This window comes from Cygnus olor, chromosome 4, assembly GCF_009769625.2.
Source record: "Cygnus olor isolate bCygOlo1 chromosome 4, bCygOlo1.pri.v2, whole genome shotgun sequence".
In the NCBI taxonomy this organism is placed as follows: Eukaryota; Metazoa; Chordata; class Aves; order Anseriformes; family Anatidae; genus Cygnus; species Cygnus olor.
Genome location: NC_049172.1, coordinates 32,585,540 through 32,645,083, shown reverse-complemented (window position 1 = coordinate 32,645,083; position 59,544 = coordinate 32,585,540). Strand labels below are relative to the sequence as shown.

Here is a 59,544-nt window from a genome sequence, read left to right as displayed (position 1 = left end):
AGATAGAGTGGAAGTAAAAAGAGGAAAATTTTCTTTTGCTGCCGTTTTATCTCATATTTTTAATGCACGAGACAACATCCTTTCTTCTTTTCCCTTCCAGTCTTTCAACACTGGATGTAGCGTTTCCCCCTTGTGTCCCCATTAGCTATTTTTGACATATGTTCAGCTAATAACTCATCGTTACCCCTCGAGAACAAGATAACCACCCAGTGGCGTGTATCTAATTAATGATTTCTGAGGCAAATTGAAGTTCAGGAAAGGTGACTTGGTGCTATGTAACATTTTAGTTAAGACTTCAGAGCGATACAAAGGTAGTTTGGCATGCATTTGGCTAGTTCAATGCTCAAAATGTATCTGCCCCTGCAAAGTCAACCAAAAGCAGGTATGCCCCTAGCAGCTGCTCACACAATTTGATCATCTTTTTTTGTCCTTTCTGTACCTTTTGAGCATGTTTTCTCAGTTCCATCAGTGACAACAAAAGGAGGGAGTCCAAATTCAGCCTGCATTGAAAATGAGCGTCTCACTACCTGCAACTGCATAAAGATAGTGATCACCTCACTGTAAAACAAACTTGTGCATTTGGAAACCAGGACAGCCACAGACACAGAGGGTCTTTGTGAGATGGGCGGATGGTATCTGGTAATTTCATAGCCCTTCGAGTACTCATTGTGATCCACAATGCACCTTAGCAAAAAGAAATGTCTTTTCTCAGGTGAGAGAAATGTGAGTCCTGTGTGTTTTCAGTGGATGTTACCCAGCTGGAAACTTCTGTGCATGTTTTAGGTACCATTTAATTGATTTTTTATGTTTTAAAGGGCATTTCTGAGTACCCAGCCAGGCTGTTTGCTAATGCCCTTTTTTAATCACAGAAATGTTTGCATCACTGAGGCTCCGGGATGTCATCAGTGCCACATCTTCAGAAAAACAGAAATGTTTTGTAATGCTGCGGCCACTTGACTCATGCTCTTCTTGTTCCTTTTTCCTATGAGAACTCCAACAACAACAACAACACAGCAGATAAAACTTTGAGAGTGGTGGAGCACGTTGCTGGCTTGTGATAGAGCTTACATTAAAAACTGGTGCCAGTGCAGCTCTTCTGCTGCCGAAGTCAGCAGCAGATGGGACTGCCCTGAAGTGCAGAGAGGGACCTGTGCCCGTCAAGTTCTGCTGGTCCTTTCATGTCTTATTCCTGTTCCTGACAGGTGTTGGGAAAGGACAGATACAATTTTCCCACAGAACACAGTGAAAGAAGGGGAAATCACCCTGCAATGCAATTTGCTGCAGCGTTAAAAGACACGTGAAGATTCCCCAGGTGAAAGGACGGTGGGCAAAAGCCACAGGCAGCTCCCGAGGACAGGTCCCAAAGCCAGCCCGAGTGCTGACTGTGCCATTGCTTCTGTGGGCTGCAGAACTATCGAGCTGCTGAGTCAGGGCTGAAACATGCAGCACGCACGTACAGGCACCCGCACAGATCTGCGAGCGCATGCCCCCTCACACGTGTTTCAGAGCAAGCTTTGCCCGTGTGAGTTGCTGCAAATAAAGCTCTCTCTCCAGTAAGCTCTCTCAACTCTGGGCTATGTAAAAAGGCAAGTTATGTTTTATTTCAGACACAGAGATGCTCAAGGAAAAGATTTACACCTTTCCATGACCGATGCCACCAGTACAAACTAGAACAATGCGTAAAACAGTGAGATATTGGTCCAAAGTGGGTACCGTAAAATAGCCCAGCTGCCATTAGAGGGATAATAAAAGTATAAAACCAAGTACCTGCCATCTTTATGACCTCTCTGATTAACCGGGCTTGTAAATTTCTGCCTTTTTATTGCCTTGTTCCTTATTTCCAACTTGCATGTAACACGGACCATAAAATCACCGCTAAAATATTTTCAAAACTTCAATAGGAACAGAAAGAAAATATGAAATTCTACTTGAAAATATCCAGATGTTTTTTTCCCTTTCAACAAAACGAAAAAACTCACCTGAAATGAAAAAGAAAAGGCCACAAGTAGTGGATGTGATTGAGGAAGACACTTAAATATCCTGCGGTCACTCATACAGAATAATCAGCTGAGGAGATAACACCACATAAACTGTAGCAAGCTTAACTCTTTGGTTTCGTTTTGAGAAATGCAATGCCATTCATTAAATCAACATTTCTCCTGTAGTTCCTACTGGATGGTCACTGAATAAATGCAGACAATTGCTTAAGTGGCCAAATACTTAAAAATTAAGCATTTGGACCTTTGAAAGCCTGCTCTTATCCCAGGCGGCCAAGCAGCGAGGGATGCCTGGGCTCCTCCAGCATGGGGAAGGCTTGGGCCAAGAGGATGGGCCCGTCCCTGTCCCTGTCCCTGTCCCTGTCCCTGTCCCTGTCCCTGTCCCTGCCCCAGCTGGAGGGAAGCGCTGCTCCACCTGGGTGGTGTTTGAAAACAATGCAAAGCGCCCCGGCAGACACTAATGCATTAGCACCTCAGACAAGCAACCCAGGCCTGCATAATGCAATGCCGGGCATCGATTTTCAGGCACTTCTGTGAATTCCAACAGTGCAGCTATTGTGACAGAAATGTACAGGCTATCAATCTCTTGCATTTGGATCCTTTGAGGCCAGTGGCGGGGTGAAACTGAAAGAGAGTGCACCAGTTTAAAAAAGAGGCTGGGTCGGTTTCCTGATATTTTCCGTATGAATAATGGTTTTGCTTATTTGCAGAGCAGCACAGCAGATTGTTAGTCAAAGGCTTGCCCCATTCTTTGAAAACAGTTGTGTGAATGACATATTGCAGTGCTCAGGGTCTGAGCTGCAATTAGAGACAGAATGGTTTAAATACAAATTTTCTGCAGGGTTGCCATATATCTTAAACTAGTACTGTGAGTGCACATGGTGTAAACAATCCAAGATTAATGTAAGAAACAGGCGGTTCACTGGGGCATGGCACTTGCAATGGCAGGAGAGGTCCCACGCTGCTCCCCACGAGAGGACTGGGAAGATGTCCACCCAGAAGGGGACCTGTGGTCGAGCTGTCACCCATGTCTGGGCACAGTGAGCTAGGGAAACAAGCTGGTTCGGATGCCTCACCACGGGACGGGGAGATTGCTCAGATGTCTCTTTAAGGGGAGCTGGCTGTAGTCTACTGGCTGGGGAATATGGTCTTTCTGTAAGAAAATGAGTGTTATAGGCACAGGAGGGAAGCAGAGCTCACGGTACAGAGAGAGGTGCTACAGGAGGAACAGTGAAAGTGTAACGCTGAAAAGAATGCCTGTGCAATTCCGAAAAGCACTTTGGAAAATGGAAATTCTGCGTGACTGCTCCTGGGAGCAAGAGAAGAAATATTGCCAGGGCATCCAGCATGGGGATCATAGGCCTGTCTGGTCACAGGCACTTAATTTGCCAGCTCAGCTAATAAATGTGCGTTCAGCAACTTAAAGAGGGGAAAAAGCAGTAAGGCAGTGAATTATCTTTACATGACACTTGAGTACTGTGTGTCTTATGTGGAGGTGCCTATTAATTAGCTGTCACTTTCAAGCCAATGTTTGCTTAAGATTTGTCTTGAACAAAAATACAGTGCTCTGTACAAACAGAAACATTTATTTTAAAGAGACAATGAAAAGTGAAGTCGATGAAGGAGAAGATTGAAAAGCACAAATCTGCCTTGGGTGTAGTTACTGGTGCGCTTAATAAAATGAAGAGTAGAGAAACAAGGTTCTTGAGAAAAAGCAAAGTACATTTTTAAACCCTTCTTATTTTTTATTTCTAGAGTGCTTCAACTGACTGTTAGAATGTATTTTCTCAGCTGTGAACAATGCATAAAAAAAGAATAAAATCTGAAAATCCCATTTGTGCAATAGTAGTCTACCATAAAAAAACACAACACATACAAACTGTAATGTGAGCCATAAGATTTTTCCAGCCACACCTCAAATCTGAAGATGAACTTTGATGTCCTAAAATAATACAGCATAAATGTTCCTTGATATTTTTTTTAGGCTGGGGCAGCTCTCATTTGATCCTCCCGTCTAAGTCCCTTTCTGTATCCGTGAATTAAAATATTCTCTACTTTTTCCTTTGCATATTTTCACTGTAATTACTGAACTTCACTTCACAAATTACTAATACAGAATCCAGACTATAAAGAAACATTAAAGACTAGCTTTTTTACAGGTGCTTAGATACATAAAGATGCAAATAAGCACTGACACTTTTAAGAGTATGGGTATCTGATCTGGGACAAGTTTGGTTCCTAAGGACTTTGAAAAAGTGTGCTTTCTTAGTTGGTCATTTAAATGCCTTTAAAGCATTTAGCTCCATAAGCCCAGATCTATCCCAGTGTTATGAGCAGTCTTTTAAAATGTTCTACACAGAGATTGCATTTATACTGTATATACAAACCTGAGGCTAAATGGAGGCTCTTGGGCTATCTGTCAGTCTGCATTTCAAGCGTGTGGGTTTTTAACTTTAGGCCCTCCCTCAGAAAAGTATCAGGATTTCTAAAGGTACTTTTGGCCAGAAACTGAGACCAAAGCACTGGAAACACAGATATTATTTTAAAGTGGACCTCAGCGTATTTTTGAAACATGATTTTAAAAATATACATAATTAAGCTATCATTCGTAGTACCATATAGTGAGTATTGGTTTGACCATCACAGATGCTATATGATACATCCCCTTGCCAGTACAGTAGCGTTAAGCACACAGACCACTAACTCTACAAGCTTTCTGGTTTTTGCAATACCAAGGACGCTATTTCAGCAATTTGTGAACCTTTGTGTGCTATCTGAAATCATTCAGATGCCACTCTGAAACCTGTAAAGTCCTGTTCTTGGGCCCTCATTTTTAATAGGCAATGTAAACAGTAGCTTGCCTACAATCTCTCTGAAAACAGGTCCCGTCCCTGCGCATGGTATATTTAAATGCTGACCAGGTTTTCATGCGGGTGATAGTATTTTTTGTGCTACTCATCCAAAATACTATCAGTCACAATCCAGGGAGGGATGTGCAGTTAAGGCAGAAAGTATCACTTCTCAGCACTCTGTGTTTAAACCTATCTTGTGGGTCAATATACTTGACTGCAGCACTGCAAGACTACCTGAAAAAAATAACAAATTCTGCCTTTTGTCTTCTCTGTTACTTTATTTTTGTTTCTTTCTCTCTGAAAAACACCTTTCTTCATTTTCTGTGAGAAACACTGCCTGTTCATTACATTCTTAAAGTAAGTGTATGTAGTCTATTCATTTCATTTTGTCTGATGATACAGAACAGTTTCATATGCAAGTTGTTATATAGCTGCCACTGAGTAAAACCTTACAATTTGATGATGATGTGCAAGTGCTAAGCTTCCCAAATGTCCTTTTTGGAGACTGTAATAAAATGTATAAAAAGCACTGAGTTTACCAAAATACAAGTAGCTCCTTATGTCCACTTCCTCCTGCTTGAGGTCGGTATGGGGAGAAATCCCTTCTGAAGCGCTGGGTTAGCTGTGATGTGTACGTGCACCCTTCCCTCCTATTGCTCCTCTCTTGGACGTGCGTCCCTGTCCATGCCATAATCACACCTCCCTGGCAAAGCATAGGGGCACCAAGTGTGGTGTGAAGGGGGTATTTCCTGGGTCTCATTTTCACAGGGTCACAGAATGGTTTGGGTTGGAAGGGACCTTAAAGACCATCCAGTTCCAACCGCCTGACATGGGCAGGGACACCCCCCAGCAGACCAGGTTGCTCAAATCCATTGCCTATATGCATTTCTCTGAAGATTGATGTACTGTCAGAACTGCAATTGTTATACTTACGTGCACCCTGCGTATGAGGGGAGCAGTGTTATAATTCTGCAGGAAGGGGCATTCATCCAGACACAGGCAGAGGCATCAAGAGGTCAATGCTAATGCCTGTTAATGGAAACCATGGTGGAAAGAATTATAGATATGATCATATAGGAAATAAAAGCTTCCTGGAAGTGAATGTGTAATTCCTCTGTTAATCTATTTTCAGGGTGCTTAATTATGCAGCTTCACTTCTCCTACCACGTCTACATAAGTCAATCCACACGTAGCCTGTGTCTCAGAGAAGCTGAGGGCCTGCAAACCCGGTGAAGGTCAGGACAGGAAGATCTCCGCTTGGCATCAGTCCTTATAACTTTATATCCACATAGTGAGAGGAGCGCGGAGTTCATTTGAGGTACACAGCTCAAATTTGGAGAATGTAAATATCTGGCAATCCAAAAAGGTGTATTTAAAGAGGTGTATTTATAGCCTGTAAATTGTTTGGGTGGATGGCACAGAGCTATCTCAGGTTTCTGAGCTGGGGCACTGCTCAGATCGGGCAGGCAGCCGAGGCAGAATTTTTCACCTCAGAGGAGCTGGAACGACAGACGCAGGAAGGGAAGAGCAGGATGAATGCTTAAAAGCAAACCAGTACATGCACTTCTGCTTTTTGAAGATACTATCTCAGAAATATGTGCCTTGCCTGAGGAGTCAGCATCTGAGCGAGAGGCTGGCTCAGCCCAGCTGGGAGGCAGCGCAGGGGCTGCACCTCCCTCTGGCTGGGGTGTGCGGGCTGCTTTCCACACCGTGTGCCATCGCCTCTGACGCTTGCAGGCTAATACACGGGCAGACACGAGCAGAGCTTCCCACAGAGAAGGCAGATCGAAATGATCGTGCCGCCTCCTGCTATGACTGCACCACTGCAAGCCACTGAGATGAGGTGAGAGGATGAAGAGGTCCTAAGGAAGTTTTAAACTCATAAAGCTCCCTAATCCCTATTCTGAATAATCCCTTAGGAAGCTTACATTCATTTAAATTTCATATAATCTCATTGCCCAAGATGATATCTGTCACCCCAGTATTAGTACTGGAGAGATCAATGCTGGGAATGCATTTAATTAGGAAAGCAGGTTTGGAGCTGCGCGTATGAGTCACGGCTGGGTACAGATCACAGTGTAGGAACTGCTGGGTGACGACCATATCCTGTCACTTCCCTGAAGCGCCTTGGTTGCGATTTAACCATGTGCATTTAAGACACAACTGCAAGCTGCTTTCCGACCACCCGAGCAGTCAGCTTGCCCAGCAGTGCTGGAAGCAGGGCGGCCAAGTCGCTGTAGGCCTTGGGGTTTTGGCCCCTTGTAGTAATGCTCCTCACTCCACCAGGGCTGAGGAATGGCCAGGTGAGGGCACAGCATGGAAAACACAACCCTCCTCATCCGTTTGTGTCAGCTCTGCCTTCTGCAGATCTGCTGTGTCGGGTCTCCGCTGCCCGCTTCTACTTGCCACGAGGCTGTGAAGCACCACGCGGCCAAACTGGCAAGGGATTAACACATCACAATTTTCTTTCATTTGTTGAAAGGATTTCCTTCACTTTTTGAAAAATCAGGTTGGTAGTGGGCTGTGTATGAAAACCACTTCTGGTGGGGCAGGGGACAGGCCTTTGTAGTCATGCAGTGGCTGGAGCTGAGCGCCTTTGGCTTTCTCAGTCTGCCCGTACTTGTCTCTCCCGTCCCACTGTTGTGTGGCTTGCTAAGGGCACACCATATCTGCTCCTGCTTGTCCAGATGTACTTGCCTTATGTGCACTGGTCTGGTCACTGCCAGCTCCCATGGGGGGCTCGCGGTCTGTCTCTGCTGGAGTTTGAACCCACCTGCATGCCCAGCACTGCACAGCTCTTCTGTCATTTCTGTCTGCGCCATGTGATCAGCCTACACATAATGCTCTGCCCCTTTTTCTGAGAGCTGTAAAATTGATACCCATCAAGCCAGCTTTTCAGAAATAGTCCAGTTGTTGGGAACAGCACTTGGTAAGTATCTCCTTACCTAGTATACCCCAAATCTGTACTACAAAGAGCCTCTCAGTAACTGCTGAAGTGCCACGCCAATTTTCAAGCCCATCTGACTTCCAGGCTACACAGAAATCTTACTCTTACACAGAAAACCTGCTTCAGCCTTGCTTTGTGTCTAGGCAAATTTCTATTTGCTTACTGAACATAGATGAGCCCTGGGCAGTGCTGTGACATACAGTTTACATAGATCTTGTCTCATTAACTCTGGGAAAAAAACCTTGTGTCAATTAATTTTGAGGTGGACCTGAGGCATGGGTGGCCATTTCTTGCCATCCTAAATCCAGACTTCCCATGGTTTTATCTGTTTTATCTTTTTTTGTGGCTTATTTGTGTATGGATGTGGACTTTCAGAGGACTCTGAATATTAAATTGAATAAAAAGTTCTGCTCAGCCAGAGTTATAAGTTGTCTTTGATTTCCTGCAGGGGAATCTCAATGGACCAAGACGTCTCCTTTTTCCTGCAGGGGAATCTCAATGGACCAAGACGTCTCCTTTTGGCTCCTTCTTTTTATGATCTACCTGTTTTCCTTCTAGATTTGCAGGCCATGTGGGCTGACTACAAATCCAAACAGGGCACAAGTATCTGGAAACTCACAAACAAGTATTGGAATAGAAAAAATGGAAGAGTAAAGAAAAACAAAAGATATAAATTCAGTTAAAAACCTTGACAGAAACTAGCCAATGTCTAAGCTGTCTTTCAATCTGATTTTTTTTTTTTCTAGAATCGTAACACTGCAAACTATGTAAACAAATAGTCACAAACTGATTGTTTGTGCAGGTTTTGTTCATGGGTTTAATTTTTTACAAGTGTAAAAAATGAATCATATTCATGCTGATGATTTGGAGCACAAGAAATAAAAATAGGCTTAAACAAAGGGAAGACTTGAAAGTGTGTTAGGAATACACTAGGCATGTGTGTTCTCCCACACACATAGTTCTCCCACACTAAGAATGTGAGAAAAAAATGCAAAAAAAAAAAAAAAAAAAAGGTAAATTTTGGGAAAATAACATACTTTTGATTAATGCCTAACCTTTGATCTAAGTATCATGAAGACACACCAAGTAAAATAGAAAGTCAATGACTGATTGTCTCCAGAAAGAATTAAATATTGTTTTTAGAGAAAAGAAATGGACAGCAAATCACTGAAAAGAGGAAAAGAGGGTTTTAAATATAGTGTTAACCAGAGATGAGGCCAATAAAAGAGAAGGGGAGAAAGGTCCAAAGAACTGAGGTTAGAAAGGTGATATTTAGAAATGGAAATATAAAAGTGAATGATGGCAAGAGTGTTATACAAGTGTATAAGAGTTAGAGATGAAAGAGAAAAGGGAAGGGTTTAGATGAAGATTATTAAATGTCAAGTTGAGAATCTGAAAAGTATAGATCAGAAGGGAACACTAATAGAAGGAAAAAAATGGAGATACGTGAAAAGGGAGAAAGATCACGTTTTATTATCAATTCTCTCAGATGTCCTGGGAGACTTCTGGGAATATCACAGCCTCTATTACTTGGTCTGTAAAATGAAGGTAAATTTATCTAATTCACAGAATTTTTGACTGGATTAGCTTAGACCTATTTTAAACCATTTAACAAAGTTAGAAAGGAAATTATAGATGGGCAAAATGCGGTGAATGAGGAGGTAAAAATAAATATGGACATACTGGATGTTGTGGTCTAAATGAAGCAAGATTTGGGAAGACCACTAAGTACAGCAATGCAGAACTTAGGGCCTGAGATCACGAGCGCATGTACTGAGAGGGTGATACCACCTGATACTTGAGCTGTTTCAGAAATATCACCTGCAAGAGACGATGTCAGAAATGTGCACTGAGGTGATGTTTCCCCTTAGCATCCTTCAGGCACAAGGCTGAGGCAGTTGAGTGGGAGGTGGGATGGTGTGAAAGCCTAGGAAGAGGTGGCTTTCAGCCGAAATATTGTAAAATACAGCAAGGCATTTTAAAAGTTGCTGGAAATGTGGCGTCTTCTCACTGAATCAGTCTGAGTGGTATTCTTTCACTTGGCTGACCACAGCAACTTGTAATTTGCGCTCTTCCATTACGCTCCAGGAGCAGAGGTGGCACCGTTATGAAAAAGCTAGCAAGGCACTTCTTGTTTCACCACCCTGCCTGAACCCAAAAGCTGTGTGGCTTTATCTCGACCAACACAGTTCAACAGCTGCAGTTGTAAGAGAGAGAAAACATCTCCAGAGGAGGAACTGGAGTAGCAAGAAAGGCAACGAGCTGCATGAGAATTATAATCTTGTACAAAAGCAACGTGACTTTACCCCACTGGAAGTGTATCAGTACGAGGGAACCACATCTCTGCACAGCACTGCTGCAGCTGTACAAAAGCAGTGTACAAAACCATGCCGTCAGACACTGAGCTGTTCTCTTCTTGTCTGTTGCGATGATTTTTTCTATTGTTAATGAAGGTATCAATAAAAAGTAGGCTGTCACTCCTCACATGGCAAGCATTTCAATTAGAGGAGATTTGTTTGCTTATGAATTGACTGATTTGGGTTCTGATTTTCAAGAAAGGAAATTGCAATATAGGCATATTAAGGCATCTAGATGCAAATACTGACTTCCTTGTTTAAATATAAAAACTCTTATCTGGCAGTAGCACCAAGCCGTTCCCCATGAGAACTTTGCAAAGTCCTTCTTTAATGATTGCTTCCTAAAAATTGTAAGCAACAAGCTTTTATTGATATTAAAAAAAGAAAACAATATGAAATGCTGTTATTGTATGCCACAGTTGCCCAACCACCACACATTTTATTTAATTGTTGAGTAGGCTGATAGTTATTCTACCATTTCAATGAACACAACCACTAAGAAATCTTGCAGGTATTTTACTAATATTTTAATGTTGCAATTTAGTTTACATCTGTGAAAGTGTTTTAGTTAAATTTGACTAACTTGGTACCTACTGTTCATTAAAACATTGGCTGGCTCCCTGAGCCAACCTCCCAGGTTGTTAGAGAGAACAAAGGAAAATCATCTGAAATTAATACCTGCATATATGACTGGTATTTTCCACTGTAAGCAGACTAGCTAACAAAGCCACATGGCAATTTTAAAATCTGAAATAACTAACGACTCTGCATGATTGAGAAATCATCCTCAAGATTTGCATAATAAATAATGAAAAAACACCTATTTATGTATTCTTTTAGATTGCTTATCTAGCAAAATCACTGATCTTGGTTATACATGTGGATTACTCTCTTACAAATCACTTACTTCCCCCCTCTTCAGTTTTTGCCTGTTTTGTTAATTTCCTTTTACCATGAGGGGTGACTAATGTTCTTTGGAGAAACAATTTTAAAAGGAGGTAAAGTTTTATAGGTTTGTAAAGTGTCCAGAACCACACACAACAGCAATATACACATATAAAAATCAGAAATAGTGAAAAATTTTTTAACAATTTCAAAAACATACCTAATTTTGCACATTACAAGAATGACCTTGAGGAAGCTTCTGATTTTATCAAACATCCTTTTTTCTTTTTTCTCCCCTTCCCTCCCCCTTTCTATTTTGGCCCTGTTTGGAAGTTGCTAATATTCTTAAGACTTCATATTTTCAGTTCATACTGCAAGAAGCAGCTTTGGGTTACTGCAAGCAACCTCACCGACTTGATGTTGTGCACACCATTATTATCTAACTAAGCAAAAAGTAGAAAAGCACACAGGAAAAAGCCCATAGTTGTCCAAAATAACTTCTGAGTTCTTAGAGAAAATGGCTACCTTAGTAACCTGCCTTTTGTAAAAAAAAAGGTTCTTATTTTTAAACGTGGTGCAGTCTAAAGCAATGTTCTTCCTCCCCCTCTAATAAATACCACCACAGCCATATAAAGCTGTGAAGGTTTACCTAGACAATGTAAAAAACCCTCTAGCTCAGACTGTGTGCACAGGCAAAACTTAGAAAGATTTGCATAGCTTACCACTTCCCTTTTTCACTGTGAGCATTTAGGATGCAAGGAGTCTGCGTTTCCCCTGTGAACAAATACCTGAAACACCAACGAGCTTCAAACTGGCTTTGCGTTCTCTGTTCAACAATAAATGTGATCACAACCCAAGTGAAAAGGAGTATTTGGTCTCCTAAATAATTTTCAAAGCTGCAGTGTTAGAATAAAAAGTGGCTGACCTAAAGAAATAATTTTAGTGTCTGCATTTTAGCTTGCCTCCTCAGAGTGAAAAAGGAGTCTAGAAAAAAATCATATGCTCTCTTGAAGATTTGAGATATTCATGGGTTACCATTTTTTAAAGCAAGCTCTACAATTTACCTTCAAAGTTCAGGCCAAATTAATTTCTCCCTGTTGTTTTCATGCGTGTACAGCACTCAGTGATTAACTTCCTTCGTCGTCAGCTAATGACGGTACTTCATGTCTCCTGATCCTCACCTTGCAAAGACTGCAGTTCTTGTAGATCGAATCTGTGTCTAACCAAGATTTGCTGCTTACTTCCACCAGTCTTTCTCATTCAGGTCAACACCTCACGCTCTGAATTCTCTTAGAAAGAAACAGAGAGCCTCCTTATCTGCATCCAGGGCCAATGAGGTCTGCATAGACTTGAATCTTAAAGAATATACAGATTTACCATATGGCTAGTAGAAACTTCTCCCTAAACTTGCCTTAGCAAGAGAAACTGTTGCGTAGAAAACTGCGAAATCTAAATCATAAGATTACAGTAGAAAAATTATCCATAGGGGTCAATGGGATTTACATGAACTTAAAATAAGCTAGAATAAAATAGAAAGTGCTTTTCATAAGCTTGTTCTAACGTATTTAAGCAAGCAACATTTATTGATTTATTTGACACAGCTTCTGAATTTAAAAGATTTTGCATCCGTATTTTAAAATAAAGAGTTACAAGAGAATGCAGGGGGATGCCTCTTTCACAGAATCTATAAATCTCTGTGTAGGACTTTATTTATTGGAAATTTTGAAAGAATTTTCTTATTTCATCAGCATGTCCTTTGGATGAAATTCACATCAGATTTTTCATAACAAGAAAACACTTTTTTTTTTTTTGTAGGTGTTCTAGTAAAACATTCATAGAGTTTAGCAATAGGAATTTTCTCACCTCCCCACAAAAAGAGCCCCCCCAAAAAACAAACAAACAAACAAAAACATATTTTCACTGTCACATTTGGATACATCGTTTTCCAAAATGGTTTTACAAATTGATACCGTCCTCCACCAGAAAAGTAAACAAAGCTTTGCCGAAATATTTATTGAAAATTGAAGATTGAAATAAACAAGCAATTGTTTCTCATGGTTTAATTATAAGCACCACAATAAATTATACAGGTTTCCTAAAGGACACCATGTCTCATGTAAATTGAGATTTTCGACTATGGTATGATTACATTGCTTGAAATGCATACTTGAACAGGTGTAAATGTACTGTGATTTACTTAACTTCAAAATGCATTAATGCCAACAGAAGCCTTATTAATGGTACCTGTAATAGGAAACTGCATTGGTGCATTGAAGGCCACAGCAAAGCCTCTGTGCTATATAGGACTGCACAACTATGCAGACAAGCTGGGGCACTTTGTTTTGTCACCAAGTATAGTAAATATAGCAACAGTTTAATATGTTTTTGAGTGCAGATACTGCATAAGCTGATTGTGTCCCCTTTATTAACTGTAGCAACACACAGAATTTTACAGAAGGGCCTAGACCAAATCCAAATATCAAAAAGGCTGGGAGGGAGAAGAATGACCTTCCTTTTTGATCCCTTCAAAGAACAAGTAAAGGTTTATTTGTCTTTTGACTCTTTGATAAATGCTTATGCCACTCGTGCTTATCTACACATGAGCAGCTTTAAGAAAATGAAAGCTGCTTTCTGCTGTTCATCACGTAAGAATAAACTGTGGTTAGAACTTGAACAAGGACAAGAACATTTTATTTAAAAAAAGAAAAAACCTTAGTTCTCAGAACTCAAGCTTTTATTTTCTGCGTTAATCAATGTTTTAAAAATGTATGAAAAATCAAGCTCATAAATATTTTCTGTTCCATTATAAGTAGTACCCAAGTGAAATTACTGAGGTGAGGAAGCGCTAATCTCTTCCTGAATAAGGTATTCCAGGTGGGCACCAGGTCACTCAGTGCATTAAGGAACTCAGAGAATTGGTTCTGCCTCCATTGTACCTACTACAGTTACCATATTAAATGTTCAAGTTATTTCTTCTCTCCGCCCCAAAGTTTATGGTTTTTCCTCCTAGTGCTGGGGAACACTTCAGCTTGCAGCCCTTTTTCATCATTTCAAATTTCTTTTATTATATACATCTATGCACGTGAGCAAGACACACGAGAAAAGATTGCTGCAACACTTGCTATTGAGCTGCCACACTTTTGTTTACTTTTGTAACTCCCTTTTTCAATTACACATCTTCACACTTTGTTAAAAATATTTATTTACATTCTATAGACTGAATATAATTCTCCAGGTCAGCTAGGGAATTGAGAAAAGAATCATTTGTATATTGACTTCTAGGAAATCTCTGAAGGGTATCTAAAGCGCTGAAAGAGTCGCTTTTTGACAGCAGAGGCTGTTCAGCTCCCTGAAGTTGACCACCTTCATCCTCATCTTCATCATCAACAAATGCCCTAGCTTCATCTGATGTGCTTCCTTTGGCACACACCTTTTTGTTATTTGTGGGCATTTCACACGTTACCAAGCCGCCACATAGAGCTGCATATTCCGCCGAGGGAAAACCTTCTGGAAACCCTCCTGCAGCTCATGCAAAATCCCTTTCAGCCTCTGTGCCCTCACCATTTCCCTTGGTTTCTAGTTTTAATGCTGCTTCGTTTTAACTTTTCACAGCAGTGTCTGGCGTCGCTTTCCTCTAATACAGGTGCAGCACCTCGACTGCAGCTAGAAGTCAGCGTAACCCCTTTATTATTTATCCAGCCTGTGTGTGTCTTGGTGGGGCAGAGAGTGCCTGTGTTTAACTTTCAGGCTTCTGATGACCCTTTACACGTGAGGCAGAGGCTGGAGGAGCGAACACTAGCTGGATGGAGCTCAGATTTTTTACTTTTGAGGGGGCTGAAAGGGAAACAACACCCGCACCCCTCAAGCCTGGGCCGCGCCGTTGCTATGGCGACGCCCTGGCGGCGCAGCGACCATAGAGAGGCGCGCCCTCCGCTGCCTAGAGAGGCGCCTGTCCCCCGCCGGGTCGCCGCACGCCGCCCTTCCGGCCAGGCGCTTCCGGCTGCCGGTGGTGGCGGAGGAGGGAGAGAAGCGAGCGCGGGGCCCGGCGCCCCCCTGCCCCCCCCCCCCCCCTCCCCGCCCCGCCGCCAGGTGAGGGACGGGGCCGGGCCCCGGGGCCGGGGGGGGCTGGGGCCGTGTGTGGGCAGCGGCCCGGCGGGGAGAGGCGTCGCGGTGCGGCGGCGGGGGGGCGCTGAGGTGGTGAGGCCCTGTCACAGGGTGCCCGGAGGAGCTGTGGGTGTCCCGTCCCTGGGGGTGCTGGAGGCCAGGTTGGGTGGGGCTGTGGGCAGCCTGGGCTGGTGGGAGGGGTCCCTGCCCATGGCAGGGGGGTGGAAATGGGCGATCTTTAAGGTCCGTTGCAGCCCAAACCATTCCGTGCTTCTGCTGTGGCTTACCGACTGTAACCGACTCCTGAACTGGCTGCAGTTTCAGCATCAAACACGTCCGTTACCCCTGGTGGCAAGGATTTGCCGTTTGCAGTTGCCTCTATCAGTTTTCTGTCTATTGATGCTCTAGGACAGTACCCAAGGATTCTTCAGGTACCTTAAAGGAGGCTGTAGCGAGGTGGGGGTTGGTCGATTCTCCCACGTGCCTGGTGACAGGACGAGGGGGAATGGGCTAAAGTTGCGCCAGGGGAGGTTTAGGTTGGATGTTAGGAAGAACTTCTTCACGGAAAGGGTTGTTAGGCATTGGAATGGGCTGCCCAGGGTTGAGTCACCATTCCTGGAGGTCTTTAAAAGATGTTTAGGTGTAGCCCTTAGTGATATGGTTTAGTGGAGGACTTGTCAGTGTTAGGTCGGAGGTTGGACTTGGTGATCTTGGAGGTCTCTTCCAACCTAGATGATTCTGTGATTCTGCAGGGCTGGAGGAGGGTGCCTTGTGATCAGTGCAACTCCAGCTAAACGGTTGTCTCAGTCATTTATATCTATCTGCTTATGCATGTGCACATGCGTGGTTAAAATGTAGGGAAAGGGTAATGCAGAAGACCATTGGGTTGGAAAAATTAGAATTTGAGGTACTATCTCGATCAGGGGGTTCTTTCTGTTTTGGTAGGAGTTGAAACCCTAATAGGAACCCGTGCCTTTGATAATCCAAGAGAAGAGCAGTTAGGAGCAGCCTGACCTGGAGGAGGTGAGGTGTAAGCTAGTTGCAGCCCCATTCCCCACTCTTCGTCTCCACAATGTCTTGTAACTTTCACATCTAACTTGGTCTTGCAAGCGGAGCAGCAAGGGAACTGCAGGAGGATAAAGGGGAAACTACGGCGTGATGGCAGCAGAAAGTGCTGACGGCTTTCCCAATTCTTTAAAAAATATCTTGACAAGAATTAGCAGTGCTATTCCTTGTTGTAACTCAAAATTAGCTAAATACACATCAATTCATTATTTTCCATCAACACGTAAGTTTTTTGCAATGTTACAAGAACTTCTGCTGGTTCTGCGTGCTGTGGAGGAACAAGACAATAAATGCAATATGCTTTATTTGGACGGAAGATGTGATGCTTTCATCTTAAAGGCAGCTCATTAATTAATAGAACAACTTAAGGAACCAGAGCATCCTGCTTAGAAAAGCAGATGTAATTGTTGAGAATCCCCTGGTGCTCTTTTCGGAGACCGCAGGAGTCATTTGCTTAATAACCGCATTAAGAATAAACCCTTTATTCAAAATGGCTTTACTCTTGATAACGTGTTTAGTTCTTGTTTGCAGGTAGCCCATAAGCATGCTCTTATATTGCTAACTGTAATTCCTTAAGTGTCAAGGAAAGGTTCGTCCTGAAGGACATCTAGTATGCTGTTTCTAAGGTTTTGATTTGTTTGCTTTGCCAGTTGAAGACAAGACGTGTAAATCTAAAAATGGTATGGTTTTAGTGAAGATCAGCAAGTTTGAAATTACAGAGGTGGTAATCTGATAAACCTGTAAGCTGGCCCTGCCATGGAGGGGAGAATCCCAGGCTGTGTGGTCTCCCCTCTTCTTCTCCGGCACACGTTTGTGTGGATTGAGCTGTGAAATGGTCGTGTGTGTGTGGAAAATTCAGTGGGGTGGGAAACTTAGGGGCAGGGTTTCTGGCTTAAATTTGTGCTAAAATATGGATCAAGCGTGTCTTTCCAAGCAGAACATATCCGAGTTGTTTTCTGAGAGTAGGCAGAAAGGTGGGTTTGTTAACGATCTGTTGGTGGGAGCTGAGTTGGATAATGACCTGGGGAGGAACGTGCGAGAGCAGAATTGCCGAGACACGCCGCGAACCTAGCGTTGGGTTGTTTGAAAGCTCCTTGCAGGTTTTCAAAAGCTCTGTCCAGGAAGACGGTGAAAGAAAGTGTAGAACTTCTGTAGGAAACAGGGTGAAATACCTTCGGACTTCCTTTTAACATCCATCCACCCACCCATCAGTTTTCCAGTCCTGGATGCTCTGTGTGGCTGCTGGAATTCAGAGTACTTGTTCCCTGCTCTTTTTGTGCCTGTATCTTGGGCTTGGTGCTGCTGGCTGGCGCCTTCCAAGGCAAAAGCTGGCTGGCTTAGAGTGCTCTTGGTGGTCACTAGGAAAGCTTCCATCAGCGTGAAGGAGAGGACGTCGTTTTTTACATTTGTTTTAGACAGGCTCATGAATTGATTTTGAAGTAGACTATTTGCTTCTTGCAAAGCAGGGGGGGTTGTTTCTTGTAATTTTTGAAGCAAACATTTAAAATTTAAGCCTGTTTCATCTGTGTAGTCGTGGAATGCACTGGGTAGTGTTTGCGAGACAGCTCTCAGCATTTGGCTGCTTTTACAGCAGGGTTGAGGTGAGGAACTCGATGCCACTTGTAGCAACGTTTGGATGTGACTGGAATCTCCCAGGAATGAGTTTCAGATGGTTCTGCGACTTTGTCAGCTCATCAGAGGGATTCAGCATGGTTCTGGGCATACTTAAATGCTTCAGCTGCTTCCCTAACTAGATGGTCGTATTTGGGTACAAAGGGAAGATACGAATGTGTATTAGCTGCAGGTTAGAGAAGGAGCCATCCCGACAGATGAGATGACTGCTTCATAGCATGTATCTATCTGCTGAAACCAAGTCTGGCACGCCTTACGGTTAAGTGGTCCGAATTCTATCCCACTGCTAAGGCCGCAACAAGAGGTTGTTTTCTAGGCTACTTTGGGTATGGCAATAAGAGCCCCTTCCACCAAGCATCCAGTGGAATTAAAGTTTTGGTGAAGACCTGTAAAATAAAGGGTCAAAGTACCCGAGTGTGAATTGGAAATTGGTGCCTGGAAAAAAGTGCTTTCGGACAGTGGGATTGCAGGTGATGGCAAGGGATGTTGTGGTGCGCTAAACAATCCTCAGCTGCAGAGCTGCGGTGCAAGTGTTCATCTTGCTTTCAAGAAAATAACATGATGTAAGCAGTTGTGTGTGTGTGTGTGGGGGGGTGTAAAGCAGCAAAATTTATTTTTTTTCTAATTATTTTTGTTTTTACACAGTATCTCTACGTGGGTTTGTAAAATGGTACGCGCCTCTTTATTAGGTTATTAAGAGTTCTTCAGCTGATCAGGAAAACATTGTTTTGCTGCTTCTAGCATGTAATACTTTTAAATAGCACTGTGATGATACGTAAGGCTGTATGCGAGGTAAAAACATGACTCCAGGATCTGTGAAACTGAGGTACAGATTGTCTGAGCCAAGGCTGCGCTGCAAGATGAACTCAGCTGCCTGTTTAGCCAGCAGGGTGAAGAGATGACACTTATTCTGGTCCTTAATGGAGATTTTATACCTACTCAGAAGGAGGCTGGTAGACATGAAGATGTTTGGTTGTTTTCAACTGGAAGCAGGAGTCTGGAGAGGGCTGTGTGGGGCAGCAGCTGTTCTGCTCTGTGGTCTTGCATATTAATAAAAAAAGGCATAATTTGCAAATCAGTTTGAAAGGAATTCAGTATTAGTAGATAGGAGGAAAATCCCCGTGTCACTCAGTGATAGCCCTGAATGAACTGCCATCTTTCCAGAGGAACTCTCTTATTTTATGTCTTGGCTTTTACGCTGCAAAGTAACAGGTTATCCTATGTAACAAGAGCTAGATGGTGCAGTTCCTCAGCCTTTGTGTCCTTGTTTTAGTTCCCCTGTCATGCGAGCTGCTTACCTTATTAATTATTTGCTTTATTTAGAATGTTTTATACCGTGGGAAGTCGAAATACGATTTTAAGTAGTGCCTGCTTTTTTTAAAATCTCCAATGTGACTGCGTCTGTATACAGTGGGGCAAGGCTAACAAACTCCAGTCAGGTGTGATTATACTCAGTGCTGACAGTCTGTTTAATTTTCAATGACTCTTGTTTCCTCCTTGCAAACCCCTGGGTGAATTGCAGTATCACCTGTACTTAGCAGCTGTTTGAAGTCACATTTAGGTTGCGTGCCTAATACAGCTTAAGTAAGAAAAGTATCTGTCTTTCACAATCACTCAAATCACGATTTCTTGCACATGTTCCGTGTTAGTGACCGTCTTTGCCTCTATAGGCGAGATGTTTATTATTTTTTTAACCATCCATTGAAATAATAAAATGGAAAGACTTCCGTTTCTGGTTAGGCATAACAGACTGAACAGCTTACTAGGTTCCAGTGAATTAGTATCAATATAAACTCGTATAATGTGGATAAACCTCATCTCTTAACAAAATCGTGTCATTTGCAGTGGTAGGATGTAATTGTTGTGTTGTTGCTGTAGAGCCTTGTTTGATGTTGCAAGCTGAGCACTCTGTGCAGGGAAGGTTGCTTTGCCAATGGGAGCTTCTGCTAGGCTGGATTCGTAGTCTTCATTTCAGAGAGCTAAATCTTGGTCCTCATCACAACAGGGGGGTTTCTCTTTGCTTTAACAGATGTTTAAAAATAACCTTTTTCTGAAACTCTGCTTGAACTTCTGCAAGGTGCAGCATCCAGCTCCTTTCACACCAGTTAATGCATGCCAAACCTGTTCTGTTTTCAGGTATGTCAGAACACAGGAATGAATCCACAACAGTTGACGAATTTCACCCTGCTGGAGAAGAGGTGCAGTCTGACTCCGAGGTGATTGGGTGATAGCCGTATTCGTGTAAGATCAGCCAATCCCTGCAAGGTTCCAGACTGGCAAAAAGGATGATTCATGTAGCGCAGGGAAGTTGTTTTGGGGGTAGGAGTTTGTGTATTGTCTGGAGTTGGGTGGGTTTGGTTTTGGGATGCTTTAGAACAATCCAGTTAGTTGATGAGAAATGAGTACTTGAACCAGTAGTCTGCTGCTGGGTGTTCGCTTTGTGAGCCGAATAGATTCGGGCAGGGTAGAGTCAGGTGTGTACAGCAGGAGGAAAGGATTGGTACTAGAAAGGTAGCAATTTTTGTGCAACCTGACTATAACAAGGCATGGTGCATCTGTCTTTTTTGTTGGCTTTTTTGGTTAGTTAGTTAGTTAGTTTTCTTGGGAGCAGCTATACCTTGCATCTTCATAAGTCTGATCTTAAAATTATGAACAAATTCTTAAGGTTCCCACTAATAGGTAGCCATTCAGAGTAAATGTTTCCTTGACTGCTCTAGAGTGAAAAAGGCGAATACTTGTTGTTTTCCGTACTGTTTATTTCATTCATTCCTTTATTCATCAATACAAATTCAGGCACTTCGTCAGCTTTACTTTACTCTTCATGCACGTGATAGATTTTCTTCTGAGGATGCAGTTTCATTATATACTCAATTTAAATGAGCTGTGGGCTGCACTTGCGGAAGGGGTGCTCATTCAGTAATCATCCTCCCTGTTTTAACAGAACTGCTGTTATGATTTAATGGTTTAGTTTTCTCTCAGATCAGTAAGCTTACAGTGAGTGAAGTTGCAGGAAGCTGCATTCAGAAGTAAAGAGCAATGAGCACTGGTTTTGGCAATAGCCTACTCTTGCAGTCAGCATTTTGAAATGCTGTGCTACTGAAGTAAGCTGGTGCTGTGGCCGAAAGCAGTTCTTAGTTCTCAATACTTTATTCCATTGTTGCCCCCTAAAATTGGTAGGTACGAATGCTGGAGCAGCATGATGAACTGTTTTGGAGAACTGATTAAATATTTTATATATTTAGATATTTTATATTTTAAATATATTTTGGAGAACTGATAAATACTCCCTATCCCCTGTTTGGGCATAGGTCACTTCCTTTTAATCTGCGTTGTTTCTGCAGTTTTGTTTGCTGTGCAAATACACGTGTGCTGGCCCAGGGAAGAGGTGGGGGAGTAGGGAAAGCTGATCTTGAGGGAAAGAGTTAGGGGTGAAGGGCAGAAAAAAGGGCAAGGATTTGTTGTTCGTGGCAGCAGTGCTAGCTTAGACTGACTGAAATACAGGCTATAATTTTTTGTTGAGACAAGCTAACAGTTCATCCTACTTCCTTTTTGATGCTGCTCACTTAGTCTCTTTGGTGCTTGTCTGACTTAATTGTGAACTAATTCGACTTACTGAAACTGCAGAAAGGTCTTTTTGCCAGGTTAGTGAGCGGAGTCTGGTCACCGTGCAGTCCGGTGAGCGGCAGGCGTGTGTTGGGGCTGGGAGGTGGGACGCTGGGGCTCACGATAGGGACTGGAGAAGGGGAGCAGTGAAACTTCCTCCTTTCAGCAATGAAGGCTGGTGTTTTGCTTCAGACACATCAGGAAGCTGAAGCTAGCAAGTCATTTTTTGCTTTCTCTGAACATGATCCCGAGGTTTGCCTCAAGTGGAAATACCTATAAACATCTGAGCTGCTTCTAGGCCTTCTTGGATTTCATAAGTTGCCCAGAGAAGCTGGTGAATGTTGGTTTTTTAATGTATGTATTGATAGAGACGTGTGTATGCATGAGCCTGTATATCTGTGAATAATCTCCATGGTTGAAAACTGGTCTCTACAGAGAATTTGGTCTGCTAGGCTGACGTGACCATGCAACGTGAGCTGTTCCTTCCTAGGGCTGAAAGAAGGCACTCACTGAATGCTAATGGGAGCGGCCGATAGGGTAAGGTAGGGTCTTGTCAAGTCACTTTTTCTTGAACGTATAGCACACTGACTTCTCCTCACATGATTTTGAACTCTGCTATGTTTTTAGAACTTTTAAAATACTTGGACTTTTTTTTTTTTCAGAGGCTGTGCCTGAATGTTTAGCTTCTCATTTTGGGGAAGTGTTTCATAAAGCAGTTTTGAAAGAGTAGCTTTCAATTCAGTGTTGCTAACTTAGTCTTGATACTCAAAAAGGAAGGTGTATCACCTCGGACTTAATTTTTGTGGGGTGTATTCAAAGATTGTAGTTCTTATGTATGGTTCTCATAGACTGGCTTGCCCTTGGCCTTTTTATTCTCGATCTGTGTAGAAGGTAACATTTACTCAGAACTTGAAGGACTTAAGTCTCCTTGCCATTTTCTTCGTATTGTTGTTTTATGCTGCAAAATTGAAGAAGCTTATTAAAGTTTCAGAAGTATGAATCAGGCTTTAAAGCTACCAAATTAAGTGTGAATGGTTAGCTGTGCCTCAAAAGACCAAATGAGGTGAAATCTCTGTAAATTACAGTCTTTGGAAGAAGATACATTAACATGGCTTTGAAAGCAATTTAGAATTAGAGGAGCATGTGTGTTGAAGCCTGTAGACAGTGCCTAGCTAGAAGAAAGCCTGGGAGGCCTCGGAGTGTAATGAGCAGGTGTTATGTGTTGAACTCCCAAAATCTGTGCGTAAATCAAGTGAGGATAGGAGGAAGTAAGCGGAATACCAACAGGGGGGTATGACAGAAGGTGGTGCCAATGAAGAGTGATGCAGGTGATCCTGAGTAAGTTGTTACATGCAGATATCCTGTAAAAGCTTTGTGTGCTCTTGGAGCAGCTGCAGGTACTTCAGCCTGATGGGCCTGTGTCTGTTCCTGAGCCTCTGACTGAAAAGCAGCTGGCTCAGTTTGATGGTTTCCAAGCTCCAAGTGAAGCAGGAAACCATGCTTAAGTATGTGTTGGTGGTGTGCCTTGTCTTCTGAGTCTGGCAAAGGTGCACGAGCACGTTTGAAGGCTTCAGACAACTTTCACACGAGCAGTTGAACAAACACTGGCTTGGTTATGTTCTGATTCTTTTCGTACTGTTTACGCTTCAGTTAACTAATGAAGCTGTCCTGAAGAGTTAAGTGTAGCTTTTTGAGAGAGCCAACTTACGTATTTTTGGGGGGAAGGGTACATTTGGGCAGTGGTGGCTTGATAAACTTTTAGCATCTCTGTCTTCATTTTGAGAATGATAGGGTGCTGCTCCCTTTTCAGATGCTTGTATGTGGTTTCCATCTCTTCTGAGAATCTCTTCCAGGTTTTACCGTAGGTCATTCGTTGAAAGCAGTGGTTACACAACTGCTTCTGCTGTCCATAAAACAGCAGCATCTCAAAACTAACTTTGAATCTTGAATTGCATTGGTGCTTTTAAGTTCTTGTCTCTGCATTCCGCTTTAGGTTTTCTGCTGTTGTCTGAGTCAGAGTTGAATACCAACAGTTTAGTCAGAAGGTGGCACTATCTTATGCTAAAATAAAAAGCAAGTTAAACAGTTTTAAAGCTTGGAATTATCACTTTTATTTTTGTAATACATGATTAAACTTGTTGCTCTTTTCTAATATTTCTTGTTTTTCATTAGTGAGTACAATTTTCTTTAGCTAACAACAAACTTGACCTTTGTTGTAGCTTGAGATGCATTAACTACTCTAAGGATCAAGTGTGTGTATAGAAAATCCTTGTGCTTGGCCCCATGTCTCATTTTTCTGGCACCCTTCTGCCTCACAATACATCAATTAACTTTGGTTGTTTCTTTTCTTCGATCTTGAAGCTTTTAGTTACTTCTGAGATGTGCTAGCTTATTGATGTGTCGGGGTACGTGATGAAATGCATCTTTGCAGACCAAGTATATCAGAATATTACCAAAAAGGAGTTTGAAATAAAATCGGCTATTAGAAGACTTAAAACATCAAATATCTTAATATAGATCACTTCTTGTAAATTTAAGACAAATACTAACCTGTTTCTTGTACAATAGGGAGGTGCAATGGCTCAAGAGTCTCCCAAAAATTCAGCAGCAGAAATTCCTGTGACTAGCAATGGACAGCTGGAAGATTCTCATGAGCACAGCTTTAATAGGGTAAGAATTGTCTTTGGTGTCTAACAATGTACCGTTACCGGAAGTGCTGAAGTTACAATGCAACACACAGAGGACTTCAGTCAAGATAGCATTGTAAAGCTTTTGGAAGTTTAGATTGTTAAATATGTTAATCTTGTTTGCAAGAATAGCGAGGAAATTCTGCTTAAGGGTACGTACAAATCACGCTACGCAAGCTTGTTTTCTGATTGATCTCAAATTTTACAGTAAGCTTCATTAAATTCTCTAGCTGACTACAGTTGGCTCTTGCTAAAATTGTTTAAGTAGTTTGCTATACCTTACTGATTCTAACAATTAAGCTGCAGTTTTAAATGCATTTAATGTGTACATATGTGTAACATATATGTGATGTACATATACTGTACAGTATATGGTGACAATAAGCTTGGAAACGTAAACATGATAGAGTTTATGTAAGCTGTAGGTCTCTGATTACAACTGTTGATGTAAGGGTTTTATTTCCTCTTATTTTAAGAGGAAAAAGAGTTTCTTGGGGTACTTAAATTACTTGTACTCTTTCTTTCTATTTAACCTAGTTCTAAACAAACTAGAGGATTGTTTTACAGGAATTGCCTGACAGCCTGCCAGAACAAAAGGAAAATATTTTGGTAAAATAAGCATATGCCTAATTCTGGCTGTCTTCTGATTTTAGCTTCAGTGGAAAACCTTTTTTGAAACTGATAAATTATTGTTAAAGTTGACTGGGAAAAAAAATGAAGCAGAGATTACACATTGCAATAGCCTTTTTTGTATAAAAAAGGGTATATTAGCAAGAGCAATTTTTTCTGAATGTGAAATTTGGTGCTCTGTAATGCACAATCGAACGTATACACTTCAATATTCAATACACTCTAGCCTTGAGGAACGTGATTTTTAATCACACAGTTTTATCCATTAAACAGGAAAACAAGCACTTTAAAAATACAAGGCTTACCAGCTCCTGTGAATTCAGGCAACCAAGTCCTAAACTAATATACGTGAAAAAGTATCCAGTAGTCCAAGGCAAGCTACTTCTAAGGTGCCTGAAAGTAAAGATGGTCATGTTCTGATTTGAAGCTGTAAACATGGACGAACTAACTTTTCTTGTGTTGAAGCTAAAAAAAAAATTACTACTGTATTGCTGTCTGAGCTGTGTCAGAATGTATCACATTTGTAGCATCTTGAAGCTCTACTTCCATAATGATCTGTATGTGGTTCTTTTTTTTTTATCCTTGCTTTACTTTATTATCATTTCTTCTTGTCTTTGACTGTCCAGCAGAGGGTACTATGGTACAGTTTATGGAATTTGGGATTGGCTTTCTTTACTCTTACTTTGTTTTACAGTTGGAGTTATGAAAATGAGCTAATTATTCACACCTATTTGATATCTGACAAGATTTAGATTTCAAGGAAGTCTCTAAGCTTTGACAGTTCCATGATGACTTGCAATGCAGAATTATTTCTAAAAGAAATACTGAGCTGAACATCGATGTTTTGTTCTGTCCTATTAAAATGCTGATTATGGGGGGTAGGAAACAATTCTGCAAGTTTAAAAACAAATTACAAATACACCATGAATATACTTCCTGATTATTGGTAAAATAAGCATAGGCATAATTTTGACTTTAGTCTGGTTTTAGCTTTAATGGGGAAGCTCTTCTGAAGCTAGTAAATGATAATGTTACAGACAAACCATGAAGCAGATACTGCGTATTGCAATCTTTTTTTCTATAAAAGGTCTATTAGTAGTGGAAAATTTTCTAAATATTAATAGTGTAATATATGGTTACATATTACAATTATTAATTTCTTATTGGAAATATACATACTACAAAGTCTAATAGATACTTAAAAAATCCTTAAAGCAACATCCATTTGACTTCAATTGTGGTGTAGTTGTATAATGAGTATGACAGTAAAAAGGGTATAAAAGTTCATGAAATGTTATTACATCCATGTTGGAGCTCCATATAAATTATACTGCTCTAGGTATTATTTTTTTCTACTTCTGCTGAATGAGCTCTGTTTTCTGGTTTTGGGGTTGTTTTCCAAACCAACCCTCTCCCCTAGCCCTCAAATGCATGGCAGTAAGGGATGGCATGTGATTCCTAAGATTTGTTGCTCAACCAAAATCTACCAGTAACATAATGTAAATCCTAGCTTTAACTTTACTTCATTACATCATCCTAAGTTTTGATAAAGGGATGCTTATAAATGGGACAACTGAAGTCTACCTTTAAGTGACAGTAAATTTGGTTTCACCTAGAAACTGAGAAGCAGGTTTACTATTTTTAAGGCTGATGACCTTGATGCTGCTGTGACTTGACTGCTGTTTCAGAGCTATCTTTCCTTTGCCCAATAATTGCTTCTTCACTCTAGTGTGTTCAATACTTTTTCAGTAGTTACTGTAAATGGAAATTGCACTTAGTGACTCGGTCAGAGCCCTTGTTTATTCAAAGTATAACTACCATGTTCTGTGGAAAATTGAGATGTTACATAACTATTTGTCTGCGGCCAAATACAAAATTTGAGGTAGGTTTTTGCTGGCATGCTACATGCTTTTGTGGCTTGAAGTTTACTGTTTTAAAACTTCCACTAAACCCCAAAATGGGTCAAATACTTGGATAAGTTGCAGAAAATTTATACTTCGCAAACTTAGTTGTATTTACTGCTGTAATTTCTTTCACAATAATTATTCTGGGAACAGTGAAGATGAATTTTTTTGAACTGTCTTGTACAGGTTAAGACCTGCATGTGTGACCTAAACTCAGACTATGTGATAACCAGGGCTGCTTATAAACAAAACAAAGAAAACAATCTTGTTGGAATTAACATCTAGATCTGTTTACTAATCTGTTAGTCTCAAATTCTAATATTAAGCTTCTATTCATCTTTGTGTTTGTTATTTCTAATGCTTAATGCTCTCCTCTTTTTTTTCGTGCCAATATTTTCAGTAATTTTTTGTTTTAACCTAAAGCAATACACATTGCACCGCAGAACTTACGTGCCAAGTTTTCAGGGGTCTTTTTTCCTATCAACTTATGGAAATGACAAGCTAAGCACTGGTTTTTACGAGGGCACTTTAGTGGCTTGTTTCTCCTTTCTGAAGTTGCACTGTTACCACAGTGCTCAGTAAGAATTTTTGACCACAGTGGAATTTAGTCCAATCAAACTCCAATCTACATTTCAATTACAGTGTGTTGGATGGCTGGGGAATAAGGTTATTTTAGTTTCTTTTTTTTTTACGTGCTGTAATCAGGGAGCTGTTCATCTAGACATCGTACAATTCAGATGTGAATGGAAAAAAATGTGACTTATCCTGTGTTTTTATTTGCTCTTCTACTGTTGTTTTGCCACAAGTACTTCAGCAGCTTTGATTGCATGGTTTTGGTAGACTGAGTAAATATGTAGTTACACAATGTACTCTTCAGGGATCTTTAGTTACAAAACTAAGCTTTACCCTAGACTTGCAGCTTTAGCACTGTAATCAGACCTCATCCATAAGTTGCATAGATATGAAATTTTTCACCGAATGTGTTTGTACTCAAGCATGGCAGGTATTTCATTTTGCAAGACAATATTGTACAAATGTATTTACCTGGAAGTGGCAAGCAGCATTGCTCATTCTTTGAAGGAAAATGCATTTAGTTGTGCAGAACATCAGACACAATAGGTTGCCATAACCTAATTGCAGGAGAAGCATATTGGTTCCAGCCTTGTGGAAATAGGCTATAGCACTGCTTGATGGATCTTCAGTAAATTGCTGGTTCCCTACGTTTAAGAAAAAAAGAATCAAAAGAATATTTATGAGGTAACTGAAGTGTTTGCTTAGCTGTAAAGTTTCATTCAGAAATATGCTGGTACATACTCATTCTCTCATTTGTAATAATAAGAGATGCCTAAGGAATTCTGACAAGTTTTGTCCTGTCTGTATGGTAGATGGAAATTTTTTTAACTAATAAAGCCTGTAGCTTCAATCATCATTGGATGAAATGTCTAATGTCGCCTTATTACAGAAAACCTTGATGCAGTGCTTTCAGCTCTCCAAGCTCTGTTGAAACTCAGTTATGCTTTAAAGACTTGATGTTTAGAAGAGTTTGCCAATGTTTGGATGTTTGTTAGTCTATGCTAATAATAGAGGACTTCAGCAATTACTAAGGAAACATATTTTTCTTACTACTTCGTACAAGAAAACTCAAACAGAAAACCTTGTTGGTTATTATTTTTCACTGGTTTATTTCACTTATCCCTGACTTAGAGGGGATTTTTACAGGGGATTTTCTTCCCACAGTTTTCTTTCCATGCTATGATCATTTTGATTAGAATAGCGGTGGCTTTAATGTTCCTGAAGGGTTGGGGAGCTGAGGACTGTGCAGAGGAGTGTATTATATGGCTCCTTATTGAAAAAGGCATAATGTGGAAGCTGCACAGGAATAATTAAAATAATTTTTAAAAACGTTCATGTCTGTGAAGGCATTCAGGCAGTTATAAGCTACTTGTTATGTTTAAACTATTGTTCAAAATCTATATTGAGTTCTTAAGTCTGCATCTCCGAAATTCTTGTTCCAATTGTTTTCTTTCATTTTCAATATAGATTCCTTTCTGCCTCTTTTCCCACTCCTGTGGGGACAAAAACATTATTAAATATTGTATATAATACAAGTAATAAGCTCTTTGCCTTTCCAAAACTCCCCCAGTCTCATCACTCAAGTTCTCCCTGAAATATCTGAGTTCCTATTTCTTAGATTTTGCTGTGTTAACTGGCATAGCTAGACCTTAATTTGGGCAATTATATTTTAATTACTGTATATTGATTTAAAACTTCTTTCTGCACATCAGTTGCAGAAAACTGTTTTTACGAGATGAAACAAAGACCAATCTGCCTGTTTGCCAAGCGGTCTGCTTCATGCCATCTTGAAGAGTGAAAATTATGGATGTGAATGATGAGAGTAGAAGGGAAACTGATGGGAAAGCAGATTTTTAGTATGACATTAGGTAAATCTAAAGGTGTGGAGTAAGAAAAAAGGATCTTCTGTGTAAAGAGCAATATGTTGGGGAATAGAAGAAATGTGTCAGTCCATTTGCTGCTTCACTGTAGAGCAAAGCTTAAGTGTAAAAATAAATGAGAGGAGAGCTGGAATTTATTCCGAAGTTACAATCTAGCGGATTATTTCATGGAAGGTAAGAGTTAAGTGATGAAGTAGGGCAAGGAGAAGAGAAAAATGCTGAATGAGGAGCTTCACTAACATATTACATAGAGCAAGAAGTGAAAGTTCAGAGCCTTAAATCTTACTGGATAGATGTTAGATTTACTCATTAAAGAGTACTTTAATCCTCAACTGAACTTTACAATAAGGCATGTTACAATTTTTTCCCAGAGATAACTTGAATATTTTGTTAATAACGTCATCCGTCATTTAAAAAACGTGTACATTGCTTCTAGTTTTAGTTGTTCAACTGTTAACGGACTCACTCCTCGAGATAGCTAGTGATATGTTGTTTTTTAAATACATACCTTGAAAGTAGTGAAGGCAACTAAATCCATATCTTCTAAGAGTATTTAGTAGTAGCAAATGATGATAGCGAAGTAGCAAAGTGATGTGTTACTAATGGACTGGCATAATCATGAAATCAATACAGCCTTGTTTGCTGTAGTTGCTCCATAACTTCTACCTGCACGAGAAACAATAGAGTTTGGATATTTTTCCCCTCTTCAATTTAGATTAGAATGGGGAGCATGGATGGGAATTGTCTTTCTGAAAACACTCTTGTAACTCAGCCAAAATTCCTTCACGTACATCCATTCTGCATGACTTCTTTGCTGTATCTACCATGTCAACAGGATTGGTACATTAAATATTCATACTGGTTCATCTACACGACCTCTATAATTAACTGATGATTACCCCTGTTGGAGGCACTTAAATAAGGTTAACCTTACTAAAATACCTTTAGCTTAATTCAATGATTTAAACTGAAAACGGAGTTCAACCAAAGGTTGGTTAATGTAGTTTGAATGCTCTCTACTATGTAGGTTTGCACTGATTTGACTAGGCCAAATTAAACTAGTGCAGCTGTCATGTGTACCCGTACTTCATGCTTTTACTTCTTTGCACCTTTATCATGCTAAATGGCTGAGATTGGAATAGGCAATTTGACCTTTTCACTTCATGGGAATATTCTGAGTTGTAGTTCTTAAACCTCTAGTCCTGGGTCTCGGTCAAGTTACAATGTTAAAGTACTTCTAGATGGTAACTGCGTAAATGAATGCTATGCTTTTCAGCATCATACAATTGAAAATAATGAATGAAGCATCTCTTTTTATGGTAATGATGTTACAAAGTTGAATTTTTGAGATCTGTCAGTGATTCTGGAATTCTAGAGACATGATTATGAAGAAGGTGGGAAATCACAAATTTGAAAGCAGGTCTTGGGATCATCAAAATATTCCCACTAGCTAGAAGACCAGTAACTAGTCAAAATATAATTACTGTAGTGTTGTAGGAGAATCTGATTTCACTTCCCATGTTTTAACAGGAAGCGTTGATGGGAACAAAAAAGAAAGCTATTTACGTAACTTCCTTACCATTCAAAAATCTTCAAGTACTGTCACAGCTTATCTTAAACATGTAGTTTTTTGTGTCTTCTTTCCCTTACTCTAAAGCTGTTTCTAAATTGTCCCTTGTAAGTTATCAAAGTGATAAATTGCTTCGTCAGAATGATCACAGATTTTTGGCTAGCCTTTTTTCTCTATGCATGTAAAGTAGCACTACCATTTGCAAGAATGACGTGTTAAAAACTAAAGTTTGCATACAGAAGCATGTCTCCACTGAACATTAGCTTGCATGTTTATATACAATATAGAGGTGGTGGATTGATGATCACTGACTCTTTGATGACAATTCTCCTCATGTATAAATGTCTGTCTTCAGCAAGGTATATTTCAGCTGGTTAGTATAGGTATTAAAAACAGGCATGAATAGCAGCTCTTTACGCTGAACTTTGCTTTTTTTGCCAATGAAGGGAAATATACCTTTGAATAAATGTTTGTGCCTGTCTGTGTAGTTACATATGTATATAAAAAAAACTATGCATACACGAAATTGTAGATCTTAATATATTTTCTTGACCTGAACATCATTTTTTTTCCTTTTGGAGAAGGGTGTGTTATAATAATCTAAATGATTTATTTACCTCTAGTTTGTTCAGCCTGTGTTTAACTTCAAATGAGAATTAAGTTGAATGTATAAAAGCAGTACAGTTGCTTAAGTTTAGATATGAACTTTTCTATTTACAAAATAGATGTTCTGCATTTTAACTCAAAATACAGATGATTGCTTAGATTCCTGTTTCAAACATGCTTAAGCAGGTTAGCTGTCTACATTTCTTTCGCTTCATATTTAAATATTTCTGAAAACTATACAACGTGCCAGGGTACCCTTGGGGAAAATGTTTGATGCCGTGTCATTTTTGTTAAATCGGTGTGTCGTCTCCTCTGCCATCCAGTTACCCTTTTGCAAGCTTTTCTGGTTTTTCATCTCTACTGACTTGCTTCAGAGTTATATGGACTCTGTCTGCCAGCAACACTAAGTTGAAGCAAAAGCCTTTGTTCCACCACTAACGACAAGTAATTAAATGGAAGTACCAGAACTAAGTCAGTTGTGAAGGCTGAAAGCAGTACGTATCAGATGTTGTGGTATGCTTTATTTGTGAGGTCAGGTTCTGTATGTGACTACTGTTGTTCATACTACTTATTTTTTTCCATTTTTATTTTTGATATAATGCTTCAAATACACAAATATAGCATAATTTATTATTAAATAGCTGGTTCGTGTGAGTGAAAGTACAGCTACAGGAATTGGTTACTCTTGATTGCAGTAGCATCCTGTGTTTTCCACATCAACATGATTTCTATTATGTTGGAATTCATGTTTGTAGCTTTTCCTTTTTCCATCCTCTCAGGAGTTTGTTTTAAACTAAAGACAATTGACTAGATCTGGGGGGATGTGATCCAAAGCCACTTGGGGACATCCTGAGCCTCCAGGCAGCGTCATTCTTAGGCACTAGCTCCATTCTGGGTTGTGGACTGAATGGCTACAGTGTTATGCATGGACTGGATTTTAAAGGTTTTACTTTGTATGTGATGCTTTTAACTACACACATCAGAAATAGTTTGTGTACCTGTCCAGGCAGCAGCATTTTAAAGATATTATAGCTTTTCTCTTTTTATTTCACTATTGCTCCTCTATAGTATTATCTTTTCTTGCCTCTGCATAGAGGCAGAGGGGAGGTAAAACAGTACTTGACTCCATAAAATGCCAATTTTTCAATTTTTTGATGCTTAGTTTTTTTACAGTATATTTTACCTTTTTTATTTTATTTCCAGAGTAGCTTTTCACTGGCTTTTTACATTTAAGAATTAGTGGGTTTAAATTGCTTTGAATACCTGGAGTTTTTTTAAAGCAGTAAACATTCCATAACTCCAGGATTCCGTAAATCCAGGATTTTAAACTTCAGTGAGAACAAGGGAAATACACTAAACCTCTGGGGGAGCTATTTGTAGAGGTCGTTACAGTAGCAAAAATGTGCAGTAGGATGGTATGTGAATTCATATTTCAGTAGTAGGCCTGCACTGGTCTTCTGGGAAGACTTCAGTTGCCTGAATGTCAGGACAAGTTCACACTACATTGGGGGATGAACTGGCTGGTCAAATGAGGTGATTCTCTCACTATGTTTAGCTTTGGTGTGGCCTCACTGAGAACGAGGGGAGGGGACTGGAGGATCTCTCTTATGAGGAAAGGCTGGGAGCTGGGCCTGCTTAGCCCGGAGGAGAGAAGGCTGAGAGGGGATCTTTTATGTATTACATATAAATATCTTAAGGGAGGCTGTCAGGCAATAGGACCAGACTCTGAGAAGCAGCAGGCACAAACTGAATCACAGAAAGTTGCATCTGGATACGAGGAAAAACTGTGAGGGTGACAGAGCACTGGAACAGGTCGTCCAGAGGGGAGAGTCTCCTTCACTGGATATATTCAAAACCTGCCTGGGTGTGATCCAGTGCAATGTGCTCTAGGTGACCCTGCTTGGCCGGATTGTCGGACTAAATGACTTCCAGAGGTCCCTTCCAACCTCAACCATTCTGTGATTCCCTGATTCGCTCTGGGCTCCACAACATAAGAAAGGTGTTAAGGTCCTTGAAAGTGTCCAGAGGAGGGCAACAGAGCAGGTGAAAGGGCTGGAGGGCATGTCCTATGGGGAGAGGCTGAGGATGCCTGGGTTGTCTCACCTGGAGAGCAGGAGGCCGAGAGGCGGTCTCCCTGTGCCCTGCAACTCCCTGAGCAGGGGAAGCAGGGAGGGAGGTGCCGGTCTCTGCTCCCTGGTCACCGATGACCGGACACAGGGGAATGGGACAAAGCTGTGATGGGGAGGGTCAGACTGGACATTAGGAAACATTTCTTTACCATAAGGGTGGCCAAACACTGGAACAGACTTCCTAGAGAGGTGGTTGATGCCCCATGCCTGTCAGTGTTTTGAGAGGCGTTTGGATAATGCCCTCAATAACACGCTTCAATGTCTGGTTAGCCTTGAAGCGGTCGGGCAGATAGGCTAGAGGATCTTTGTAGGCTTGTTGCTCCCTGAAGGGATCACTTGTGATGAGGAGGTGCTCAGAGGGAAACTCTTGAGAAGAATGTTTTTCCCATGTCAAATTCTGAAGAGACTTCATGTACTATTCGTAGAGATAATGGGTGCTACAAATTTTTAAGATACTTCTTGCCTGGAGTGAAATAGTGTTTCATCTTTAACATTATGATAGTTGCTTCCACGTTTCTTGCTTGTAAAATGTTGTCTGCCCTTAGTCTTAGATCATTGCGCACTCCAATCAGCTTTTAACTGAAAGCACGAGTACGTGGTTCTGGTTGTTTGGACCAGCTTCAGACCCCTTAACGTGGTGATGTGGGCTACACTTTGGGTAACTGATGCTGTAAGAGATGGCATTCTTGTTGTGCCTCAGTTTTAAACCGTAACAGCTCTGTGGGTTTTGTAACTTTTTTCCTTGTAAATGTCAGAAGGGAAACACACTGAATTAACACACCAATATATTTAAATAAATACACAAACTATACTTGGTGCTTCTTGTTCCTTTAAGTTTTATTTGTGCATCACATTTGAGTGCTGTGACACCAGAGAAGACATTCCAGGCTAGAGGCAGAACTGTCTGTCTGAGAGCTGTTGAGATTACATTATAATGCCTTGGAGTCACTTCTAAGTTGTTTTTTTTAACGTAAATTTTCCGTTTTATTCAAATATTTTAAGGACTTGAAACGTTCATTACCAGTTGGACTTGGACTCTCTGAAACCAAAATAACATCTCATGGCTTTGACAGCACCAAAGAGGGAGTTGTTGAGGCAGGACCATTTCCAGGTAAAGGTAAATTGCTGTTTTTAATCTCAATTTTTCAATTTAAAGTCTTGAGGTATATTTTTAATATGGTCAGAAATCATAAAGTTCTGCAGCTGCTTTGAGCATTTTGGTATAGATATATTGATTGATTGATGTACATTTGTGACAACCTAAGGTGTTAAAATAGAGCTACATGCTGCACTTTTATAATCTGTCACAGGGCTCATGCAAACTTAGGGTAAAATTGGCTTGCAGTTATCAGAAGGGAGGTATTTTACTTGAGTACTTTGAAGCTGTGTCAAATGGAAAGATTTAACAACTACATTGCATTGGAAGTCTGTTTAAATGTGGGTAAGTACATTGCAAGTGTTGTTCCAATGTGAAACGAAACTTGTGTATGTCTGGATACACAGTTTGCTTAGCCGGAACAGACGAATTAGTGAAATTCTTCTTTGCTCGTGAGACATCTCTCCTTTTTTGTTATAATGCATATCTTATTTTAATGTATTGTAAGGAGTGATAATGCTTTGGATCTTTTATTCCAAGTATTATATAATGAAAAAGTTTTCTCATGTCTTCTAAATACAGAGTTGCTGTTGTTTATAGCAGGAGGATTTTAGTTAATAATTAATTCTCAATACAAGTCTTAATGTGTTTAAAAGAGTATAAACTGGTATTAAACAGTGAGAAATAGTGGTAAACAAACCAGTAATGTCAGTGTTTTCCATCTGTCTAAAAACAGTCGTACAACGATATAGTATGTGAAAGGGATATTTTAATGAATTATGTAGCTTAGACAATGTCTAAATTTGAAAGGTTTGAAGTGATCTCAAATGAGCAGCTGTGAAAATAAGTCTCTTTGTAGTCGTAGATTTAATTTACATCTTGCTTCATTTCCTGTTTTGTGAAATGTGCTTATGAAAACAGCGATTTACATGCTGTGCTTTACATCTATTACAAAGTGAATGCTGTGGTTTCTTTAAGGCTGAAATTAGCAAAATATCTAGGTAAAAACTGAGCAGATGGCAAACTGCTCATCATCCAAAATGCTCATCATTGCAGCATAACTGTTGCAGCTGTTACCTGCCATAGTCTATAAGGAAAACGGTGTCTAAGATGTGTTTCAAGCTATGCTAATATGTTTGTAATCCAAATGTTCTGCAGTAAGTTTTGTATACCAATGATGAGCTTTGAACATGGTTTTTAACACTTTAGATACCACAGCTTTCTTCCAAGGATTTTTTTTTTCAGGTTTTTCCTGATGTTCATATATCAGACAGAAATGGTAGAAGTGGTAGTGGTAGAGGCTTAGGCTCTTGATAAAACTGGAGAGAAAAATAGAATGATAACCCTGTTTTTAAATGTTCTTTATTCTGTTTGTGTCCTTATTGAGGCTTCCTTTTTGAATGCAAAATAAGCGATACTGGAGGGGCAGGGCTTTTAGGATTTGGCAGAGGAGGGGGAATGGCAAAACATGCATAAGGCTGCATTAATACTATTGAGTGCTAGGGAATTTATTTTTATTTATTTATTTATTTAACCAGTTGTCTTAGCTCGCTTCCTGAAGTGATTTGGTCTTAAGGAATTTAGTAGGATCTTGCAGTCAAACTTTTATGCCTAGATTAAATCCATTTGCAGCCCATATATAATGTACCACTATGGAAGATCACAGCAGATGAGATATCTTTCAATCTTTTAATTTGTGTGATATTAAAGTGTTTTGTTATTGTATTCATATACCCCTTGTTACTAGCATTCCAGAATATATTTAAAAGGCAAAAGCTGTTTGTTGATTTAGTTAATTCAACTGACATTTCTGGTGTTACTGATAAGTTTTAGACCAAACTATGAAGCTTGGGCTTTTTTTTAAATCCTTGCCCCCATCTTGCAATGGGCACACGGTCAGTCCTATGAAGTATCTCAGAATTTCTCAGCAGAAGCAATAAAAGCTCCCCCCCCAATATGCTGATGACTCATTACTGCAGAGAAAAAGCTAACTTGTTCTTGGTTTTTTTTAAAGTCCTGAAAAATCTGTAAGATTGTCACTTTGCATTTGTCATATGGAACAGTTGCAAAGCACTGAAAAACATAATCCTAAAGCTGTTTAGGGAGCACACAGTGCGGATCACTTAAAGGTGTGTCTTGTCCAAAAGATACCAAGCAAGTGCTGTAAAATCCTTCTCTTGAGAAGGAAGTTACACACCTTAGCAACTAATGGCTCTTATGATCTTTCTCCTGTTCTTTTAGGATAGGTTATTGCTGAGGTGTTTTTTGTCACAGATTTAGGCGCAGATGTTAATCAAGTCTAATTGAAATTGGTCCAGATTTTCAGAGCCTGCTTCTTCATTCCTTAATGCTATGAAAACCATTCAGCATCAGCAGGGAGTAAAATCTACCTAACCCAAAACCAGCGGTTTCAACTGCAGCAGCCATGTATTATAACAGCATCTCTTGGAATCTTCTGTTGACAATGTAAACTTTACTGGTGAATGTGCCAGTTTTATTTTGACGATTCTTTAAGAAAAAAAAAGTTTGGCATCATGACTTAGAAAAAAAGATTAAATCACAAAAACTTGGAGTAGTTCACACGAACATCTGCACCTTTTCAAAAGTGTTCCCATCAGAGATTCCAGTAACTTTCCTGTGAATACTTCTACTTAGTGTGTTGCTGAAACAAATATTTCTTTGCTTTGAAAACCTATCTGTGTAAAAGTGCATATTGGCTTCTAAGGGAAGATGGTGGATTTTCATGTTAAATGTGTCCACTTTTCAGGTTCCTCAGCATCACCCAAATCATCTGTTATATCTCCTAGCAGTGCAGCAGCTAGCAGACTGGCTGGACAAGGTTGTGATTTAATTATTCCCACAGGTATCATAGCACTGAATGGATAACGCCCTTGTGTCTGCTGACGCTGTACTAACTCCCCCATGTCTCTAATAATTTGATTCACTGTTATTTAGAAATATAATTTCTGGGGTCTTTTGGTGGTTCTCATTTCTGGATTTTAACAGTTGATAAAATATCCTTTGCTTTCCTTTCTATATGCTGCTTTTTGCTCTATAACATTAAAAACAAGTAATTACCAAATCTTAATACTAACGAACCGTAACAAAATGTGAGTAACCAAGATCTTTTATTTAGGTTAAAGCTGAAACTTTCGGCATTCTTTTTGCCAAAATGTTCACATGTTCCATTAGGACAGAGTATGAGGTGGCAATTAGGAATTCATAACACCCAAACTAGGCTTTGCCACTTGACTCATTTTGTGCCTATGGGCAAATTACTTAACATCTTTGTCTGTTTCCTTCTATGTAAAAGGAGAGAACTTATTCAGTTACCTCATAAGGGTGTTGAGAGGATTAATTACTTAATGTTTGCACAGCATTTTGAAGACGTAAAGGACAGTTGTGCTTGATGCTAAAGGAGTATCTTGAGGCATCTGGATAGACTTTTTTTCCAAGTTCTTACTTACGTAAATAACCTGGCAGGGCTAAGGTGACTCTAAGTAGCATTCAGGATTATTCGAAGAGTATAGAAGCAGCAGTAGTCAAAACTGTATATGAATAAATAAATAAAGTTGCTTAAAGTGGTAGAGCTTTGCAGTGCTTACTGTTTAGGACACCAGAATGAGTTTTTTCCAAATTAAAACTTAGAATCTGTGATATCCCATACTAGCTTGAGAATGCTCAGTATTCAGCAATGAATATGTGCTGACTGGCCGTAGATAATTTGATTTGTTGCTTGCAATTGTATCTTTATTGCTGTTTTACGCTGGTTGTTTGTAGAATTAATTGTTCCTAAACCAATGAGCTAAAAAGCTGAGATAAATTTTAAAAGTGATTCTTTTTGGTGGCTGAACATGTCTTTTGGAAAGGATAACATTCATTGGAGGAAAAAAAAAAATCTGTTTTGAGATTTCTTTACTGGTTTTACTGGATGTACTCTGTTACAGCAGTTTTTATATGTCAATTGTTTTCATTTAGTGATCTGCAGGGTGTAAACAAACTTTTAGATTGGCTAAATCCAAGACAATGTTCAACTACTGGAATTTTAAAACACAGATTAAGTAATAAATGTCTATCTAAAGCTGTTGTACGGTTGGTTAGTAAAATCCCTTGCGTTAGGGTGAGCTTTATTCAGCCTATCGCTACATAAAATTACTGATGTATATATGCTTCCTATCAGTTATAAAATAACTTCTGAATTGATTCTGAAAATTTGCATATTCATTAAAGTTGTTACTCTTACCTTGTTCTGCTTTTGCATGTGCAATTGCACAAATCTTCCTTACTATAGATCCCTTAAACAAAACAAGAAAAGCCAAGGCCCTAAAGACTTGCTTTGTTTCTGACACAGGGGGCAGAGCTCAGCAGAAGAGTGGACCTGTTGTGTTAGCAGATGAAGTAAAGAATCCAGCAATGGAGAAATTGGAATTGGTGAGAAAGTGGAGCCTAAACACTTACAAGGTATGCAGGCATATATTTGTGTGTGCATATATATTCTAGAAATGAGTTTGCTACTAGATTAGGTTAAAGCTTTCGAAGTATTGCACTGCAGTATGAAAGGAAGTAATCTGTTGTTTCAGTGAGCATAAACAAGAATGTGTGCGGAAAGCTTAGTTTTCTTCCAAGTGTAACCTTTGTGAGCCTTTTTAAATCCATGGTATTAAGTGGGAAATTTTTTAAAGGTATTTAACAAGGAAAAAAGAATGTTGCATCTCTGTCCCCTTCAACAGAACACACAGGCTTCAACTCTAGTGCTTGCAATAGAATCTTTTTGCTGAGCTGACTGCTGATAGAATAGAATTTGAGCTGATAGTCAGGCCCACCTATAAGTTGTAAACCTAATTGCTATTCTGATATTTTTTTTATATCTTGGCTGATTTTTTCTTAGTGTTGGAACAGTTGCTTTCAATTCATATGTTATTTTTCTATGACAATTCTTTGAGATCAACTGGGAATTGATGAAATAAAGGTAATAACAAAAGAATAAAGAAGAGGTGCTTAAAACACACCGTTATGGCAGCTGTGACTCTCATTAAAAAGTCACAAGATAAGGAACAATTGTCATGAAATACATTACAATCAGGAGCTTTAAACAAAGACTGGTTTTGAAAAACAGCTTTCCATTGTGCCTAAAACTTAAATGGCAGAGGTGTGGACAGGTAAGTGTGCATCAGTGGGACCTACATCAAACCATAAAGCAATCAGGAATTTGTTTTAATTTTTTTTCCATGTAAAACAGAGGTCTGAAACCCTCCAGTATTCTTGAATCCAGGTAAAGACATTCTCCCGAGTAAGCGTGGGAACCAGGGATAGAGATATTCTACCCACTAGAAAATGTTTGTTGTTCTTTGTGTTAGAATTGGAAATTTGACCCTATTTTGTCTAAATAAATTACATGAAAAGTAGAAATTTTAAACACAACCTAAATTTTGTGGCAACTGCAGAAGTCTGTCAGCCGTTTTTGCAGCCTGCTGTGGTCCAGTCAGAGTACATGCTGCTTAGCTGAAGTTGTTCTCTAAGATTCTATGTCCATTTAAGAAACACTGACTCTTGAGGTTTAATCTGCTGTACAACAAATTTACATCACAAATAAGTAAGAGGATATGATCTTACTCTCTCTTTCTGGTGCTTTGATTTTAAAAGAACAAAATCAAGAAAACCCTATGTCACAATTGCAGAAGGATTACAAACCTGTTTATGCACACCAATAACCAGAGGATTAGTGAAGAGTGCTGGAATGGTGGTCTCAGATCCCTGTTTAGAACACTATTTCCTTGGCAGTCTATTTTGCTAAGTCTTGATTTAAAAAAAAATAAATAATAAGCTTTATTTCTTGGTTTAAACCTCTCCCTCCCTGAAACCTAGAATTTCATCGGTTGTGGAATAGCAAAGACTAGCACTTCCAGAAAATCGAATGAATTTGTCTTCTTGGAATCTGGAAGCTTGAAGTTGTCTCTCAAATATGCCCGAGGAGATCAATCAGTTAAGATGGGACTCCTGAAACATCGTGACTTATTTCAGAGCTGTCTTAAGTCGTATGAATTTATCTGAATAGAGGTAGCATTATACGAATGTCCCTGGAGGTGCCACTTCAAAATACTTTCTATACAGTCTACATACAAAAGCATGTGTAATTTGGTTAGGGACGGTATTTCAATTTGTGGACATAGTGGCATTGGTTTCTTTTCAGGAAGGTCATGGGAAGAAACCTCCTCTTTATCTTGTAATAGCTAACTGATTATAGGTTAGATGTGGAAATGAAGGGCAGCAATAAATGGTTAGGGAAGTTTGCAGTTGAAGAACCCCTAGGAGCCGAAACTGTACTAGACATTAATCCGCAAGTGGAGTTAGTGGTGAAGCTGTTACGAAGTTATTTAGGGAACTGGCATGAGTAGTACCTCTAGCACTGTGTCAGGGATTGTAGGATGGAAATTACTAGATTCTGGGGACAGAATTTAGAAGGAAAAATTTCTGTGTGCTGGCACACGGTCTCTTTAAGGCCTCTTTTGGCCACTGTGAGAGGCAGGGTGCTGAGTGAGGGAAACTTCGGTGTATCCCGGTAAGGCCTGGTGCCCTGAAATGTTCGCAGGGACTTTGTGGGGGCATTTATATGAAGAAAGTGACTATTGGATGAATAAAACCCTTCAAATCACTCGTTTTTTTTTTAACTTCAGAAAAGTTATTTTTTACGCTTTGACTGTACAGACTTAAACAATTGACGTATGAGTCACACAACTCTTATGTTATGGCTGCAGTGCCTTGCTAGAATGTACGTCAACAGTGAGATGTAGGAGATCTGTCTTTGGGCCTTTGTTTTTCTGCTGGCTGCTTGCTGGGAGCCACTTAGAATTAACGCTTGCCTTGTGAGATGAAGAAGTAACTGGAACTAAAATTCTTAAGCTTTGCAAAATCAGTTGGTTCTCTTCTGTGAATCTTCCTCACTGACCAGACACGTGAAATCTTCAGAAGGGTGGATTGTCAGTGTCTAAATGATGATTTCTTTCAAGTGTGCTCCAGAGACCTTCCTACCTACCTTCCTAGGGTCTTCAGTATCTGTCAGTTACTTTGTTTCTAGTTTTCCATTCCAGTTGTTCTCTGTCAGCCAGCTCTTACTTACTGCAGATATCACTCCTTACCAACTTTCTCTGTTACATCCAGAGATCATACCCATCTGTGAAGTGATGATTAGTATGCCTGTATGTATTTTGTATACCCTGTTTTTTGTCCCCTGTGCATTTCTGTGAATGAGACACATTTGCTTTTATCTCCTACTTCTATGTCTGTTTAAGCAACTGTTTACCATTGATAATTACAGGGGGTTAATGTTGCTCTTCTGCCTAGCCTAATCATGAATTTTCATAGACGGTTTAACCTTCTCCGCAAACTCATGATGTGATAAGATTATTCTGTTGCCATTGCAACTACTGGCCCTCTTCATTCTCTCCAGTCTTCTGTTCCGTAGTAATCATGAGTTAGCCTCAAAAGTTTTCTTTTTTCTTCTCCCATAATCTAATGACCAGCGCATTTTCTGTTCTTTCCCTTTCCCAGACTCCCCCTTTGGATGAGAAAGGTTTTTTCATTTTAGTAGTAAGACAGACACAAGGAATTTGTGACTCTTCTTTGCTTTCAACGATTCTAATAAAGAAGCTTATCTTCTTGTTTTTCATCATAGAATGAATCATGGAATGGTTTGGGTTGGAAGGGACCTTGCAGATCATTGAGTTCCAAATCCCCATGGGCAGGGACACCTCCCACCATACCAGGTTGCTCAAAGCCCCATCTAACCTGACCTTGAACACTTCCAGGGATGGGACACACACAGCTTCTCTGGGGAGCCTATGCCAGTGCCTCACCACCCTCATAGTAGAGAATTTCTTCCAAATACCTAATCTAAATCTCCCTTCTTTCAGTTTATAACTATTTCCCCTTGCCCTATCATTAAATGCTCTGGCAAAGAGTCCCTTTCCACCTTTCCTGTAGGCTTCCTTTACGTACTGGAAGGCCACAATTATGTCGTCTTGGAGCCTTCTCTTCTCAAGACTGAAAAAATCCAATGTCCTCAGCCTGTCTTCACAGGAGAGGTGCTCCAGCACTTTGGTCATCCTCGTGGCCCTCCTCTGGACCTGCTCTAACAGGTCCGTGTCTGTTTTATGTTGGGGGCCTCAGAGCTGAACAGTGCTCCAGGTGGGTTCTCAAGAGAGCAGAGTAGAGGGGGAGAATCACCTCCCTTGACCTGCTGGTCACACTTCTTTTGATGCAGTCCGGGTTACAACAGCTTAAACTTTGAGGAAAAAACACTATATCTGTTTCACAAGCCTCTACTGGGTTACTAGTAGAACTTTTATTTCTGTGACGTTTCCCTTAAATCTGTTTCTGTTGTTTGTTGTTTTTTGTTTTGAGAATTATTTTTCTTAAAATTTGCCTGGTATACCTCTTCACTTCTTGAGAAGCATGGTATTATGCAGGACAACATTCTTTATAGGTTTCTTTTTAGAACAATGCCGAACAGAATTTGCATGTGGAATATTCTCTCCAATTGATAGTGAGAAAATACGGCAACCTGTGTCTTTATACTGGTTCAGTAACAACCAGAGTAAATGAAAATAGCAGATAGGTGCGTCGTCTTTGTTACTCTTGTTCAGTTCAATGTTCAGCTTCAGCTACATCTCACTTTAATGAAGCATACAGAATAAGTATTTCAAGTGACTCATGCCTCACTTTCTCATTTGTCAGTACTGTTTTCTTCATGTATTTTGTCGTAACTTCTGAGGCAAATACTCCTTGGTTGAAAGTAACTTCTTCCTGTGTGAAAATTTTTTGCTTCCAAAAATTTTTACCTTCCATGACATTTCCTTTCATTTCAATGGGTGTGTGTCTTAGCGTTTTCTTGGAGAATAGCCAACGTTTCTCCTTTAATTCCACGTTTGCTTTTATTTCTTGTCAAATGCTTATTTATACTCTTAGCATACTGTCTGTTAAGTTGTATTTGACAATTTCGATTGCAGGCCTTAGTATTAAAGGTGTATTCTGTAGTGATATGACTTGTTATGCTCCCTTAAATTTCTGATTCTTGACAGAAAAACGTCTCCTAGGTTAGCTATGCTCTTTCTTCTAAACTTGTTGAATCTAATGAGATAAATTTGAAGAGAGGATTTGGGCTAAAGCTTATTACTTATGACCATCTTGTTCTGCTTGATCCTTTTTGGAGTCTTTCCTTTGTTCAATTTAGAAACTATTGAAAAGTTCAAAAAGGTTAAAAGAATATCTCCTTTGGAAGTAAGTAAAGGCTGGACTAATCCAAATTCCTTGAATTTGGAAACCTTGGAAAATCTAGTCGTGTAATGTACTCTGGGAATATGTTTTAAGATAGAGTTGGGCTTTATCTCTCCTAATGAAACTGAAATTTTGTGCTTAGTTTGTTCTTTTTTTGTGGAAGTAGTTCTCCTGTAATTTTGTTTCTAGCAGTCCTTCATATGTGTAACTTAATTTTGTCTTCACCTCTTGGGACCACGGATTAACTTAAAATTATTCATGACTACAGCAAATAATTGCTCCTTTACATAGAGAAGTTGCGTGGCTTTGCCACATCTGCTTGGCATTTGGCTTCTCTGATGCATCACTCAAGGGGAAGCCCCAGTGGTGCGTCTTAGGAGGCTCACTGTTGAGTTGGGTTCAAATCTCTGGCAAAGAAGGTGTCGCAGGTAACTGGAATGTGGTAGCTGCCTAAGCTGTCATACCCTTGGGCTGGCTGATACAGCCTAGTAAGAGCAGGTTTTGCTGCTCACCATGTTAATGAACTGCAAAGCTGCCTCAGAAAGACTTTTTCGGTCACAAGTAGTACTCTTAACAATTAGCTCCATTTTATAGCTGTGTGAATAATGAGAAATGTATTTTAATTGTTTTGTGTGTTTCTTAGTGAAAGTTCTGAGTCAGCTTTAAAAGCATGCTAAAGATTGCCCGCCCATTCGTCATCTTCTATCTTCAAAAAATAAAAATAAAAACTTAGACCTGTTCAGGGTCTTACCGGAAACTTTTTTTCTAAAAAAAAAAAAAAAAGCAGCCATGGGTCACTTGGAATGGGATGGTTGGTAGACAAAGCCTGAAAGATGACTGGGTAGAAATTTTTATGCAGAACTGGTAATACTTCCATTAATGGACTTTAATATAGTGAGCTAAATAATTGCTTCTTTTAACTTAATAAGATTCACCAAATGTAAAAGAGATAAGCATTCTTTTACTTGAGAAGCAATTAGTTATGCTCTTGATTTGCTAACTTGAATATTCATATTAGTAAGAGTTGAGACTTGTCCAACTGTTCTTGCTGAGTCCTGATGAACTTCTAAAGAGTGTGTTGTTTTTTCAGTTTGTTGTGCAAACTTATATTGGGAGGGGTGATTGTGAAAGAATTGTGTGTAATTATCTGTCCCTTGAAGCTGAAAATGGGTGTATGCTGTGTTGTCTTGAATATATTTGATTCTTTATAATTTAATTTTTTTTTCCAGTGTACACGTCAGATCATCTCTGAAAAACTGGGTCGTGGCTCAAGAACAGTAGATCTGGAACTAGAAGCTCAAATAGATATATTGAGAGATAACAAAAAAAATACGAAAATATCTTGAAACTGGCACAGACACTGTCCACACAACTCTTCCAGATGGTACACACCCAGAGGCAACTTGGAGATGCTTTTGCTGACCTGAGTTTGAAATCATTGGAACTTCATGTAAGACTTTATAGTGTTTAAAAAAAAAAAAAAGGGCAGAGATGAAGATAAGCCTAATTGACTTGTGCAGGGTGTATAGTATCTAGCAGCTATTTCTTTAAGCATTGTTGGTAACAACATGACATTCTTTTTGTTAAAAATTTATGTAATTAATTTAAAACTATAGGATATCACTGCAGTTATTGTAGTTCTTAATTGTTTCTAAATGTTTGCCTTTAGCTGATAATTGGACTCAAGAGCTGACAGCTTCGCTTTGTTTATAGAAAATGCATTTTACTATTCCTTCTAATGAAATGTCAGTGTTCCAGAGCATTACTTCATGCCAATTACAGGACGTCTTTGGGGAATATGCCTGGGAGTAAGTAGAGTAGGGCACATTACTTCACTTCTTCATGTGAAATGTGAGTAAATGACTTTTCAGTAGTAAAATGATTTTTCTGTAGTAAATTGGAGCACTGAAGCTTCATCTCTAAGTCCATTTTTAAATCAGAATTTTGCTACTAACAGGACTAATCTATGTTCTTATGTTTGGAGTTTCTGAGCGAGAGGCAATCTTCAGATAACTGCATTTGGATTGTTCTTAGAAGTTTAGAAGCTTATGTAACGCTGTCATTTTCTTACTGATCATAAAGCTGTGTGTTGTAAAGCAAGAAGGTAAATGTTGCATACCAAAAAATAGCTAGTTTGCTTCTACATTGATTTAAGTCTGGAATTACAGAATAATTAGTTCGATACTGCTGCTGATCCATTGGAAAACCAGGGTTTTAATGGTTTCCTAGGACTCAGCTGCCGAAATAGCCCCAATTAATGTTGTTATTAAAGGTAAAACTTGTGTTTATTTCCCCCTTTTCATGATTCCCTACTCCTGTTGAGTTTCAGGGGAGGAGATGGAGTTATTGTTTATAAAGAGGAATCTTAACTGATAGCTAGTTTAAAAAAAAAAAAAAGAAAAATCTACTGCAGTGCAAGTCCTAGTATTATAGCCTGACAGATGAAAATCTGAAAATATAGCACTTCTAGCAGCTAAGAAATTAAATCTGCTAAAAGTAGTAGTTCTGAGTAATCAGTTGACTCTTGACACAAATGTGGGTATGTGGTTTGTGGCAGAACTTAGTGATTGTTATGAAGTATGTGCTGAAGCTGGATGTTTCTTCTGGAACTTGGATTAAATCTGGCATTGTGCTCTTGTTTAATGAATGCTTTTTCCATGAATAGCTTGTATTTCTAATGAGAATACTGTTCTTCCAGGTTCTTTCAGCATCTTGTACTGGTCTTGGAATTTGTTTCAGTCATTCATCTCTTATGTAGATTATTGAATGGGGCTGTTCATAAAAATCAAATAAAGGTTTCTGCTGCTGTAATAAAAGTTATCTAACCTTTGCCTCTTGGAGACTTGCCTGATGTTTGTCTCTTTCCTCTTTGTGTTTTCCCTTTTGTTTAATCTGTACTGTATTACCATCTGTAGCCTGGCCTGTTCTTGAATGTTTGGATAGCATTGCTGCCTCTAAAACTTATGTGAGACTACAAGTAGAATTTCTGAACAGTTAAGTCTTTAATGTTTAATTTGATAGCAGCATGTAAGGGGGAAAAATCACTTCTTAAAGGTAATATTGTTTGGTTTATGCATGTTAACAAAGTGAGATTTTAATGTGATATATACAGAGGCATTACTTAATATGAATGTTTTACTGCTTCTTTTTTGGATACAAAGATAACTCCTGGTTCCAGGCTCATGTGCCTCTAATTATACAGACTGATGGATTCCAATTTTAATTGACCTGTGCATAGAGCATGAACTGAGGATAAACTCTTGATACAGAAAGGATTTCCTGTCGTTCATAAGCGGTATCTGCAAAGGCTGCAGACAAAACTCACTTTTTTCTGTGAAATTATGAAGCAGTAGAAAGACAGCTTTGGTGGCTTGTATGTATGTCTCTTAGTACTGCAGACCACTATGGTCCCATCTGTCTTACCCCCCTGCTTTGAACTGAGTAGTTTTGCTCGTTTGGGTCTGCAGTGATCTGGGTCAGAGGACCAGCTGGAAAACTAATTGTGGTCTTGCTTGTAGGAGGGAAAGATCAGACTAAATCCTGCTAGAGGAGCAGTCCGACTTCTGCTGTTGTCTTTGCCTGGATGCTCCTACTTCTTCCCTGTGCTAGTGCTTGTGTTGCTGTGTAGTTAGCAATGTCAGAGGAAAACCAGCTGGAAAATGTTTTTACTTGATTTCAGCAGGATCTGTAGTGAACTGGGGGAATACTTCTGCCATATGAACAGCTGTGCAAAACGAAGGAGACTAAGTTACCTTCTAGCAGGGTTTTTTAGATCTTAGCTCATGAAAACTTGCCCTATGTTGTCTTCGTATTTTCTCCCTTAAATTGCTCGTTCCCACTGCACCTCCTTTCCTAGAATCTTCTTCCCTTACCGCTGCCCATTAGCCTTACCCACATGAAGTCATTAATGTTAACATGAAATATCATTTGGCTTTGGTTGTTTGTTTTAGATGAAAGCAAACTGGGAGAATTCAGTGCTTCTGAGTCAGTTATTGGCAGACCAAGTTCCAAATATGTTCCTAGTATGTTTTATAGCCATTGCAACCAGAAATTATACTCTTCTATGAGAACTCCCATCTGCAGAATATGAAGATGCCATATGGATGACATAAATATAATAATTGGACTTGTTTGGCATCCATGCATTAGGAAAATCGTTGCAGCCTTGGTCAGTGCTTATGCTGCTGTCAGAAAGGAGGGGAAAAAAAGGCAGTAATAGTCATATATCCAAATGTGACCGGAATGCCTTGGAGATAATTTCTCCCTTATTCATTTAAAATTTATGTCTGATCTACGTTATCACTTTTATTTGCTATCCATTATGATGCTCTGCCTTTTTTGGTTATTTACAGCCTATTAAAATGTTACAGATCTTGAATTTCTTTTTCCAGTCCTCCTTTCCAGAATGTGGAAGAATAGAACTTAGTAGCTAATTAATGCTGTGTGCCCTTGTGAGTTTAGTTATATTACTGTATTTAATGTAGCGTTGTCTCTGTTGGTATTAAGGCATTACCTAGACAACCACATGAGAGATGCTGGATTAAACTGGTGCTGAATGACAGCGTAATGATTGTTAGCACTTTTAAGTAGCATTCATATTTTTCAAGTTCAGAAAAAAAGGTTATGAAATAGGATTTAACATCACATGGTTTCAAAATTGTAAACAGTGTTTTACTGATGTTAGAGGAATTTCATAAAAGCTGTGAACTGACTATTGTATTGAAATCATACGTGTTTAATCATAACTGTATCCAAACAGAAGTGACAGAACTTCCATGTCTGTGTTTTTGTATGTTTTTTTATAGTTGCTGATGAATGTTATGATTTGAAATGATATACAGTTCTTTTCTGTGTTCTGTTTACAGGAGGAATTTGGCTACAATGCAGATACACAGAAACTTCTAGCTAAAAATGGAGAGACTCTTCTTGGGGCTATTAACTTTTTTATTGCCAATGTGAACACGTTGGTGAATAAAACAATTGAGGATACATTATTGACTGTGAAACAATATGAAAGTGCCAGGTATAGTTATTCTATGTCTAGCTATTTTAATTACCAATTAATCTTGAGGAAACAAACTTTCTATCAGTTTAGCCCTTGCATTTGAGTTACTAACCTGCTATTTAAAACCTTGTCAGTATAACATGACTCTCATGTAATGAGAATTTACAATTAACCATCTCATTGTACATATCTTCAAATGTTTTGTAAATGTTCTGTTGTAGGCTTCGTTTTACTTTTTTATCTTTGTTTCTGAAAAAGAATAGCTTTTTTTTTCTGCCTGCTAGCTTAAGGTGGCTCTCTAAGCAGAGGAACAGTGCAAGATTAACCCTTTGATCTAGCTATGTTGTAGTTAATGAAATAATCTTTGACTGAAAGGCAGTTAATCCTGTGCTTCTGTTGATGCACAATACATGTAGTTCACACTTCAGTTTTTATAAAGAAGTTGCAGGTTTGGCCTAGAAAGGGAAAAAACAAAAATATTTCATAATGGGTGAATAATATCTAGCAGAAGATAATGGATTTCCTCACCTGGAGATTACTTTACTTCAGATACGGCACACTACTCTAAAGACAAATTTTTTTCTGGTAGTGGCTAGATTTGTGGTGGTTCTTCATGTTTCGTTCTTTTCCTCTTTCAGTTTCATTAAAGATGATAGCATTTTTCTTCTAATTTGCTGAAAGATGTAGTTAATGCACATTTTTTTTTGATTTTTAGGTCAAAAACTGCAAATGGCTTGAGTTCTATAGCTTTTTCCTTTTTTTAATGGTTCTGTTCTAATGCTTTTTGCTTGCTTATAAGCAAAGTACTAAGTTATTGTTTTGATATTCAGGTAAACTTTCAAAAGGCATGAAAAGCATAACTAACCTAAATGTTAAGTTTTGTTTTTTAATCCTTTACCTTCAAAAATAAAGCCAGTTCATACACTTTTCAGGCATCCTCTTGAAACTTTATATATCTGCTAAGATTGTTCTTGCCAATCTTTCTGAACATATGGTTCTTTCCTCCTGAAGTACCTTCGAGTTTCCCTTTCTTTTCCTCAAAGAAATACTTTTTTTGCCATTTCAATAAAGCAAATAAATTATGAAGGTTCTTCACTTATATAGCTAGTCTGTCACTTTGCAATGAGAAAATAGTTCACATTTATTTTTGTTCTTCCTCTTCCCTTTCCATGGTTGTACTTTAGCATTCATCTGTTTCTCCCTCTTCTATCAGCTCTTTATTAATTTGTTTCCTTTTGGAACTAAGTCATAAATTCATTAACTAAAGCCTGAATGATAGTGGCAATGAAAGTCAGGATGAGGCCTGTGAATACTGTAATCACTTTTCTTCAGAAAACATATTATCCTTTGGAGTGCTTATGCCACCAGCTGACAAGTTGTTTTTTAACCAGTTTTTAGTTTTGATGCTTCCAGTTTTACACACATCTCTACTTGACAAAGCATATTTGTGAAGACAGAAATAGGTTGGTTTGTTCCATTAAAATTGGCATCCATCACATGATATGCTAGGTTCCACTATTTTAAGACCAAAAACCAAGGAATAGTGAGTGAGGCTTGGGCAGGAGTTCTTGTGACCCTAGGCTGTTTTCTGGATATTGTTGGTTGTTGTACCTGGTCAAGTGCTAGATGGTACTGAACAAAGGAGCCCATATTGCATAGGAGGAGGGGAAAAAATTTTAAAGGCTGTCACTGTTTGTCTCATCCATTTGCTGTAATGTTTTAAAATAAACTATTTTTATATCTGGCAAGGATCCAGTGTTCGGCAGGCTTTTATGTAATGCTGGAAAGCAGAAGATGAGTGTAGTGATATCTTTACACTAATAATATCCTGTAGGTGCTTTTCCACATGTATAAATGTTATATGTTGATGAACAGAAAGCTTCATGTAATTTAGTTAACAAAAATTTGCTTGATGTTTTTGAAGACAATACTGAATAGAAGTTTAATGTTCTTGAATACAGAAGTATTTTGATTTTTTTCTCATTAAAATGAGAGAAGGTATGACTGCATCTTCATTTATGTAATAAAAAGTACATTCTAACATGGAAGAATATGAAGGAGGCTTTTTTTTAAATAGTGATATATGAAGACTAGATGGGTTAATTGAAATGTTATCAGGCAAGAGCCTATACCTTAACTTCAGTTCAATTTTTGCTAGCAGCATCCATGACAGAATTTCTTACTATATTATTTTTTTGGCATTAGGTTCTTGTTACTTGCTAATTACTGCTGACTTTGCTAGGGAAAAAAGTAGATTAGAAAACACTTTTCATCTGGTCTTATTTAGAAGTGGGATATACGCCTTCACTGCAGGATTAGCTGAAGTACTTATCCAGTTATTAGATTTAGCTTTCACTCTTATCTCTCTCAGTGGTAGTGTTGATCCCAGAGTATCTGACTTTCCTAGGTATATAAGATGAGCCCTCAGCAGGGTATAAATAACAGAAGCCTCTGTATCCACAGGGCAGACTGTCCCCATCCAGTTTTGGCATAGCAACGAAATTAATTAGAACATGTTGTAAAAGCCTTGGGACGTTTTGGTAATTTTGGTGAAGTGAGCCATTACTCACTTCTGCTTAAGGGGCTGCCCTGCCTATAGTGCTTCTCATGCTCTTGATGCAAACTCTTCACTATGATAATTCAGCAATAGAAAAATGACACGCGCATGAACGCACGCTATGACTAGATAAACCACGTTAATAAGCTGAGATGTCCCAGGAAAGGACCTGACCACTGAAGCCAGCACAAAGCAGAGGGTTGGAAGGATGTGTTGGAAGGATGTCTGAGACAGCAACAAAAGGGTGAGGGTACTTGTTGAGGCAGCTTTTATACAGTGTACGTAAAGGTGTTTTTTCTCCCTCCTATTAGTTAAGAAAAATAAAACTTGCCCGTTTTTTTCTTTTTTTCCCATACTTGACTGCTTGCTTTACTTTCTATTGTAATTGGCACTTATGTGAAGTCTGTTTTAAGACACATGGCCTTTACATTTTTTTCCTTCTTCTCAGGATTGAATATGATGCCTATCGAACAGACCTAGAAGAGCTGAATCTTGGCCCTCGTGATGCAAACACTCTACCAAAGATTGAGCAATCACAACAGCTGTTTCAAGTGCATAAAGAGAAGTATGACAAGATGCGTAACGATGTATCTATCAAATTGAAATTTTTGGAAGAAAATAAGGTATGTAACAACTTCCGGTTTTGTGCTTAGGTATTTTGTCCTGTATGTTTCTGCTTTGCTAGAAATATTTTTAGTTATTTGATCTTAAAATATATCTTAATTTAAAAGTAGAGCAAGCAAAGAGAAGAAAAGAGGGGAAAAAAAGGAAAAAAGAAGTGCAGAACACAAACCTTTTCAATTCCAAAAGAATATACACTGAAAACATGGTTCCTGAGCACTGTTACTTTATACTGGTATTTGTATTAGGAATAGGGGTCTGGAACCATATAGCCCAGATAGTGTGCTAAGAGTTGGTGAACCAGATCATCAGTTGATTTTAAAGCCAGTATTGTCCTGGGTTTTATTCATTGTTCTTGCTAAACTTGTAGCCCATTAACTTGCAAATGGAAAAATTTGTTTCAAAACTCACTGTCCTAAACAAGGTAAAGTCTAATCTGAATGCTGATATTTAAATTAGTAAATGCTCAGAAGAACATAAGTTTTAAAACTAAACTAGGTTGAAAATGGGTGTACTGAAGGTGTTGGGTATTTGTGTTTACATCATTTTTCTCTTTTAATAAGTTGCTTGCTACTAATATAATATATTGTAGACTTGTGAAACTGTTTGATCCTTCCAGCTCATATCTGTACTGGAATTTTGGTGCTTAAGTTCAATTTAGTCAAAAATAGCACTTACCTTACTTCTTGGTTTGCATTAACTATATAGCACAATGATCACTATGTTTATACAGATATGAAAGCTTTAGAGTGAAAACATTTTATTTCCATCTTGCTTCACAAAAAAGCCTTTTAAAAAAAAAAAAAGAATTTATGGAACACTAGTGAAGTTCTTTTCCTAGTGACAGACAGTCTTGGATTAGGTCAAACATCCTGTTAGCAGTCAGAGCCTACAATTTTGTTTCTGGAAGATAGTTTTTTCCTTCCTTTTTTTTTTAAGAGGGGACTTTAACATGCTTAAGACTTCTTATCACTGGTTGACACTTCCCAGTTTCGACAGTAGAGATGTCAAAATATTTTATAAAGGGAGACTGGAACTTTGTTCCCAATTAAACCACAGAAAGGATTTCCTGTACAGTCAAATAATTGGCTTAAATATAATTCTGTACTGAGAGGCTTGCTCACAAAAATTCCCTATTGGTGTTTTTGATTTTTTTATGTACGATTCTCCAAAATATACTTGATGTGATCTTAATCCTGAATTTGTGAGGACCTTTTTTTCTCCAGGTTGCAGCTGTTTATTTGGATTTTCGTTCTTCTGTTGTTCAGAGCGCTTCCTGATATGTAGTCAAAGGCAGTGGTTGTCTGAGAGATTCTTCTTACCAACCTGACATCTTTATTCCTTTCTCGGGTGTCAACCATCTTTTGTCAACATCAACATAGGAGAGCTCATGTCAGACCTCATACTTGTCCTGCAGCTAGTATTAATCGGAATGCACAACTGATCAGCCAGACAACTACATAAACATTATAAGCATTAATTTTAATTTTTAGGTTCATATAAAGTATATGCAACTGCTCTTAAGTCAATTATATTTTATACTTTAAAGGATTATGAACTGTATGATCAATGTGTTAAATTTAATTAAAATTAAAATCTAATTCCTACAATCCCAGATGCTCTATTTCTTCCAAAGGTACCTGAGAACAATTGCTTACCCGATCAGTAAATCTGTTTGAGTGTGTCTGTAATGCTGCTTCTTCAGCTGATGGAGAAATGCACTCCTTAGGAGATGGTTTAAACTGAAGACCATATGTGATGTTGAACTCACAAAGGGAAGAGTGATTTTGACATTGCTAATCTGTTACAGTAGTTCCAGGGAGGGCATAGTAGTGGCCATACTGATACTATATCCTTAGGAACAGGAACGTGCCGTTTATTTTAGTGTGCCCATTCATGGGACCAAATTATCTTGGTGCCCATTTAATAGAATGGGAGGTCAAAATAAAGGAAGATCAGTCAGACAAAATAGTGTCTTACTTGGGTTCTCACAAAGGGCTGCATTTGTAGGCTGTTTTGGAAAGCCTGTTTTTTTTCAGGCTTATTGTTTGCAACGCAAATGAAGGTTAGTATTTGAGTAGCTTTATTGAACAAGGAGTGGCCGTGCCAGACGTGTGTTACAACATGCTAGAACATGCAAATCTCTAATCATCGATGTTACTAATACACATCATCATGATTCTGAGTCCAGAGGTGGATTGATCCAGAGGTGATAGTTCAGAGTCTAATTACAGAAGTCTTTAGGTAAGAATGGTGCAGTAGCCAGACAGCTTTCCTGCTGTGGATTGTAAACCCTTGGGGCTTGGGGTCTTCTATATACTGATACAGGATGTAGTACAGTGTAGTCTCAAGCTTAGTTATTGTTGCTTGTGTGTTGAATACGGAATTGTGTAACGAAACTGGGCTATAGCAAAGCAATTAAGCATTTTAGGATTTAATTTTCAATTAGATATAACAATTCATGGTTACCTCCTGATAAATATGTATTTTTTTAGTCTGGGCAATACTAAAAAAAAATTTATATACACACAAAGGAAACATGAGGAAATGTGGGGGGAAAAAAAAACAGGAAATGTGGAGACTTAGTTCCAACCTACAGTATCTTCTGTGTATGAAATAGGAAACTTGCATCTTCTCTGTAGGTCATGTCCATTTTTCTGTTTATGTACAAAGTTCAGTTTTGTTTTGAGACTAAAGTTTGTTAAGTCTGTTATGGAATGCTTACTCATCTCATAATGAGGAATAGATATGCATATAATTAATTAACAAGGGACAATTTAAAATGATGTTCAACTTGAAAAAACATGATGGCTTTTTGACAGGCATGCTAGTAGCACATAGGAACCTGTATTTTAGCAACACAGAATTAATGGTATTTTATTGACAGGCAAATCTTCAAATAGTCATTCGCTGGAGCAGGTGCTGCCATTCAGTGCTTAAGATTTGGCCTTTAGCTCTGTAATCTGACAGTCACATCAAGGCTTTGGTGTAGAAGAAGGTGGTCCTGTCTTCCTGTATCCCCCTTCCCCCACATTGCCTTTTCTCTTGTGCTTACAGAAGTGTTTTTGCAGCTGTGCCGAGAATCAGATTGGGGAACGGATCCAGGCTAAGGCAAATATGTTGTTGTCTGGTTAGTTTTAATCTAGATCTGTTCCCTGATCCAACTGCCTGCATAACTGCATGAGTGTTTTGCCAACACAGGGCTAAGGTGAAACACTATGGAAGTGGGAATCAATGGTTGGATATGGGAGTGGGGAAGGCTGAGCTTTCTTCAGGGAAAAACTGGTTCACTTTGAACTTGGTTTTAAGTGAATGCTTGTAGTCTAGTTTTTAGTTGTGTTTCAGGGTTTTGTTGCAGTGGACATCGATTTGAGATATTAGATTACTCTCTTGTCTCACCTGGCTGCTGCTTCATCATTGCGTTCACAGAAGGAGTTGAGTATATGCTTTTTTTTTGAGTGTTTAATAGAGCTGAGGACAAGAAGTTCCCACAATCATTTTGGGGATTTGCTTAGTAACCATCTCTGGAAGGAGGAGAGCAGAACTAGTAACATCTGGCACCTCAGCTACCAGTTTGATAACTATCCCCAAATTTATATCACAATGATGTGGCTCTGGGATAGAACTTCATAAAATGAGTTAGCTTTGGTATTTCAAAAACAAACAAACAAAGCGTTTTTCAATTTGAATCATCTGACTCTGTTGTCAACTCTTGATTGTACGTGCATATATATACTTCAGTCTAGGCCTGACTGAATATATACATTTATCAGATGACTTCAGAGAAGCTCACAGAAGCTTTGTGATAAAAGCTACCTGAGCAAAGTACCAAATTTGGTCATAAATTGATGAAATTTCGGGAAAGGAAGCTTAATTCAATATTTTTATCAATGTGCTATGTGAAGGTCATATTGCAGTATACCTTACAGCTTAGCTTGTATATTTGTTTGGAGTTTATGTAACAAGTTTGGTTTTCTTTTTAACAGCTAGGGAGCTTAAGTGTTTTCTTCTTTTTGATTTTGAGAAGCATGTTACACGTTTCTGTATAATGGTATTGTAAAAGCATATTTAATTTTTAGAGATATTTTCTTAAAGGTGATAAAGTAACTTCGTATTAAATTGCATACATCTCAGAAAAGCGTGTTAGCCAGATAACCTGTTAAAACAAGTATGGTCAACTGGTAGGCATAGACCAAACCAGGCCCAAGGACAGTTGTGCTTCCTAGCATGAAGGGAGTAAACTGTCCTTTATGGGTTGGGCTGGCAGAAGGGGCTGAGGTCCAAAATGTCAGTAGAGAAAGCTAAATCTACTTCCTGCCACATCACTCCTTTGGGCTCAGTCAGCCACTCCATTTCTATGTTCTCTGCCATGTTGGCTAAGTGGGTTCAAGGTCCTGAAGGCTGGAAACAGGCACAGGGCCACCTCTTTAGGCAGTCAGGCTCTCTGGCAAAAGAGTAGGGTTGTGCAGGGCTGAGAGGACACTCGGGAACAAAAAAGACAAGTTTTTGGCTACAGGAAAAACTGGACGGATGCCTTTTCATCATACTAGTACTCATTCATGACTTGAGGTTTCCTGATGTGCTACAGTGAAAATGTAACATTTATTTGACTTCGCTTAGACTTCATCAGTGCTATAGGTTGTCATCATGGACTAGACTAGAAGAGAACAGTGGTGCCCTCCAGCTGCTTTCGTGCCCTTCTCCCCAAGTTTTGGTTGCTGTGATGAGTTGTGTTTCACAACTACTCTGCACGTTTTATAATCAAGATATTGACCAAGCGCTGTAAATAATCCTGCATTACAGGAGACGGACAAGAAATATTGCTGGGAAAAGAGCATCAGTTTTTCTTGACTTGGGTATGCAAGAGCTAGAGAACAGCACCTCTTTGCAGGAAGGGACGAATAAGTGAACTGTATACTTAAAGCATTTGTCATGTATTGTCTTAGGGAAGTGCATTTGGCTTGCAGGTAGGTATGTTGCGCAGAGGTATGGCATCTAATTGCAAGTAATCAAGTATTTGTAATTTGCTAACATTATGCTGTTCAGTGAATTGCTTTTGGTCTGTGCATATTGAGTTGGTATTGCCAGTTAAGCATACTTTACGAAAATACTAAATCACTTAAATGATAGAGAATTCTGTATTTGCATTTTGTATTTGTAAACTTTCATTAAATAACCTCGTATGAAGTCTGAGCATCTCAAATGTGCCTGTTTTTGTTATAATAGATGTGTGCCATTATTTGCATCTGCCTGTTCATCTGAACCGATCTTTGTCCTTGCCTGCAGGTTAAGGTGTTGCACAATCAGCTTGTTCTGTTCCACAATGCCATTGCAGCGTACTTTGCTGGGAATCAAAAGCAGCTTGAACAGACACTTAAACAGTTCCACATCAAATTGAAAACTCCTGGAGCAGATGCTCCATCCTGGCTTGAAGAACAGTAATCAGAGAAGAGGAGCTGATGTTAACCTAAAATCAATAAATCTAATAAGAATTAAGGGTGGGGGTTGAAGGACTGTTGTAGTGATTCTTGCACAGACAGCTTTAATTTTTTTCCCTTTTATAATACTGTAAAACTGAATTTGGTGGGAAAGTGGGTAACTTTAAGGTAACCAAACATAATTTCTATCATTTCAAATATAGAGCACTCCTTTTGTATGTGAAGGTTGGTGGTTATTTCTGTAGCTGGGATGGGGGAGGGAGGGAGGGGAAAGAAAACTATATAGATTTGCACTGACAAATTGTTTGTGATCTCTGGTCATTTTGGTGGCTGGTCAAAATATTTCCAAATGGAGGTTTACATGATTTGTACCAACATCTGGTATTTTATAGATGAATATAGAAAACATCTTTAACGATTTTCGTATGACTTTTAAAAAGGAGAGAGTTGAAAGAATATTTTGCAGATTAATAATATAAGGTCTGTATGCAGTACCTGCGTATAAGACAGCAGTATCAGAACACTCATTGACTAGTGGAATTAGAGCAAATGCCTTTTAAAAAGATGTATATTTCCATCATAGAGTTAAAGGAAAAAACACTAAAGCAAGAATCACTGTCAGTCTGAGGCTTCTAAGCACACGTTTTTGCTTTGCACCAAATGGTTTGCTGAGTGAGGCCAACCATACAATGTACTAATTTCATTTAAAATTTTACTTTCTCTATGGAAAAAAAAAAAACAAACAACCGTACTAGCCTTAAATCACAGGTATGTGCCTTTTTATAAGATAATGTTTTCAACCAGTGTACATAATCCAAGAACCCTTTCACATAATGGTTTGTCAGTTCCCATGGTGGGAAAGTAGACTGTGTAAATGCTGTTTCTTTGTACACTTAGAGTGAGTTGAAGCTTTAGTTAATCTTCATGGACAGATGCGATTTTGAATAAGGTAATTGGGCCAGTATGATTTTTCTATTTAATTGAAAAGCATACGTCAGTAAGGGGAGTAATGAGGAAGATACTTCTTTTTTTAATTTCTCCTTCAATAGCATAGTCCTTCTTTAAATGTAAAATTCTGTCAATTTTATCATATACATTTTAAATTGAGTGTATTGAAGTCCTCATTTGCACGTTACATTGCTTTGTGTTCTATTAAGTAAAATGAAATACTTCAAATATGTTATTTACAACTGTGTGGATTGTATGATTTATGTACTGTATGTTCAAATGCCTTTCAGCTGACATTCTTAAAGTTTTCAGTGCTTAACACAACTGTATTGTAACTGTAAATCAAACTTTTTAATCATTCCTCATTAAATTCTTGGCCTGACAGAGCCTTCTTTGTTTTTGTTCTGTCAGAATCTCTTGTTATTGTTCATTTACATTCCCCAGAATGTATATCCTATGTGAATTTTGTATTCATATTAAAGGTGTTTGCAGTCTAACTTCCTTGACTTGTGATGGTTAAGAGTACAACCCAGCTTCTGCAGTGAAAGTTTAGTTTTGTGTTTGAGTTGCATCCCTACCCATAAATTTCTGGGAAATCCGTAGGTTATAACGCTGCTGATATTTTATTTCAGGATGATCTAATTGTGTGCAAGTTCAAGTTGAATGTAGGCTTATAGTGAAACAAATCGTTTAGTATGTGTATGTTCTTGATTTTAAACTTCCAAAGCTAACTTCATATTTAACAACTTTTATGAAGCTGTTGTCTTCCACTGTATACGAATCTTGACATGTGTATGATATGATGGTGCAAGTAAGAAGTTAGCTTTAGACTGTATGGTTGAGGTAGGATGTAAAGGTAGCATCATAGCAGGGGGTAAAGAATGCAAACCTATTGATCGCAATTGAAATACCTACTCTCAGAATACTATACAGGAAACATGTAATTTTGGTTTCAGTGCAAGATTCATGCTCTTCCTGCTGAATATAGTCCCTGCACCAGAAGGAAGTGATCTGTCAGAAATAGTAAGAGTGAACTCGGGTCTGAAATTGTTTTGTGCAAGAAGGGGTCTGAAATTGTTTTGTGCAGGAAGGAGACTTATGGCATTGTGTAATCCTCAAACTTTTGCAGCGGCTTAAAACTGCTGGAGTCTCTTCAACTGGAAGGAAAGGTTGGACAAAAGAGAT

At 39.0% G+C, this 59,544-nt stretch overlaps 1 protein-coding gene across 1 annotated transcript; it reads left to right on the top strand.

The window, feature by feature from the left end:
* The first annotated feature begins 15,036 nt into the window (after positions 1-15,036).
* On the top strand, positions 15,037-58,853 carry ARFIP1 (ADP ribosylation factor interacting protein 1). Its single transcript, XM_040555804.1, is given in 11 exon segments — positions 15,037-15,127; positions 19,976-20,055; positions 24,011-24,112; positions 34,424-34,538; positions 37,285-37,380; positions 38,869-38,978; positions 45,020-45,113; positions 45,116-45,240; positions 48,656-48,813; positions 51,801-51,975; positions 57,260-58,853. Coding segments are annotated over 10 exon segments (1,209 nt in total). The 5' UTR covers positions 15,037-15,127; positions 19,976-19,977; the 3' UTR covers positions 57,416-58,853.
* The last annotated feature ends 691 nt before the right edge of the window (positions 58,854-59,544 follow it).